General features: G+C 37.0%; 1 protein-coding gene and 5 pseudogenes across 1 annotated transcript; 3 read left to right on the plus strand and 3 right to left on the minus strand.

Annotated features, from left to right (window-relative positions):
- Positions 1–9,381: 9,381 nt before the first annotated feature.
- Positions 9,382–10,278, plus strand: LOC143660140 (vomeronasal type-1 receptor 4-like). The gene has a single exon (XM_077133558.1). The coding sequence runs from the start codon at positions 9,382–9,384 to the stop codon at positions 10,276–10,278; it is 897 nt and encodes a 298-aa protein (XP_076989673.1).
- An 11,464-nt stretch (positions 10,279–21,742) lies between these two features.
- On the minus strand, positions 21,743–24,864 carry LOC143658268 (transcription termination factor 1 pseudogene; annotated as a pseudogene).
- LOC143659946 (heat shock factor protein 2 pseudogene) lies at positions 23,028–24,602 on the minus strand (annotated as a pseudogene).
- Positions 24,865–24,869: 5 nt separating the features above from the next.
- Positions 24,870–42,246, minus strand: LOC143658269 (transcription termination factor 1-like; annotated as a pseudogene).
- A 24,192-nt stretch (positions 42,247–66,438) lies between these two features.
- On the plus strand, positions 66,439–66,970 carry LOC143658270 (transcription termination factor 1-like; annotated as a pseudogene).
- Positions 66,971–66,986: 16 nt separating this feature from the next.
- Positions 66,987–68,286, plus strand: LOC143658272 (transcription termination factor 1 pseudogene; annotated as a pseudogene).
- The last annotated feature ends 3,803 nt before the right edge of the window (positions 68,287–72,089 follow it).

Here is a 72,089-nt window from a genome sequence, read left to right on the forward strand (position 1 = left end):
TCACTGATATCAACTGACATGAGTGAATAAACTTGGAATAATTCATTGGTGACAGAGACCACAGGAGATATAAAGAGGGTAATTTATTGGGTAATTGGAGCTGAAGAGATACAGATTATGCAACAGGACTGAATATAAAAACTCAGAAATGGATAGCACAATACTACCTAACTGTAATAGTATTATCTGAAAACACTGAATGAAGCTGCATGTGAGAATGATAGAGGGAGGAGGGCTGGGACATAAATGAAATCAGAAAGAAAAAAAAAGTTAAACATTGAGAAGGTATAATCTAGGGATGCCTAGAGTGTATAACAATATCGACTAAATGTACAAATTTTAAAAATGTTTTTGCATGAGGAAGAACACAGGAATGTCATTACTCCAGGGTGCTGAAAATAGATGGTAATTAATATTTAAATATGTCACCTTATGTGTGAGACTAAAGCAAAAAAAATGTTTATTTGGTACAAAATTTATAGTTTGACTAGTGTAGTTCCTAAAATAACTTATGGAGATAGATTGATTGAACACCATAAGTACTTGGAATCTTGGGTAGTACATGAGATTTTGTTGGTTTGTCCAGAGTGATGGCCTGATGAATCCCAGGGTGATTTGATCAGGGAGTGGTAATGTATTTGCAAAATCCCCTTTAGGAAATGGTTAGAATGGAGAGAAATTAAACTTCCCCAAGTTGAATTCTCGATATTCCCACAAGCAGTGTGGACAACCAAAGCTATAGGCTGAGCCCCCGGTCTTGGGGTTTGTTCATATGAAACTTAACCCCACAAAGGATAGGTCAAGTCTACTTAAAATTTAGGCCTAAGAGTTACCCCCAAGAGAGCTTCATTTTTGCTCAGATGTGGCCTCTCTCCCAGCCAACAAAACAAGAAAACTCACCACCCCTCCCCTGTCTACATGGGGCATGACTCCCAGGGGTGTGGACCTTCCTGGGAACATGGGACAGAAATCCTAGAATGAGCTGAGACTCAGCATCAAGGGATTGAGAAAACCCCAGAATAGGCTGAGACTCAGCATCAAGGGATTGAGAAAACCTTCTCCACCAAAAGGAGGAAGAGTGAAATGAGACAAAGTGTCAATGGCTGAGAGATTCCAAACAGAGTCGAGAGATTAACCTGAAGGTTATTCTTATGCAGTAAGTAGATATTACCTTGTTATTCAAGATGCAATGGAGAGGCTGGAGGGAACTGCCTGAAATGTAGAGCTGAGTTCTAGTAGCTGTGATTCTTGATGATGATTGAATAATGATATAGCTTTCACAATGTAATTGTGAAAACCTTGTGTCTGATGTTCCTTTTATCTACCTTTTCAACAGATGAGTAGAACATATGAAACAAAAAAAATAATAGGGGGAACAAATGTTAAAATAAATTTGGTTTGAAATGCTAGTGATCAATGAAAGCAAGGGGTAAGGGATATGGTATGTATAATCTTTTTTGCCATTATTGTTTTATTTCTTTTTCTGTTGTCTTTTTATTTTTCTTTCTGAATTGATACAAATGTTCTAAGAAATGATGAGTATGCAACTATGTGATGATAATGAGAGTGACTATATATGTAGAACGGAATGATCATGTGTTAATGTTTTTGTTTGTTGTTAATTTTTTTAGTTAAAAAATTAATTAATTAAAAAAATAAAATATAAAATCTAAAGTTGAAATCAAATCTTGAAGCTCTGATAACATAAATGCTAGGAAAACATAAAAAATGCTCTTGGAAAAAATACTTAAAGAACTCCAGAATACGTAAGAGTACATTTCCAGTCTGTCTCCCAAAAATGAATTGCCTCCAGTATATATAAAAATGAATGTTTGCACACCATGAATGAAATGAATGAAAGATCCACAAGAAGAGCAATAAAAGGAAAATGGGCAGGCAATTCATAGACCAGTAAATTCATATGGAGAATAATGTTATGTTATATATGGTGTTGTTAAAAATTCAGTTGCCACCATTTCACTTGCAATCACTAATAATCCCGACAACACTGGGTCCATTATGTGGGGAATTGGACTCCCTTCTAGGCTTGTGGACTTGTATTTGTTTAAAATGATTCAGAGGAAAATATGCTCACATCCTAAACTTGAGGATGTGAAAACTATGGACAGAAATTCAAGTCTCTAATTTCCACTCTTCAAAACAAAATTACCTGAGTGTATTCATGGCAGTATTCACAATGATTTAAAATGACTGGAACCAAAAAGAAAACATTTTCACAAGGCCAGTCATTAAACCAAACAATAATCCAGTGTCTCTACAAGAGTAAAAATTTCATTAAATTCAATTAACTGAAGGTACATGTATCATCAAGAAGACTTTCCCTATAGATATTTGCTTGCAAAAGCACTATGTGCAATTAGTCACTATATCTATCCATGCAACGTAATACATACTATTAATATATACTATAATCAGGTGCAACATAATATATAATATTAAAAGTATAGCAGATCTATTTCCATATGTAAGATGCTCGAGTATGAAAAAAATACAAATCACGGGTGATTGCAATAGCTGTACACATAGATGATAAAATAACAGTGCACAGAAAAATTAATCTCCAATGAAATAATTGCAGCAAATTTTGGGATGGCAAAAGATGATTATATCAAACATGACTGCATGGACTTGATTAGGTTGGCATGAATGCAAGAATGTGTTGAGGCAACAAAAAAGTTTGGCTGGACAGTGAGAAAATTCCCTTGTGCCTCACTCTTCCTCAGACTTCCTGGAGGCCCCACTATGTCCTATGGATTTGTCCAAACTCCACAATCTCAAATTCTGAAGAGAGCCAAGGTGAATGTGTCCCCTTACATTTGGTTGCAGGATTTATCACTCAGGAAATAAACAAATGGGAGATATCTATATTGGAAAGATTTTTAGCATTTGCAAAATCATTAATTGTTTAAACTCTATCTCAGAATAGAACCGGACTCAAAATCGCCAAGGAATTTTCACCAAGGAAATGAGAGTTGAGGACCACCAGGTGACTTCTCAGACTAATTTTAGAATTTAAACATCATCTTGTATCCCCTTCATATCAGATGTTGTAGGGTCAGGGGTCCAGAGGATGAAATCAACAACAGCAGGAAATAGAAGATGGCTTGGAATCCCTGTTGTTATGTGAATGATTCGAAAGCTGAAATACAAACCAGGAGCCTGTGACCTGGAATAGGTTAATAGGTAAATCTCAATTTTGGGATATGTTTATCCCATGCACACAGGATTTAAACATTGGAGTGTTTAGTTTTAGAAGTGGGACCTATGAGCAGTTAGAGCCTAAATACGTTCTTTATGAGAAACCAAAGAAAATTACCGCATTCAGTATGATGGGGATATATTCAATATCCTATTCTAATAAAACACTTCCCAACCTATGACATACCTGCTTTCTAACTTTATTTCCAAAGTATTTCAATAAATTATTTTGTTTATGTTGGAAGTTCAAGTTAATTCAAACTAGATTGGACTCTGAAGCAAAATGGGGATTCATATTATTTGGTTTGGTGATCATCACAGGATGCTTATAAATGGCACAGAAGAAAGTATGAGGGAGCAAAGAAGGAAAACAATAGAGTATTTGTTATGAGTTAGGTTATTTTTATTTATAAACGAATTTTCAGGTTTTCAAAGACAAAGAATTGACACCACATTATGCATAGTGTTCACTTCCAGTGTGTTTTTTTCTCATGGTATTTCAGGATGAGTTACAATTTAACATAAAGGCTCTGAAATTTACCTTGTATGAGATTCATTTGTATACTTATAAAAGAATGGATCAAAAGGTCCATCAACAGTATTTCTGATTGTGTAAGTCTGGATCAGGCAAGAAGAATCTTTATTTCTTTGAGTTCTCCACTGATGCCAGAGCTTACGATCCAGTGTCACACGTTGAGAACCAGTGTCTATGGGCAGATGTATTGGTTCTTCTCCAATATGAATGTGGGTCCTACAGGGAAAATGAAGTCAGGCAGGTAACTGGCACTAGTTGTAACAAATCTTCAGATATGATGCGTCCATGACCAGTTGGGTCAGGCATGGATAAGGCTGGACTTCTCCCATGTCCCTGCTGTGAAGGCTGTGTACACTCTAAGGGCCACCGTGGTCAGAGAAGTATCCAAGCAGGGACTAGGAATACAGCCTGGGATGGGACCATCAGTTCTCTCTTCTCAGACCATCCCTGTCTTCAAATGCTTTCTCATTTTTTTGTGAGGTTGAATTGAACAGTCACAATGAGGGATTCATGTGAGAGAGACATGGAAGTTGGTAGCTCTGAGGTTATGGGGGTGGTGCTCAGCCATGCCAGACTGGCCAAGATTCTCCTGTTTCTCATGAAACTCTCTTCACACACTGGGGAGCAGAACTGCTGGGATGTTCCTAAGCCTCTGTATTTACAACAAGCTACAAGCCCAAAGACTCAACTGTGTTTACTGAGATGGCCTTTTCTCTCACATAAATGAATTTTAATGAATAAAGTTTCTAAAAATTGAACTGAGTTTTAGAAGTCAAAATACATATACAGGGGCTGCATGAGTGGTTCAGTGGTAGAATTCTCACCTTCCATGTGGGAGCCCTGGTTTTAATTCCCAGACCATGCACCCTCCCCCTCAAACAAATCTTTAAAAATACATACGCAGGGCAGTGCAAGGGTAGCTCAGGGGTAGAATTCTCACCTGACCTGTGGGAGCCCCAAGTTTGACTGCCAGAGCCTGCACATGCCAAAATAAAAATACATATACAATGTGTCATATCTATAGTAAGCTTATTTTGTTTGAATACAATTGAAAAATGTTGATTTAAAATGGCTTTTAATAACCTAAATAATCAAAATATATCAGAACAAGAGACTATTGCTGTAAGAGTTTCCACTGAAACATTTCTGTATAGTCAAAAACTCTCCTCAGACGGGAACTGCTCACAGATGTAGATAATTGGTGAGTCCTTTATCCATGTTTTCTTAAACTTCATGATGTAACCCCCTTGATCACCATATTGTTCCAACATTTCAAATAGAGCATCAGATGTTCTAAGCACTTAATGAGTATTTGCTGCAAGGAAGAAAGCTATTGCTAATGTTCCTTCCCTTATGCCTAAATGTTGAAGCTGTCATCTGCTCTCTGACTGTCCATTTCCTTGACATCTATGAAGTCATCACCTTCAGTAATAGGCTTCTACCTACAGGACTTGGCTGAGAGGAATGCGACCAACATCAATGACACATCCCAGGGTCTAACCCCAAGAGTCATAGATTTTAAGGTGTCTATTAATATTACTCTCAACCTAGACACAATCCTCTATTCTATATATAGGTTGAGGAGATTTTTATGAGTGTTTTATTTAACAAGTCTTTTGCCTCATAAACTGAATCCTGAGTGAACAGTGAGACAGTCATTATTCCACCATCCATCATGTACTTCCATACTTCCTTTATCTATCCTGACTCCATGCCACCATCTAGGTGACCTTGAGAATTTTCCTAGACTTCTACCATCCTGCTCTACATTCATCTAAGACTTCTTGACTTCTATCATTGGAATCCACCTTAATCCAGCAGGCTTTATGACTTCCATCCCTCCTTGGTCCCTATTGACCCATTCCACTGATGGTATACCATTTCTTACACATCTCTGCCTTTTACCCTCAAGTTCCTTAGTGCCCAACCATCAAGTATCCACAGCTTCCTAATGGTCCCATGCATCACCCTAACCCTAAAATCTATGTTATTTTCTCCTGGCCATTTAACTCACTCATGCCATTTCCTAACCAGTTCCTTTCATCAACATGTTCTCATTTTGCCTCACAGGGCACATTACTTTTCCCAATTCCATCTTCCTTTCCCACACACCACCAGTGCCTTCCACCAGTAATAATCCTTGGGTCATTCCTACCCTGTTATTTTTCCCATTTATCCCTCATTTTATTTAAATCCTCACAGATATTAAGTATTTATGCATTTTTGCCACTCCTACACTTCACCAACCTTTGCCTATTACCTCAACATCTGCATGATCTCCTGCTTTCCCATGACCTATTATCTTTAGTATACAACACCTGCAGTTCTCTCAAATTCCTGGAGACTGACCCATTCCTACCCTGAAACATGATAGTGTACTATAAACCAACTGGGTCATTACCTGCTGGATTTTAAACCTTTGATTTACTCTCCCCATCTTCATTCTCTATCTTCCACATACTCAGGCTTCCGGCTTCTCCCTCTTCTCCCTATTCTTCCACCACTTCCCATGGCCCTTATTCTGACTCATCTTTATGACACATTCTTGCATCGACACCACAACTTTTTCTCTTTGTATTTAATGCTCATTGTGCTTTTTACATTTTATGCATTGTAACAACATCCATGAGAGTTGTTGGACCATTGAAAGGAGTATAAAGGTCAGATTTATGAAATTCATGGAGATACCTCTATTATTCCATGTATGAACATGTGATTACTATATACATAAACACATTGACAGAGTGAGTGTCATCGGATGCATGTGAGCAGGACCTGTGAGTTTGTGGGTGTGTGCATTGGTCTGTATAAATATGAGTGTGTGTTTATATGTTAAATGTGGAAATGTATAAGTTTGTGAGGTAATGTGCAATGAGGTGTATGTTGGCAATTATGTGAGAATATGTGTGTATCTGCAGGTGTACATGCATTAGTGTCTGCTGTGTGTGTAAGCATGCAAATGTCATGTCGGTTGCTCTTTTTGAAAGCTGTAATCCTTGACTCAGAAATGTACTGACTTTTGATAGTAGACCTGTGTAAACATGAGTTTATTTGTAGGTAAAACAAAGAAATAATATGAACTCATATTAATTGGTTGCAAAATGAATGAGCATTCATTACTGAAAATTCCGTCACAAGTAAGGTTTGAGCACTCAGATGACTACTCAGTGCTCTCAAATTGAGGAACTATTATCATTTATCTGGTAGTTAAATGAAGGACATTAAACTATTTGATCATTGGGCTTTTTTTACTGAGTCTCTTATAAATTTGTCCTTTCTGTAGTTATTGATTTTTTACACTGCTTATCATTATTGGGTATTCAATATTGATAAGGTATTCTTTCCTTAAAATTTTATGTATCATCTGGATTTCCAAATTAGCTGGCATTGATTGGTTATTACCATATTCTTCCTATAACTTGGATATCTGAAAATGCTTCTCAGATGTTTCAATTCCATATCTCAGATATTTACTTGAATTACTGTGTGGCCCAGTGCTTTAAAAACATATAGAGCACCCAATTTGAAGTAGCAGACTCTCTTAAGGAAACAGACAACATTCAGAATTATACCCCCTTTGCTGCAGCCTCTCACAGGTCAAATCTTGTCTACATTTGCCCCCTGCATGGCAGACCCTGCCTGCCTCCAGACCTTGAAATAAAGGCATCTGGACAATACCTTTCTAATGAACAATTTGGTGGTGCTATCTAGAAAGTTGTAATTAGTTTTGATAATTAACAATTAAGAAAAAAGATTTCAGAAAGATTTTCATCTCTGTCAAGACCAATCTAGGTCAAATGATCACTGCAGTTCTATGGGGAGGTGAGGTCGTAGAATCTCAAGCACCTAACACAGGATCTGGCTGTCTCCCTCCCCTAAACCCACTGGCTGTCATGACCATCACATGGAACCCACTCTGCTCAGAGGTGGCCATAATTGGTAAGTGTTTAGCATTTCATTCTGAGTGGCAGAACATGTAACTGAAGGAGACATATTGGGGGGATGGTGAAGTGAGTATATCAGAAAAGGGTTCCTTCAGAGTTTGAATTTGGGTCCAATGCCAAAGCCACAGAGGAAGGAGAAACTATCACTGTGGGATGCACTGAGCTATAAGACAGATGGGGTCCCAGACCAGACACCAGTCCCTTATGGCTCCTAATGGGATTTAATGTAATCCTCACTGATAGGGATTGCAGGTGATAAATCTAGGTGAATAAAAAAAAAATTTTAATAAAATGTGCTCAAATCCCATATTTCTGAAATCACTGCCCAACCACCCTTGTAGGAAGCAAGGAAACACATTTCAGGAATAAAAGTGTATGTCTAATAACTCTAGTCATGTAATAAACTGGATAAAACTATGGAAATCATCTCATCTGGAGTAGAAAACATGGATATGAATGGAAACTGCTGGGATGCAAATGCTTCTCTATTTCTGGGAGTATGTTGTGCATAAGGAGATAGTAATTATGTCTCTATTGTAAATATACAGAGTCTGTTGGTGGCATTTAGTTTGTTTATCTTCTTGAAGTCGTGGAAGCAAAACTTAAAGAAAATAGAACTTTATATTGTGAATTTCACATAGCAGCACCATGCTCATATATATCTTTGATTAATCTCTTGTTTAAAAATATTCTAATAGCAATCCAAAAATCTACTCTCTTGGTTTATGATATGCACAGTATTTTAAAGTTTACAGACACTGTTTGAATATGTCTTCATTTAAAAATCTTTCAGAAATCTCACTGCATAGCTAATAGCTTTAATTAAGTCAGGCACTAGAGTATACTGAAGCAGTAACTTAGTTTATACTCTCCAATATTTTATCTCATGTTAGTGTTTTGCAGCACTCAGTATAGGAGAAGACATGAAATTGTTCTATGATTCCTTTGATAGGTGACATTGTGCTTTTCTTTCTGAACTAATTGCAAATGAATCTTTCTGCTGCTATCATAACATGGGGACATTGTTTTATTCATAAATTCCTACTTGCTCATTGGGTTGGCTCCTACACGACCTTTCTACAGTCTATGTTTAGTTAGAATCTCCATTTTATTAAGCTCTCTACATCTTTATTCATAGACAATAACTTTACATGTAAATGGAAAATTACTATACCCCAAATTGTAGAATAATGTACCACAAAGATAAAACCCAATAACAAGGTATAAAATAAAGCTTAATATAGGTCTGCATTATCAGAACAAACCTAATGAGCATGGTCATTAAAGAGGCCTTTTTTGCAACAAACCAACCAGGTTCAACCTACCACTTTATGTCTATGCAGTATGGGAATTTTTACAAGTACTTAAGCTTTCTGTATATGTTTTCATCATCTATCTAAAGAAACTCCTAGTAATGCTCAGATCATGGATTTGTGAAAAACAAGTTATCTCATGTATGGCTTTCTTAGCACAGATTTCTACATTTTAATTACTTTTAAATAATATACACACAACTTTTAAAAGCCTCTTAATAAGGGAGCAAATTTAAATAGTCAAAGAGAGAATTAATGTAAGCAGAGAATACTGTATTTTAGCAGACGTACTAATTATCGCACACATGACCACTTCGTTGCAGGCTTATCTGACTCTGAAGGTAAATATCAATCACTGTGAATGTGCAGAATGGACACAAGGAATTTGGCAATGGGGATGGTCCTCTTATTCCATATTGTATTTGGAGTCCTTGGAAATTTCTGTTTTCTCTATCATTATCTCTTCCTTCATTTCATCAGGTGCAAGTTAAGGAACACAGACTTGATTATGAAGAACCTGATTGTAACCAATTTCTTAGTTCTATCATCCAGAAGAGTCCCACACACAATGATTGCTTTGGGATGGAAACAATTCCCCAATGATTATGGATGTAAACTTTTCTATGTTTACAGAGTGTGCAGGGATGTGTCCATTGGCAGCACCTGCCTCTTGAGTATCTTCCAGGCCATCATCATCAGCCCCAGGAACTCCAGTTGGGCAGAGCTTAAAGTGAAAACTCCTAAGTACATCAGCCTCTCCATAGCCCTGTGCTGGCTCCTCTACATGCTGGTAAGTATCATTATTCCTATATATGTGACCAGCAATTGGAGAAACAATACCATCAGAAAGAGAAAAGACTTTGGGTACTGTTCTGTTAAAGGTACTAACAAATTAATGCCCTCAATCTCTGCAGCATTGCTGGCCTTCCCTGATGTTTTATGTTTGGGGCTCATGCTCTTGGTCAGCGGCTCCATGGTTTACATCCTGTACAGGCACAAGCAGAGGATTCAATGCATTCACAGGACCAACCTCTCCACCAGGTCCTCCCCTGAGTCCAGAGCTATACAAACAATCCTTGTGCTGGTGAGCACCTTTGCATCCTTTTACACCATCTCCTCTATCTTACAGGTCTGTCTTTCTATTTTTGATAATACCAGCTGGTTGCTGGTGAACATGAGTACACTATTTGCTGTGAGTTTCTCAACTGTCAGCCCCTTTGTTCTCCTGGGCCAAGACTCCACTGTCTCCAGACACAGCTTTTCCTGAGTAAGGAACACAAATCCCCTAATATTATGACCAATACATAATGCAAACGTATTTGGACTATGGTCAATTGTTTTTTCAGCCATCACCCCAAACTTGGAAGCAGAATTATGAAACTATCACAGTACAATATAGGGTGAGCAGCATTGTGAGTCTGTGTTCCCAAATATAACAATAAATAGGAATAGAAGAAGAAATGAAATGTTCAATAATTATTATGAAATACTTATGAATTTAAATTTTAATATTTCTTGCAATGGAGTTATTCAGTGTTTGTAAAGTAAAAAGCCAGTAGGTTCTAAAACATTCTAGAGATTATGAGTGAAATCTTTGTGTGTGTATCTTTCAATCTGATATTAAGCATCTCTTAAAATTAACTAAGCAGAAACTCAAGAGATGTTGACAGAGATCCTTGAGAAAGGAATATGTGAGAAAGTCATTGAGAAATCTGAAAAAAAAAACAAGTTCTTAGGTCATATTAAGTTAGCAAGGGATGGAACTGGTCAACAACTTCAGTTTCTGCACAAGCATTGAAGACAAAATTATGAAATTCATATCTTTAATACTTACATAAATGGCAATCATTTGAAATGAAATTATATGGAGTGGTATTAGCATAATTATAACATCCTGATGCAGAAATGGACAAATTAAACTGCAGTGGGATAAAGGTAACAGAACAATATATTTACATCAATTAAAAATAAGCAGTAAATATTGAGTGTTCAAAAACAAATGATGTCTGGAATACAGCTGCATGGATTTTGGGGATTTATGGAAGGCAGATATTTCTGTATAATATCAGGATATCAACTGGACTGATTAGAAAGTAAGAATTTGGGGTTGCCCTCACACATCTTTAAGGTGCAGAATTAATTACTGAATTTCATGAAACTGGGAGCAGTGAGGGAATAACGATTTGGATAGGGTGATGCTATGAATAATTTTTTTGTTGAATTTGTGACTTGTGGATTTATAAAGGAATAAAATATATATTTTGCATGGGTGCCTGCCCATGAAAAATAAAATAGGAATGCACACACATGCACACACAAAGTTGCACATATATATACATACACATGTACCTACATTTGTCAATGTGAATATGTGTGTATATGTGGTTTTATATAAGTATGTGCATGTATATGTGTGTTTCATATGTATAGATGTTTTTGCATAATCAGTGTGATAATTTGCCCTATCAAGCAATTTTATTTGATATATTATATTAAAACTGCAATGATACTAATTACTTCTAAAAGTTACTTTAAATTTAATGTCTTTTTATCTGAAATTTACACAGCAATGATAGTTGCTTAATATTATGTATAAGGCATCCTTCATTATTCTACTTAAATCAAAAGGTTTGTGGTGTATGTTGAAAAAATGCCGTTAAATAAATTTAGGCAATGATGGTAACCAATAGGAACAAATATTCTTTGTGTATTTAATGTGGAAATGGATAGACTTTTTTGCTAGATAAACCAATTTGCATATTCTTCATTACCGTTCATCTATTTTGCAATTATTTCTATTAACTTCCTCTGTGCTTTATAAATTTTTAAAAAAGAATTCTAATTTTTTCTGTTTGATTTGGAGCTTTTATACTCTGCATCTCAGGGTTTTTTAAACTAGAAATTGCAACAACTATTAAAAACATGATCTAATTGTTCTTATGTGTGTTGTTTGAATAGAATTACAGTAATGGAAAATAAGAATCAGGAATCAAATTTGCTTTTCAAAAAGAATTTTAGTTTCATTATGCCCACAGATCTATATCTATGTACTCAAAAGGAAAGGGAAAATTCTTTGTTTGTAACCTTCTAGATATTTACAGATTTTTCCATGTTAGATAAATTAGTTACCAATGCACAAAATAATGCTGTTTTTTATTAAGAATTTTTTTTTTGCATGGACAGGCACAGGGAATTGAACCCGGGTCTCTGGCATGGCAGGCCTGAATGCTGGCTGCTGAGCCAACATGGCCCATCCCTGAATAACATTTTTGAAAAGAAATTAAAGATGTTTTACACAATTTTACATTAAATCTTATATTTATTCATCTTCTATATAACATTCCATGTATAAAAGGAAAGGAGATTCGAAAATAATAAGTATATTTTTTATTCACATTTTCTTGTTTCACAGAGTAAAGGGATTCAACATCTTATTCAAACCATTGATGTGCCCCTTGACCAGATCAGATGGTTTGGGCAGGTCATGGTGCAGCAATTTGTCTCTGTTGCTGCTGCAGCTATGAGGAGGGGAAATTTCTTTTTTTTCTAGAAACTCTTCCTAAAGTTTTTTTTTATTAAGAATAGATGCATTCTCAAACCATAATTAATTAATCAGTCAACATGTAATTTATCTAAAAGTTTTTAGTTCCATTTTGACTACATAAGGAAGTATCAATGTTAATTTAGCTATCTTCCCTTACTTTTAAAATTTGGAGATAAGTATTTCTTTTTTAATTTTCTAATTTAAATGCACAGAACTTACCACATTGCACAATGCAATGTAACAAAACCACATCAACCCTGGATATAGCTCTTAGTTCATAAAGCAGAGCATTGCCATTGAAAGACTGTTCATGTGGTCTCTCTTAGTTCTCCAAAGGAAAACTGCTGTGAGAACGTCTAATAAGACAGAGCACTCTCATCCATTTATACCTTTTATTTATGGAACCACAGAGAACGACCATACTCAATTTAGTTTTTTTCATTCCATAGGATGTTTGTGAATTCATCTTATGAATGCACATTTTTATAGATCACTTATTGGCATTGGTGGGTAGAATTCCATTATGTGACACTCTATAATTTATTTAATCATCCCATTCCATGCACATGTGAATAGTTTTCAGTTTGGAGCTATTATAAATAATGCTGCTATATAAATCCTAGAACCTTCACAAAAACACAAGTACAAATGACTATTTCCCTGGATATTTTGCTCCATTACAGGCACTGACAGTCTTAGACTTTCCTCATTCTTCCTAGTCTACTCTGTCCCAGCTGCATATCCACAAACACAAAGACCTCGGCTCACTCATGAAATCCCAGAAGAGTATTCTTTCACAGAAAAGACTCACTGAGCCATGTGGTCATTATTAAAGACAGTATAAAGTTGCATGTGTGTGTGTGGTTGCATTTGTGTGTGTGTGACAGAGAGAGACAGAGAGAGACAGAGAGAGACAGAGAGGGAGAGTGCAAACTCCCTGTGGTAAACAATGTAATAATCACACAGTAAGTGATTTGTTTCCACTTTCCTTCTGAGCTGCTCTAGCTCATCTCCCTCCATCCATTCCATGCCAAGCTCTGTCAATCCTATTCTTCTATATAACAGCAACACCTACCCCAATATTTTACATTTTTCTCTCATTTTTCTAGAGCAATTTTCCCTACTAAGTCACTTCTCCAAACTACACATTAAACTTATCTAGATTTGGTGAATAGATGAGCACAGTGTTCTTTTAATATAATCAAAGTCTTAAAGTTACTGGTTGGAATGCTATATCAAACACAAATTAACATCATTTTGTTTCAAATCAAGCCTATGACTCCCCTGAGGAATTTTAAAGAACACAGAATTTCACACTATCTCAAAAGCAAAAAGTTAACCTACAATAGTTTATCAGAGCTGGCAGAAGACACAAAACTCCTAGGTCATAGAAAAAGGTCTGTATAAGTCATGGCACAGTAGAGAGCATGAGATTAGCATATGCTTAATTCACCTTGCCCTCCATGTCTAATGAGAAAGATACAAACAATTGCATAGAGATACAGTTGCTGCATTGGGTTAAGTCACTGTGAACTAACACTGAACTTAGGAAACACTGGTCTTCTCATGAGGATTGTTAGTACAGCTGCCTTACCTTTGCCCTAGCAGAAAACAATATCCTTATTAATAGGAAAGCAAACAAGTTTGTACTTTGTCCCAGAGTGAGCCCATATCTCTGTCTGCCAATTCTATTTTCTGTACAAACATCCTTGAGACAAACATGCCAATGTTCGTCCAAAACAAAATATGCCAATATCTCTTCCAGAAGAGATGTACACCAGAGAGAATCCCATGAATAACTGTCTCACAATGACACCAATCCATTTCTACACTGTCTGCCCTGTAAAAAATTTCCCCATGAGGGCATAATTGATTAAGCTGTCTGAGGGCCTGGGAACAAATTTGTTATATTCACCTCATGCTCCGTTTAATGGAGAATGTTACCACCAGAGTTTTAAACACCAGGGTGAAGCCAACAGGTGATATAGACCTCAACATTGCCCCATAGTGTTTATGCCTAATCTTGTGAAATCATTTCATCAGCCATCAGGATCTATCTTATAACGTCAGGTAGCTTTCTCTTAGTTTCTGTGCTGATTGTTCCTGCTGGGCCAAAGGCACGTATTCAGATATAAAGGGACATATTAGTGATTGCAAAGCTTCCACACTGGCCTGCCAAGAGAATGTTAAGGTCAGTATCATCCATCAAAACCCTGACAGAGAAGTGATGCTGAAATGAATTTACATGATTCTATTGATATGAAAAAAATCCACAATAAGAAAATATATAGATACTGATATCATTTAGTGTTAGCTAGGGGTGTAAGGGGAGGGAAGAGTGACTTTTGCTTCTTTTTTGGAGTGATGAAAATATTCTCAAATCAGATTGTGTTCATGGTGGCACTGCTATATAAATATACTATGAGATCAAATCTGAAACATTAAATGCTGTTTTATGCTATGGAATTCCATCTCTGTATGCTGGTAAGTAAATAAATAAACTTTTGGTTCATATCTTAAAATCCAAACCCACTATGAGATTGTCACTATGAATTAGTGATCTCATTATTCACAAGTTTCATCTTGTGGAGTACCCACATGGGAAGGCTTTGATACCCCAGATTCCTATCAGAGATGAGATCCTATCCAGGTAAAGGAAGGACCTTACCTGGATTCCTGTGAGCTCAGTTTAGACTAGGAATTAAAAAATGAAATTTCAAATCAATTGTTTTAGTAACCCCTGATTATTTAGAAAATTCTGAAATAGGAGAAACTTGCCCTGACAGAAAGTTAGAGAAGTTCTTAATGTTGAAAATGCACAGTTAAAGACTACAGAAACTGGTCATGTAGGTGGCTGGTAATTGTCTTAAAATTTGCCATTAAAATCAGAATAGAAATAATTTTGGGGTATATCATTCACTGTGTGATGATTTTATATAATATTGATAAATGATTTAGTTTGCTAAAGCTGCTGGAAATGGAAGGGTTTACACAAAACAAATTTATGAAGTTCCAAGTTTACAGTTCTAAAGCTGTGAAAATGTCCATATTAAGGCACAAAAAGAGTTTACCTTCATTCAAGAAAAGCTGATGCCACCCAGAATGCCTGTCAACTGGGAAGGCACATGGTGATTTCTGCTAACTTTCTCAAAGGCTTCCCTGGGGACCTATTCCTTTTGTATCTCCAAAGTTCTGTGGTTCTGTGGACTTCATTATTACTGAAGCTTTTTCAAAATTCTTCCTTCTTAAAGGGCTCTAGTATGCAACCTGAACTTGAATGGGCAGGAACACATCTCCATGGAAGCCACCTAATCAAAAGTTACCATGCACAATTGGCTGGGTCACATCTCCATGGAAATGATAAAAAACATTCCACCAAGAAATATTGAATTAGGATCAAAGAAATGGCTTTTTAGAGGCACACAATCATTTGAAATCAGCACATTCCACCTTCTGGACCCCCCAAAGACATGTTCTTTCCATATACACAATGAATTCATTCATTAAAATATCAGAAAATCTTAAGCCATTTTAGTAAGAATGCAAATACAGTATAAAGTCAGAAACAGCACAAAATTTCATCAAAGACAGCTAATGGCCTGTTCATTCTTAAGGCAAAATCCTCTGGCTCGGGACCTGTAAAACTCTTAACAAGTTATCTATGCCAACATACAAAGGAAAGTCATAGGATATGTGTTTTCATTTCCAAAGAAAAAAGAAAAAAAAAGGAAGGAAGAAGGGGTCACAGGACTCAAAGTGTTCTAAAAACATGTATGGCAAATTCCATTAGCTTACATAGTCTGAGACTCATTTGTCCTCATGGTCACAGAAAATGGTGGTCCCACTTTCCAAGGGCCTATGCAGTAGAACTGTTCTCTCCAAATGCAGCCATGGCAGACTTTGGAGAGACCACCTTTTCCTTGGCTTCATCTTCCACAAGCAATGGGGCAGTACCCAGGCTCTCTGTCTTCTCCAGGGCACACAGTCAAATCCCTCAGAAAAAATATGGTGGCAACAATGTTCTGAATAATCCCCAAAGAATGTACTGTACTCTCTCCATGACATGAGACAGTATAAATCACACAGAGCATCGAAGTGCAGGGCCCCCTCTGCCTTTGGGGCAAATTCACCCTCTCCAAACCTAGCTTCCATGGTTCTTCCTTTGAAGTTATTTTTTTCTTCAATTAGTCCCTCTTTTGTTGTGCTGGTTTGAAAGGATATATGCCCCCTAAGAAATGCCATGCTTTAATGTAAATCCCATTTCCTATGGTACCAGGAGTGGTTCTTAAGAAACAGAATCTTAAAAATCGGTTTTATGAATGGTTTTCTACTCTGACTGGACTCAGAGACACTAAGGACTCTGATTCCATAATCATAATAACACTCCCAATCCATGGAGTGAATTGGCAAAAGAGATAGTCAAAATATCATCATTCAATTCTCCTAAAGCTTCGCTTGTATGAAGCCAGACTCTGGGGGATAATGTTTTTGACACCTTTACAGAGTTTAGTAGAAATAAGAGTTATAGAGATGCTGGCTGGTTGCTGTTAGATACACTGGCTACCTTAAGGGGTGAAAGGGATGGGCTTAAGGCTTCAAACGTTAAGCCTAAGTGCTGTCTGAAAGATGTAGACATTTCTATGAGTATCCTGAAGGAAAATCTTATTTCCTGCAGCTGTAGACTTGAGATCTCTGAAAATCAGACTCAGGATCTTATTGTTAGAGTAGCAACTTTACAACATAAACTGAAATCTCAGTTTTGCATGGTGTCTGCCGTTAAAGTTAGGGCATTGATTGGAAAGGAGTGGGACCTTGAAAAATGGAATGGTGACATATGGATTGATAATGATGTCAGGGGTGAGGTTGAAACCCTATATCATGCTGAGTCTTCTCTAGATAACTCTGTAATACTTTTCCCTGAGGACATAACTGCCCCACCTCCAGCCTGCCTTGAGGAATTGGCCACCAACTCTCCTCCTGAAGGGATTATCCCTAGAGTGATTAATCCTGTTTCACCAGATGAAACTGCAAATGAAGGCCCTGAAGCAAATGGCTTGGAAGATATTTCTAATTCTTTTCATGACCCCAACCCACCACCTCTCATTTCTTCCAGACCTATAACTAGAACAGATTTTGGTACCAGAGAGTGGGGTTCTGCTGTAGTTTGCAAATACCAAACATGTTGGAATGGCTTTTTAAATGGATAAGGGGAAGATTTTGGGGGAGTTGCAAGGAGCTTGATAGAAAAGACATAGAATGCTTTGAAGAGACTGTTGGTAGAAACGTGGGCTCTAAAGATACCTCTGACCAGGCTCTAGACCGAAATGAGTTGTGTGTCATTACAGACTGGAAGGAATGCGATCCTTGTTTTAAAATGGCAGATAATCTGGCAAAAATGACTAGTGGTTTTTGCTGGAAGGCTGATTTTAAAACACATGAACTTGGATACTTAGCAGAAGAGCTCTCCAAGTTAAATGTGGAAAGTGCAGCCTGGTTTCTCCTTGCAGCTTATAGTGAAATGCAACAGGAAAGAGATAAGCTGAAAACTGAACTCTTGGGTACAAAGAAAACAGAAATTGATGTCCTAGAAAATTCTTGGCTTCCAGGAAGGAAGATCCCAGAGAATAGTGCTCTGTGTGAGAATTTAAAAAAATGTGAAGCCAGTCAGCCATTTCAGAGAAAGTCAGGATCAGACATGGAGTTACCCAGAAAGGATTTGTGGAAAATCCTTATGTCTGATGGGCATGATCCGACACTACTGCATAGAAAGCTGATGAGAGTGCTGTGGGACCTGTATAAACTGAGCCACTGCCAGTCTGGACTGAGGGGTTCAGAGAAGGAACACATTGGAGGAAAAAAACTTCAGAGGCAAAACCATGGAAGCTGAGGTCTGAAGTCAAGAAACCTTGGGCCAGGAGAGTGGACCAACTCAAGCCCATGGAGAGGGTGAGTTTGCCCCAAAGGCAGAGCATGGGCCTTCCACCTCATTGCAGTGGAAGAGTCATGCCACCTCAGGCCTTGGAGAGGGTGAAGCACATTCCTTGGGGTTTGGGGAGAGCCTTGCTACCACCACATGAAGGAGTTGAATGTGTGCCTGGGAGAAGAAAGAGAGCCCAGGTGTGGTGTCAATGCTTGGAGAATGTGGAGCCGAGAAAATGGGGGTCACCCCAATGTCCCCCAAGTTTGCATTCAGAGAGAGGCAGGCCTCTGCATAAGAATTTGGAAAGGATGGGACTGCCACTTTCTAAAGCCCTGAGGATAAATGACTCTCAGACTTTGACATCTACTGGACTTTGTCCTGCAGGTTATCAAAACTGTATGGGTCTGGTGACCCCTGTGTTCCTTCCTCCCTATGGAAATGTGATTATGTATCCTATGAATGTTCTTCCTTTGTATGTTGGCAGCAAGTAACTTGTTAGGCATTTTCAAAGGTCCAGAGCAAATGAAGAGAATTTTGCCTTAGGACACACCATGCCTGTAAGTGACTTGATGAGATTTTATATTGTCTCTAATTATGTACTTCATTGTATTGCTACTGAAAGGTTCAGGGTTTCTCATACTGTTATGAAATTAATGTATTTTGTATATGGGAAAAACATATCTTTTATAGGGGCTGGAGGGTGGAAAGTGCTGGTTTCAAAGGACATATGCCCCTAAGAAAAGCCATGCTTTAATATAAATCCCATTTCATAAAGGTAGAATAATCTCTATGCAATACTGTATGTTTGAAACTGTAATGAGATCATCTCCTGGATGATGTGATTTAGTCAAGAGTGGTTGTTAAACTGGATTAAGGGAGACATGTCCCCACCCATTTGGGTGGGTCTTGATTGGTTTATAGGAGTCCTATAAAAGAGGAAATATTTTGGAAAAAGAGAGATTCAGAGAGAGCAGAGAATGCAGCAGCACCACAAAGCAGAGTCCACCAGCCAGTGACCTTTGGAGATGAAGAAGGAAAATGCCTTCTGGGGAGCTTCATGAAACCAGAAGCCAGGAGAGTAAGCTAGCAAATGACACCGTATCCTCCATGTGCCCTTCCAGCCAAGAGAGAAGCCCTGACTGTGTTTGCCATGTGCCTTCTCATTTGAGAGAGAAACACTGAACTTCATCGGCCTTCTTGAACCAAGGTATCTTTCCCTGGATGCCTTTGATTGGACATTTCTATAGACTTGCTTTAATTGGCACATTTTTTCAGCCTTAGAACTATAAACTAACAACTCATTAAATTCCACCTGTTAAAAGACATTCCGTTTCTGGTATATTGAATTCTGGCAGCTAGCAAACTAGAACATTTGTCCCTTTTGGTCCAGCCTGGTAGTGATTCCATTTTTTTACAGATCCCACAGCACTCTTGTTGGTTTATGTAATATACAAGGACCATAACTTTGGACAATAATATATTCCATAAATCCTTCATTAATAACACAATCTCCAATCCTGTCTTGTCCTCTAGTGGTTGAATGGTTCCATGTTTGGTTAAATCCTCACATGGGCCATTATTCTCTGGAGTCTCATTTCTGGAATCCCAGAATTTTCAAACCATCAAGTTCTGGTTATGTTGTACCCAAGAGTTCATTTTTAGCTCATTTCTTTCCTATTACATTTCTCCATAAGCTGAAAGGAGAAACGAGGTTGACTTTCCACATTCAAATTTGGAATCTCTTCAACTAAGTATCCCACCTCATGGCTTTTAAAATATACCTTTCATACAAAACGTGTAGTCAATTTTGCCTGATTCTTTTCCACTTGAAACAAGATCACCTTCCTTACAGTTTGGCATAACTTATACATCATCCCAGTCTAAGGCCTTGTCAGAGGTAACTTTAGAGACCGCATTTCTACCAACAGTCTCTTCAAAGCATTCTAGACTTGCTCTATCAGGTTCCTCACAACTTTTCCTGAATCTTCTCCTTATCCATTTAAAAAGCTATTCCAACATGTCTAGTATTTGTAAAATACAGATACACCCAACTTCTCTGGTACCAAAATCTGTTTTAGTTTGCTAAAGTTCCTGGAATGCAATCTACCAGAAACTTAACAGCTTTTAAAAAGGAAATTCATTTAATTGCAAGTTTATGATTCTAAGGCTGTGAAAATATCTAAATTAAGATATCAATAAGAGGTTACTTTCACTCAAGAAAGGTTGATGCCATCTCAAGCATATCTATCAGCTGGGAAGGCACATGGCAACATCTGCTACCTTTCTCTTCTCATTTCATAAGGCTTCCTCATGGCATTTTCCTTTTGCATCTCCAAAGGGCTGTGGCAGTGTGGATATGGAAGATTTTGTCCAAAATTTGTTTTCTCTTAAAGGACTCCAGTAAGCAACCCCACCTTGAATGGGTGGAGAACCATCTCAATAGAAACCACCTAATCAAAAATTACCATTCACAATTGGATGAGTCACATCACCATGGAAACAATAAGAAAGATCTCGCCCAGCAAAATCAAATGAGAATTAAAGTACATAGTTTTCTGGGTTACACAACAGTTTCAAACATGGCAATAAAATAGCTTTCTTGTTACTTTTGACATAATAAATGTAGCATATTTTTCTAAAGATCATGAAGTTCATGCTAGATACAGAAATTTGTAGAAGCAAAGTTGACACCTTTTATGATCTAATATTTTTTCTAAGTGTTGATCAGGCATTCATACATTTCCTGTGGAGTCTCTTTTTAATAGATCTTAATTACATTGACAAGGCCCTACTTATTTTTTACTCTTTTTCAATAACATGTTTTCATTTCTATTTTTGTCAATTTTTTCCATTAAATTTTACACATATCCATTCTTTTTGCAATATTTTATAACATCGTTTAATTCTTGTTTATGCTATTCTTCCCTTCAACTACAAGGGAATTGAATTGGCAAATTAGACAGCATTGGCAAATTTGTTCATTCATCTTAATGCCATTTGGCTTCTAAAAAAATATTTTCATAACTTGTAGTTTGGAAATAATTTTGGATTCAGAGGATGAAGTTGGAATATTTTATAAAGAATGCCCATGTACATTTCACTGAGTTTCTGCAAATGCTTGCCACTCTATTTCCCACTCAAATGTATACCCATATGCATAAAACATAATACATAAAACATATCAACTTTGGTATTAACAAGCTCTTTTCATGCTATCCCATTAGCACTGGCCACATTTATTTCACGCAATCTCTCAATAATGCTGCTTTAAGCTGTAGGGCATTGTTTCCATGTGCACATCCTGCCATTGGTCATTATTTTGGTTAGAATTTCAGTCCACTTGGATTTCCACTCCCTCCAACTTGTTTAAGCTTTAGTTTCTACTTCTACCCATGACACGCTCTTGTAGAGCTTTTTCCAAATGCTTAATAGTCAGCTTTCAGGATTTTCTTGGAACTTAGTATCCATACCTTTTAACTCATGGAGAGACATTTTCATTAGAATCACTTCTTCAACTGCCTTGATTAATCTCTGGATTTCTGTCTTACTCCAAGTACCATCATTTCTTTGGGTGCTGATCTGTGAGAATTTCAGAACAACATAAAGGCTACTTCAAGCCACCATATTGCCAATATTTTTCCAATCATTTCCATGGATGTACGGAAATGCATTTCTCTTTTACTATACCTAGATTTGTAATTACTAATATCAAACTTCTTCTTTCTCTATAATGTTCTAGTTTAAGGGTTGAGCAATGCCTTTATCAATGTGTGACCTAAATGAATATTTCCCTTTTTTCAGTCAACCTTCATTATATTTATTTTGCTAAATAATATGGTTCAAAAAAAGCACAAACCAGAAAACTTCTACCTAAAGCTAGTCCAACTGAATGGATGGGTTGATTCTATCCCAGTCTTCTTCTTTCCATATATATGGAGTTGGAGCCATATCAGGCAATGAGCACTAAGGAACATTTTGCCTTTTCTTTTTGAGCATCAGTGAACATGTCTGCTCCAAGACAGACAAATGAAGCTTTACAAGATATAGGCACTTTATGTTCCCAGTATTAAAAATAAGCCAAGTGAAACTTATTTAATAAAAGTAACTGGTACAGAGAGCTTTAGGAGTACTCACCATTATTTCTAGAGATTTATACTCATTTCAACCAAGTAGTATCAAACCATTACTTCTAGAGATTTATACTCATTGCAACCAGGTAGCATCAAACAAGTAAAACAAACAAACAAAAGTTAAACTGAGTAAAAGGTATATAGGTAAAAATGAAATCCAGTGTTCTTCACTTGGTGAAAAATGTCCGTTTGAATCCAACTTGAATTTATGCCAATAATATGCATTAAATTTCATGTAGCTCTCCATTTGAATAAGATCTGAGAGTTTAGTATGCATTTAGTAAGAAAAGCATAAGGTGCTTTACATTCCACAGTATCTGACTAAACAAAACAAAACAATTTACAAAAAAAGTAACAAATAATACTTTAAATATTTCATCATTTTCATGAATACATACTTGTATAGTCCATTTCTTGGGGATTTAACTATCTAAAGATAGTATATAACTATCCAGAGGTACAGGAGCAAGTTCACATAAATAAAACAGTGTGACTTCACTAGCCACAGCTCCAGTCAATGGCTCCAGGTGTTTGGATTGGTTCTGGGCCCAGCTGCTCCCCAGAAGCTCATCCATGTCTATGGATTTATCTGCAGAAGACATAACTTCCAATGATCCTGTGCTCCCTTGCTCAACAGTAGAAGGAGGGTTCCCATCAAGAAATGCAAGAAGTGGAAAGGCAGTATTTGACAAACCATTTATCTGGTTTGGGTTTAGATTTTCTTCCTTCTTCTGTAACTGTCTGCACTACATTGTTCTTGGTAGTTTCTAATCCTTTATTCTCTGGTTTGGTATTATTGATGTACTCTGTGGGGTTCATCTGCACAGAAGTAGTGAAAAGAATCTGGGTCTATACTAAACTTTCTTCCTAACAGAATGGCCTAGAAGACCTCTAAACTGCAAGCAATAATCTCAAGATAATCTAACAGTTCAACCTTTCCCAAAAGATCAATGTTATCATTCAGAATGGAACCCATCATGGTCACGGGATCATCTGTGGTCAGACTGGAGAAGCCATTTAGCTGGGCAGCACTAGACATGAGTGGGCTGTTGCCATCATTACCTGAGCTTAGGGACTCAGTGGGTGGGTCACTCTGATCACCACTCTGAGTGACAGGTGCATGCATGTCATCATTCCCATCTTCAACAATGACAACATCAGGGTACTGGCTATACTAGAGGGATCTGATATAGCATCCCCTTTAGTTTCTGGAATAACTGGAATATCTTCATAATATGCATTATCATCAGTGACATCATTATCTATCAGAAATGCACTCCCTTGGTTTTAAGCCTTCAGCCCTGTTGTGTGGAAATCTATACTGGTGTTTGTCAGCTGATTCTTTGATTACATACTGAAATAGATTCTTCTTTTGGGATCCATGCATCTTTAGATGTAGAAAACTTTTATATTTTAAACTCACAAGTTGGTTATTCTGAACTAATGTAACCATAAACTGGACAATCTTTAGAATAACTTGCTGCCATTGTGCATGCTTTACTTGTAATTCTGAGGCCCCCTTCCAAAGTGGCTCATTCTCACTTTCCAATTCAGAAAGTATGCACTCAATAGTCTCTTATTTTATTAGAACCTTCTGAGCACTGCTTATAATTTTTGTTAAATCTTCCTGATGAATTTTATTTTCTTCTAGAGGAAACCTTCCTTTTAATGTTTTCCAGCAAATCATCCTGGCCTTGTTTGAAGTCAGAATGCTGAAATTCACCAGGACCCTCTCATTCCTGTCTTACAATGGCAGAGCCAATGTGTACTACTTTACAGAAGCCAGACATACTCAGTTGCCTCACAAAGCTTGCCATGTGGTTGTCATTGCAGTATTTGGGAAGAATTTCTCTTGCAATTCTTTGTTCATACAAAACCAGGAAACTTTGGCCATTCTGGCTCCAGGTGATGAACTCGTTGATTTGGGCCACCTCTACTAGCATCCACACCTTGCTGAGAAAGGTCGCACATTGGAACCCTGTTTCACTGTTAACAAGGCTCAGGGATTCAAAATTCTACACCTAAAGGTGGCAGTGGCAGCTGCAGGTCAAGCATTTTTTTTTTGAAGATTGTGATTATCAATTTCTCCTCTGTGCATCTGTCGGTAGACAGCATCTTGTCTGCATTGTCAGTTCCTGTCAGGGATGGAAACTCTCACATGTTTTTCTCCAATGGTTTATTCATGTTTATTGAAAACTTGCTGTATTTATTAGAGACACCTTGTTCTTCAAATTCTTTAAACCACCCTAAGTCATCTCTTTAAGTGCATCTCTATTATCTTCACTACTAATCTCACCCATGACGTGTTCTTTGGGGTACACAAATAGCCCATTCTCAGGTCTCCCAAGTGTGGCCAATGCCCCATATTCCTGGTTATATGAAAATGTTTTTCATTGTTTTCTTAGACTTGTTTTTATCAGCAGATACTGGTAGGTCTGTAATTGTGTCTTCTAGGCTCACAGAGAGCAGGGAATCCTGTCCATGCAATCCCACTAGGGGTAAAACAAGGCTTTTATATGGGTTTTCTTGTACATCACAGAATAATTTGTTCTTATGCTTTTTAAAAGCATTTTCCCCTGACTTTATTATTTAGTCATTCTGACTCATTTTTATATGATGTAGTACCTGAGTGCAATTCATCTGCTTCAGACATTTTTGCTGACTTTTGTTCTTTGCTCATATCAACATAAATGACATCAATATCCTTCTGAATTTTTCTTTGCATATTCTCACCATTTACTTTATGCACAAGGATGTACATGACACCTGCTTTCTCATCTACTCCCATAGCACTATTCTATTCTTTTTATTATGTTTGGACATGGAAGTGGCATTTTCACTCTCATCATAGATTTCTGATTTTTTCGAAGGAGAAAAATGCATTCCTGGAAATGTTTTCTTTTCTTTGCTCTTAGTCATTTTAGACTGTTCATTTGCCAGGAGAAGACTTTGAAGCTTACACTGAATCTTTCTGATATCTTGGCTTATATACAGAATACTTTTTTTTCCTTGTCAAAAACTGGAATGTGGATTTCAAACATGCTATATTTGCTTTCCACTTTATTCCAATAGGGAAGTTTTTATCTGTTTTTACCTGGAAGTAACTGATAGTTTTGCTGGTTTGATGCTATTATTCAATTCAAGTTCTGTGAAACTCAAATGCTCCTCCTGCAAACATTCAAAGCTGTTACTAGACTCCTTCCAATCCAGAAGTGCTGTGCTATTCTCTAGAACATTTTCATCTTTCTCATTCTGTAACAACCAGGCATTTTAATTTAGGACAATACAACTCTCCTTTCCCTTAATAAAATCATATTATTTTATTTGTGCTACCAAAATTATCTTGGAAAGTACCTGTAAGCTGATATCTTATAGAATGTGATTACTGACAAAATAAACCTTCTCAGAAGACTTATTTTGGTTAATGGCAAATAAATTTTTATCAAACATTTATCAATTTTACCATATAAACATCTAGTAGATGTAAAACTAGCTTAGGTGATCAGGAGTATGTATGTGCTAAGGGAGATCTTCTAGGGAAGGGTGCTCTAACCATGCAGTCCCTACAGTCCCTACCTTTTACTCTAGTGCCCTTTGCCCCAATCATTCCCACCTTTCTCCTAAGCTCCCCTCATTGCTCTCCTCCCATTTTTCTCTCATAGATCCCTGTGCCTTTTACTTACCCTGTCCTTTTCATTCCTCCATCCATTAACTCCCCACCACTACTATCCCTATCATCCCCAGCAACTCCAGTATGACTTGTCACAACACAATCCAATAATCTGCCCATTCTTAAATTCCTGGCATACATTTCTTCCTTGTTACCTTAAATCTAAGTGGTGCTCTTTGACCCCTCTGCTTCTGTAACCAAGTAGTGCTTTGTAAGCCTCTGTATTCTTTTTGCCCCTGAATTATCAATGCCCCTCACAGCTTCAGGCTTTCTGCTCCTTCATCTTACACCTATATACAGTTTCCCTACATCCTCCTTTTTACTTCACTCTGTCCCATGCCCTCACATTATCACTCCCCTAACATGTCATATTTTCTGCTACATGCCTAGACTTAAAATGCTCATGTTCAGCACTTGTAAATGTGAAGCACTGAACTTACTTTCCTTTGGGTCATTGCACAGTTAGAAGGAGTGTGGTGGGTGTAGTGAACTCTTCAAGTCATCCGTAAGTCTGGAGATACCATTATTTTTTCCAAAATGGACACATCATCAAAACATGCACATACCGTGTGTGATTTTGTGAATGGGGATAGGACTGCATGAGGTTGTGTCAATGTGGGCCTTAGTGAGTGTGTAGAAATGTGTGTGATGAGGTTGTGGAAGAGTGTGATATTATTTTGAAAAGTATATAGAGTGTGTACATGGTAAGTATGTGAGGGGATGTGACTATGTATTTGATTGTATGGGTGCATATGCACATGTGTTTGCCTCTGTGTGTAAATGGGTAACTGTGTGTGTGTTTGCATGAGAAGTAGGGCTTGTCCAACACTATGGCTCTCATACATGACTAGATTATCAGGGTCATTAGATAGTAAACCTGGATTTGGAGGGAAGAAGAACAAAAGAATGAATTTGAACTCATATTTTAAATTTAAATTACACAGGCAACTAATGCTCATTACTGACAAAAAATGTGTGTATGTAGATATGTACATGTGTGTGTGAATGAAGAGAACTGTGGCAACTACTCAGTGCCCATTAATTGAGTAAGCAGTATTGGCTTTTCTGATAATTGAGAAATTGTAGGATCTGCCTGTTAAACCATCTGATCCTCATGCTCTTATTTTGAGGGATTCATAAACTTCTCTATGTCTGTGGATATTGTTCTGTTTAGACTTCTGATCACAATTGGGGAAGCCAAAATGGGAAAGTACATTTTCTAATAAACATGTGAATGAATCAAAAGTAATTGACATTCAGATATTCAGATGAGTTCCATAATTTCTAATAAAAATAACTATCATCATATTCTTCCATTTCTTGTGCCACTTTACAAATCTTTCTCAGTCATATTACCTGATTCTATTTCTCTGGCCATAAATTATGGTGAAACTAAGTGCACTAAAGATTGTAAAGAGCTCTGTGCAGCATGGAAGGACTTTTCAGGGAAGCAGGGTCTCCAGTGAGATACACCTACCTCACTGCCTGTCCCTCACATCCAGACCTCAGTATTTACTTACAACCTCCATGTGAGACCCTGTCTGCTTCCAGGGTTCAGGGGAAAGAAAACCTTCTCCCAAACCCTCCAAATTCTCCTTGGAGATGCTAAGTAGGAGCTTGTGATTGTTTTCTGATAATTAGCACCTGGGAAAGAGTTTTTCTGAAATATTCTCAGTGTCCCAAGCCTGCAGTCTCATTGCTTCTACAGGTGACATGACAATTGCAGGTTTGGGGGAGTTGAGGTCACAGAGCCACAAGCCCTTATATCAGGGTCAGGCTTCTCTTCTCATACTTGCCTGGCTCTCATGACTGTCCCACCAAGCCCACTTACTTGGCATTTGAAATGAGTAGGGTGAGAATTTTGTATATCTGTCCAAGGAGACTCTGTAAAGAAAGAAAACATATGAGGAGTCTTTGTAAGCAATAATTTTGGAAAAAAGGGAATCTGCCAGGATAGAAACTGGTCAGTGCCAAAGCCATAGGAACAGAGGTATCATTCCTGAGGCCAGGACTGAGCTGGTACAGAGAGATGGGGGTCCTAGATCACCACCAAACCCTGAGAGCTCCTTGTGGATGTAGTGTCATCATAAATAGCAGTTATTCTTGGTGTGTAATCCAAGTCATAAGAGAATCTGATTTTATAGGTGTTAAAGTGGTAGTTCTGTAATATACCTACTGTTGTGACACCATTACTGGAAACAGACAAAATTTTCATGATCACTAGAGTAGCACATATAACAAATCCATGCATACAATGTAACGTTAGATGAATCTGCAAGCATTACTTAATCCTGTGTAGAAACAGTTTATGGGAATGGCAATTGTTGGGGTGGAAATGTTTGCTCTAAGTCTGAGTGTATTAAGTGCCATTTCAAAGACAGGAATTGCATCTCTACTGAAAACACAAGTGGTCTACCAATTATGGTGAGGCCATTTTCCCTTTTGAATAAGGGGAGCAGCATTTAAGGAAAAGGCAAGTTCATAACTATAGCTTCAGACAGCAGTGTCATGCTCAAGTATAGCTTGTGTCATTTTCCCTGATTTAAAAACATTCTAGTATCAACAAAAAATATACCATTTCTATTTTAAAATACACAAATTCCAAGGCTTGCAGATTTAATTTTCCATATGTGTCTTACAGTTTTAATAATAGTCTTACCTCATTACCAGTAGTTTTACTTAAATCGTGTATTAGTTGACTGATGAGTATATGAATTGTAGATAGAAATACTTAGGCTTCTAGTGCGCATGGATCTTTCCCAACAATAGACCACATGCTGGGTCACAAAGCAAGTCTCAATAAATTTTGAAAGATTGAAATCATACAAAACACTTTCTGAGAACACAAAGTAATGAAGTTTGAAATTCATTATAGACAGAGTGCCAGAAAATTCACAAATATAGTAGGGTCTTAACAACACACTCAAACAACCAGTGGGTCAAGGAAGAAATTGCAAGAGAAATCAGTAAATAGCTCGAGGCAAATGAAAATGAAAACACAACATATCAAAACTTATTTGATGTGCAAAGGCAGTGCTAAGAGGGAAATTTATTGCCCTAAATGCTTATATCAAAAACAAGAAAGGGCAAAAATCAAGGAATTAACTGTCCACTTGGAAGAAGTAGAGAAAGAACAGCAAACTAACCCCAAACAAGCAAAAGGAAAGAAATAATGAAGATTAGAGCAGAAATAAATGAAATTGAAAACATGAAAACAATTGAGAAAATCAATGAAACCAGAAGCTGGTTTTATGAGAAAATCAATAAGATTGATGAACCCTTAACAATATTGACAAAAAGAAGAAGAGAGAGGATGCAAATAAATAAGATCAGAAATGGAAGAGGAGATATGACCATTGACCCCACAGAAATAAAGGAAGTAATGACAGCATACTATGAACAACTTAATGGTAATAAATACAACAATGTAAAAAAAATGGACAACTTTCTAGAAAGGCATGAACAACCAACTTTGACTCAATAAAGAAAAGATGGCCTCAACAAACCAATCACAAGTAAAGAAATTGAATCAGTCATTAAGAAGCTCCCCCAAAAGGAAAGTCCAGGACCAGATGGCTTCACAAGTGCATTCTACCAAACATTCCAGAACGAATTAGTACCAATCCTGCTCAAACTCTTCAAAATAATTGAATAGCTTTCCAGCCTACATTATTGCTTTTCCTTTTTTACATCTTAGAGTTCAGGTCCTAAACTTTAGGATGTGATATCAGATTGTTGAATAATTCTGGGATAGGCACTGTTATATCTTTGTCCTTGGCATAAAAGCAAATGAATCTTTCTGTTGCCATTTTTATATTGAGCAAATCTTGCTTTCTGAAATCTAGTTTGTTCATGGGACAAGGTCCTGTAGTATTTTATACTGTAATCAGGGCATCTACACTTTATTCAGATCTCTAAAGCTTATTTATAATTAATATTGGCTTCTGGACTATAGTCATATACATTACAGGAAGTTTGCTACCACCAAAATGGTAAAGTATGATGTCACCCATGTAAAGTTAAATTACAAGGGGTTGAAACAGAACTCAACCTAAATCTGGATTACTGCAATAACACAGTTAACTAGTTTTGTTAGTAGAGCATGGAAGTTAATTGCTATGACAGGTTCAAGTCTCTGCTCTGTCTCTAACCAGCATGTGAGTGGAGACAAACCACCCTGTACCTAAGTTCTCATCATTTTTATAATAAAACAAAAGTACAGACAACAACAAAAATTTGTGAAGAATAAAGAAATTAGGACATGTGGCAGTGATTCACTCATTAAAAATACTCTTTAAATGTTAAACATTCAACTATCTCAAAACTGTTAATAAAAGACAACCTTTAAGCAAATCTTCCTTAGTGGGCATTAATGGAAAATGGAGAAGATTGGATTTCAGGTGACGCTTAACCCACCTCTCCTATTCCTGTGCAGTATCTTCTGGCTCTGAAAAGATAAATGTCAGGGCCTGGTAACAGGAAAAACATCCTCCAGGGATTTTGCAACAGGCTTGAACTTCTTATTCCAGGCTGAAGTCAGAGTCCTTGAGAATTTCTCTCTTTACCACTTTATCTTCATTTACATCACTGGGTGCAGATTAAGCTTCACAAATTTCATTCACAATCACCTTGTTTCTTGCAATTCCTTGTTCATTCTCACTGAGAGCATTCTGAGGACAATGGCTGCATTTGGGTTGAAAGGTTTCCTACATGATTTTGGATGCAAGCATCCATCCCACCTTCACAGAATGGGCCAGGGTGTATGCATTGGCAGCAACTGCCTATTGAGTATCTTCCAGGCCATCACCATCAGCCCCAAATGGTCCATGTGGGCAGAGCTTAAAGTGAAAGATCCCAAGTACATTTGCCTCTCCATATCTATGAATTGGCTCTTCTTCACACTGCTAAATATCATTTTCTTTCCTGTGTTTGTGACTGGCAAAAGAATAACTATTACCATCAAAAATAGAGAAGACTTAGGGTAGTTCTCTTCTCTAGTTCATGACAAAATCATGGTCTTATGCACACTGCATTGGTTCCCCTCAGTGTAGAATAGTAGGAAGGTACTATAGCCACAGGATTTGACAGGACAGAATGTGTGACACTTTCCCTTAGGACAGTTGTGGACCCCATATGAGAGAAAGGTTTGGTCTGAAATCTTGTCAAACTTGCCCATCTGGAGACTTTCTTTGACTTTTTCTCTTCTAACACATCTGCTCATCATTTTCCTTAAGCTGTCAGACTTACAGACCATCTTTTACCTGGTCTGCTGTGTAAACATGGTCAGGTATTCTGCAGACTCCCTGGTCTACAGACCTTTGTGCAATTCACACACAAGGAGGCATTGACAAGGACTGGTGGGGAAAGGTATCTAGGTGTGAGACCCTCCCCCTGCTGATGGCCCTGGATGCTGGGCTCAGGTAACTCAACCCTCCCATATCATCCCTTTAGCCCCAGGATGGCTGTATGTGCAGAGAGCAGCTTCCAGCTGGGGCTAATTTCTACATTGCCTCAATATTTCCTGTGAACAAAACACCCAGAGTGGGTTTTCTGTCCTCACTCAACCTTAGCCAACAGAAAGTGACATAAAAATAAATGTCTCATAAATAATGATATCTCAAATTTAATGAAGTAGGATATGCATTTTTCCATTTACATGTAAAGGTATAGTCTATACGCCAATATTAAACAGAATATAGGTTTAGAGAGCTTAACAAAATTTAGGTCATAACAAAATGTAGATTGCAAAATAGTAATACAGTCACTGACCCCATAAACCAGTATGACAATATGAATGAAAAATGTGTCCATATTAGGATAGCAGCCAGGAGACCTATTTTCTTTTATGTCAAGAACAAAAGTACAATATCAATATGAAAAGATTTATTCAACAATATTGTGGCTTCTCCTAAACTGAGGGCCATGAACCACTGACATTAAAGAAAAGATTTTAGGATAGAAAGTAAGTCACTGCTTAATTATGTATTAAAATATAACTTAATAAAAACCTTTAGGATTGCAAACCGATTTCTCAAAGATTTGCAAGTGATGACATGCAAAATAGAATCCATAAAGTGAAAGATATTGCACATTTTATAATTTGAAAGAGTAGATTTTTTTGTTTGCTATTAGAGTACTTTTAAAAAGGAACGTGTAATTGACCCAGGCAGTTGCTGTGTGGAACAGAATTATAAAGTTATCTTTTCCTTAAATTCTGCTTCTCTCACTATAACAGGGAAAAAAGACTCACCATATCAACAGACCTTCAATGTTTTCAGTAGAGACATAATTACTGCTTCCATAAAGCTTATTATACTTGCAGATTTAGAGAAACATTTGCATCCTGGCAGCTGCCATTCACATACACTGTCTCTGCACAATATGAAATGGTTCCTATAGACTCACCTACTACTTATTACAAATTTAGAGTTACTGGAGACACACTTTTGTAATCTGAAAAATTGTTCCTATGATCTGTAAGGGTGTCTGAACAGTGACTGTTTTAATAACTACAGGTATTGAACTCCTGTTTGTTTAAAACAGAAGTTTTTGATTATTCTAGATAAATGCAATCCCTCTCATTAAGAATTACATTAAATCCCACTAGGAGACATTGGGGATTGGTGTCTGGTTTGGAACCCTTAACTCTCTTTACATCCCTCAGGAACAATTTGCTTTTCTTGTGTGCTTTTGGCTCTGGACCCAATTCAAATTCTAAAGGGCCCCTTTCCTGATATGATCACTTCCCTAGACTCCCAATGTGCCTCCTTCCTTTACAGACTTTCCTCTCAGGCTGAAATAGAAAATACTCATTGACAGCTCCCACCTGCTAGGATCCTGGGCTTCACGTGATGGGAATGACAAGCAATGTGTGTGGGAAGGAGGCAGCCAGTTCCTGAGTTATGGATTTGTGGTTCTGTGACCTTACCTCCCCACAAGACTGCAACTATCTTTTCACCTGGTGTGGTCTTGACAATGCAAGATTGGGAGCTGAGAATCTTTCTGAAAACATTTTTCTCAGTTGCTAATTATGAAAACTGATTGCAAGTTCCTAGTTAGCATTACCAAAGAGAACCTTGGAATGTCTAAGAGAGGCTCATCCTTGTCCAGGCTCCTGTGAACAGGAAGGGTCTTCCATGGAAGGGCTGAAATGTCTTCATCTTACATGTGAGGACTCAGAAAAGGGCTGTGTATCTTTCTGTCCTAAGACTTTCTGCTAACCCAAAATGAGTTCTTTCCAAACCTCTAGACCACTGAGTTCCACAATCATTTAATTTATTACCCAACTAATGGAATCAAGACATCTGAGATCGATTTTCATAGATGAAGTTAAAAGAAGAACACAATGCATAGTATTCAATGTCAACTAAACTGAAAATTTAGATTATATAGAAATATGTAGGAAAATATCCTTAACAATATTGAATACCCAGTAATGTTAGTAAGTGTAAATGAACAATAATTATAGGAAGAGACAAGTTTATAAAGGAGTCTCAGAATTAAATGCACTGGGATCAGATACTTTAATAGCTTACCGATTTAATGATCAGAGAAGCCAATGCCATGCCCTTAATTTCAGAGCACTGTCTGATCATCAAAGTTCTCTACCTTTAATTTTGGCTTAATTATCAGTAATGCATACTGGTTGCTTTTGTCATCAATTAATATGAGTGTCCAACTTTGAACAATTCAATTGGATTCCACTGCTCAGTACATCTGTCTTTATGCCAGTACCATGATGTTTTGGCCACTGTGGTCTTTTACTACGTTTTAAAGTCAGTTATTGGGAGACTTCCCATTTCATTTTTCATTTTCAAGTTATTTTTAGCTCTTTGGGGTAAACACCCTTTCCAAATAAATGTGATTATTGTTTTTCTTATTTCTGCAAAGCAAATTGTTCAGATTTTAATTCATACTGCATAGAATCTATAAATCAATTTGGGTAGAATTGATATTGTAACTCTATTTAGTCTTCCATTCCCTGAACATGATATGCCCTTCCATTTATTTAGTTCTTCATTGATTCTTTTTAGCAGATTTGTAGTTTTCTATGTATAGGTATTTTATGTCCTTGGTTAAATTTAATATTAAATATTTAATTGTTTTGATAGCTGTCAGAAATGGAATTGTTTTCTTGATATCCTCCTCAGATTGCTTATTGCTGGTATAATAGAAACAATTGATTTTTGCTAGTTGATCTTGTATTCTGCTACTTTGCTGTATTTGTTTATTAGCTCCCTGGGTTTACTCTAGGTTTTTCAAGATTTTCTACAAAGGGGATCATGTCATCTGCAAACAGTGAGAGTTTAACTTCTTCCTTTCCAATTTGAATACCTTTTATTTCTTGTTTTTTGCCTAATTGCTCTAGCTTGAATTTCCAGCATAATGTTGAATAACAATGGTAACAATGGGCATACTTGTCTTGCTACTGATCTTAGAGGGAAATTTTCCATTTTTCCTTACTGAATGCGATGGTAGCTGTGGAATTCTCATATAGTTCCTTTATCATGTTTAGGATATTCCTATCCTTTAAAGTGTTCTCATCAAGAAAGGGTGCAAAATTTTGTCAAATGCCTTTTATGAATCAATCGAAATGATCATGGTGTTTTCCCTCTTTATTTAGTTGATGTGGTATATTTCACTAATTGATTTTCTTGTGTTGAACCATCCTTGAATATCTGGGATAAAACCCACTTAGCCATGGTGTATCATTCTTTTAGTACACTGCTGGACACAATTAGCAAGTATTTTCTTGAGGATTTTTGCATCCATAGTTATTAAAGAGATTGGCTGGTAATTTTTCTTTTCTTATAGTGTCATTGTCTGGTTTTGTTATTAGGGTGATGTTGGCTTCATAGAATGAGTTAGGTAGCTTTCTCTCTTCTTGAATTCTCTTGAAGAGTTTGAGCAGGATTGGTACTTGTTCTTTCTTAAATGTGTGGTGGAATTCACGTATGAAGCCATCTGATCCTCGATTTTGCTTCAGAGTTAGTGATTCTATATTTCTTCCAGGTCAGAAATTAATTACTCATTTTTGCCTTTTCTTCTTTTTTGGGGGGGAACGGGGTATTCATGGTCTGGTAATCACAGCAGTGTCTCCCATATGGGAAGTGGCATTCTACCACTGACCCACCCATGCACCCTCTTTCTTCTTTTTCAAATTAGGGATTTAGCAACAAATTTCCTTCTCAGCACTGCCCTTTGCTGTATTCCATAAGTTTTGCTATATTGTGTTTTCATTTTCCTTTGCCTCAAGATAATTACTGATTTCTCTTGTAATTTCTTCCTTGACCCATTGGTTGTTGAAAAAGCTTTCTTTTTGCTTCCATATATTTGTGGATTTTCCCATCTTCTGCTTATTATTTCTGCCCACTTAATTCTGTTATGGCCCCAAAAAGTGCTTTCTATATTTTGATCTTATTAAATTTATTGAGCCTCTTTGTGCAACAATATGTGGTCCATCCTTTGAATATAACAAAGGCATTACACCAAAAGTAAATGTCAACAAATGAGGGAAATGGGAAGGGGGTATGGATTATTTGTGGAAGAAAAGGAAATAAATAGAGAAATGGTGGCTAAAGCATGTCTATACACTTAGGCTGGATTATGTGACATGAATAAAATTTTATAAATGAACAGTGAGAAACAAATTTTAGGGAAAATGTGGAGAAAGGGATGCACATATTCACTGTCAATAGGGAAAATGAGAAATGCAGGAGGGCAGTGTGGTGGATCCCAGGAGCCTACAGAAGAGTTTGGCATATGATCCTGAAACCTCATTTCTCAGTATATACCTGGAGGAACTGAGCATGGGGACATGAACGGACATTTGTCCACTGGTGTTTATGGTGGCATTGTTCCAGATTCAATGAATGGAGATGGCCTATAGGTACAATGACTGAGAAATGGAAGGTGAAATTATGATCTATACACACAATGGACTAATGAGCAGCCTCAAGAAGTAACGAAGTTATGAGGCATGCAACTAGGTGAATGCACCTTAAGGATGGTATGTTAAATAAAAAAACAAATATTATCATACCTCAATCAAATAGACTAACTATAATATAAAAACTTGGTGAAGCAATGTCCAAAGCATGGGTTATTAGGTTGGGGCTTATTGTAAAGGATCCTAGACTGCAAGCTGTTCCAGCAGTCACATATACTCAGGACGTGTAACTGTTATTACTAAATTTTGATGTACTGAGCTGTTTGTATATAACGTGGTCATTTCAAGAAACTTTGGATATTTATGTGACACCTGAGACAGTATTACAGCGGTGAATCTATGAAAGACAGAAGTAGCTCATATAGGAACTACTTAAAAAATTCAAAAATTATCTGATATCTAGTAAAGATATGAATGAAGCTGATCGGGATAGGACTAGGGTATATCAGAATACAGGGTAAGGAAAGATATCATCCATATTTTAAAATTTCAAATTCTGTGTGAGACTAAAGGAAGAGATGTTTATTGGGTGCAAAATCTATATATTGGGTAGTGCATTTCCTAATTTAACTTGTATGGTTAGTTTAGTTGAACACCAATAAGTTCATGGAATTTTGAATAGGGTGCAAGATTTTGTTGTTTTGTCCCAGTTAGTGTGATGTCAACATAAATCCCAGAGTAATTTGGGCAGTGAATAAATAAGTATTTGCAAAGCCCCCTAGGATGAATGGGCAGAAAGGAGGTGTGCTGGTTTGAAATGATTTATGTACCCTAGAAAAGCCATGTTTTAATCCTAATCCTGTTTTGTAAAGGCAACCGCTTCTTCTAATCCCTATTCTGCATTGTATGTTTGAAACTCTAAACTAGCAACCTATTAAATTCCCTTTTTAAAAAGCCATTACATTTCTGGTATATTGCATTCTGGCAGCTAGCAAACCAGAACAGATTTTGGTACAGGAGAGCAGGGTGCTCCTGTGCTTTGCAAATACCAAACATGTTGGAATAGATTTTTAAATGGATAAGGGGAAGATTCTGGAAGAGTTGTGAGAAGGTTGATACAGAAGGCCTAGAATGTTTTGAAGAGACTTTTGGTAGAAATGTGGACTCTAAAGACACTTCTGATAAAGATGCAGACAGAAATGAGGCACGTGTTATCATAGACTGGAAGGAAAGTGAGCCTTGTTTTAAAATTACAGATAATCTTGCAAAATTGACTAATGGCCTTGGCTGGAAAGCATATATTAAAAGCCATGAACTTCGATATTTAGCAGAAGAGATCTCCAAATTAAATGTCAAAAGTGAAGCCTGGTTTCTCCTCACAGCTTCTAGTGAAATGTGGCAGGAAAGAGATAAGATGAGAACTGAGTTCTTGAGTACAAAGAAACTAGGAATTGATATTTTGGAAAATTCTGGGCCTCCAGAAAGGGAGACCCAAGAGAATAGTGGCCTGTTTGAGAATTTAACCAAATGTGGAACCAGCCAGCCCTTTCAGAGAAAGCCAGGATTGGACATGGAGCAATCCAGGAAGGCTTTGTGGAAACTCCTTATATCTGAATGGCATGATCCAATGCTACTGCATAGAAATCCAATGAGAGTGCTGTGGGACCTGTATAAACAGAGCTGGTGCCAGTCTTGACTGAGGGGTTCAGAGATGGGACACATTGGAGGAAAAATAACTTCAGAGGGAAAACCATGGAGGCTGAGTTCTGAAGTCAAGAAAGCTTGGGCCAGGAGAGCAGACCCACCAAAGCCCATGGAGAGGGTGAGTTTGGCCCAAAGGCAGAGGATAAACCTTCCACCTTGTTGCAGTCAGAGAGTCTTGCCACCTCAGACCTTGGAGAGGGTGAAGCACGTTCCTTGGGGTTTGGGGAGAACCTGGCGGCCACCACATCGAGGGGGTGAGCGTGTACCCCAGAGATGGCAGAGAGCCCGGGTCTGGCCCCAATGCTTAGAGAGGGTGGATCTGAGAAAAAGGTGGTCTCCCCAATGTCCTCCAAGGTTGTGTTCAGAGAGAGGAAGTCCTCTGCATAGGCCCTTGGAAAGGGTGGGATTGCCACTTTCAAAAACCCTGAGGATAAATGACTCTCACACTTTGAAATATAATGGACTTTGCCCTGCAGGTTATCGAAATTGTATGGGTCTGGTGACCCCTGTGTTCTTTCCTTTCTATGGAAATGTGTATATGTGTCCTATGAATGTTCCTCCTTTGTATGTTGGCAGTAGATGACTTGTCTTGGGTTCCTACAGTTCCAAAGCCAGAGGATAATTTTGCCTTAGCGTAAACCATCATTATAACTAACTTTGCGATTTTGTACTGGTTTTAACCTTGTATTGTATTTGAAATGTTACTGAAATAGTTTGAGCTTCTCTGATATTGTTATGGAATGAACGTATTTTGTATATGGGGAAAGCATGTTCCTTTTAGGGTCCAGAGGGTGGAATGTGCTGGTTTGAAATGATGTATGTACCCTAGAAAAGCCATGTTTTAATCTTAATCCCATCTTGTAAAGGCAGCCACTTCTTCTAATCCCTATTCAGCATTTTAGGTTTGAAATTGTAAACTAGCAACCTATTAAATTCTTCCTTTAAAAATCCATTCCATTTCTGGTATATTGCATTCTGGCAGCTAGCAAATCAGAACAGGAACAAATATTCGACTTCCCCGTTTAGAGGATTTCTCATATTCTCACAAAGAGTGGAGACAACCACATCAATAGGCTGAACCCTCAACCTTTGGTTTTCCCCTATGAAACTTATTCCTGCAAAGGATAGACAGCATCTGATGCTCCTTTTATCTAGAGTATGGAAACACGAGTAAAAATATTGATAAAAATTAAACAATTAATGGGGGTACAAAGGTTAAAATAAATTGGGTAGATGGAAATACTAGTGGTCAGTGACAGGGACATATGGTATGTATGTTTTTTTTCTTTTTCTGGAGTGATGCAAATGTTCTAAAAATGATTGTGGTGATGTATACACAACTATGTGATGATATTGTGAACCACTGACTGTATACCATATATGGAATGCTTGTATACTAAGAATGTTTGTATGTTTTTATATTAAGATTTATCAATAAAAATGTCTTTAAAAAGTACCCAACTGAGTAGTCATACCATAGTTTATTGCAGAAGCAGAAACTAGTCTGTTTCTTTGGTAATGAATTTATTGGGATTAACCTCATCAACTATTTGTCTTCTCATGACACTTTTTTCTTACTTTGTCTAACATAAATTCTTCTCTATTAATTTTTAAAATAATTATCTATTTCACCCTTCTTCTTTGGAAGTTGTATACAATGTTTCTGTTTTAACCTAGAAATGAAAAACGTATAGTTTATAACTAATCACATTATCAAATTACTTAAAATTGAACTTCTACCCTGAAAATATAAAGACAATAACACAACACTAATCTATGTACCTTCTTTCATGTTAAATGAAATCTTGTTTTAAAAATATTGAAGGTACATGCAGAAATAATAAGTGTAAAGTCTGGTGAAATTTAAAAATTGAATACTTTCTGTATGAAGCTCCTTGATTATAAACCAGATTATTTTTTGACTCTCACAGATTGAAAACCAGAATATTGCATGAAACTTGTATGTTAAAAAAAAGAATATATTCAACTCAGAGATGCACCCTTCCTCATCAGCAATCTGCACAATAACCATGTTTTTCACATCTCATATCACAGATCATTTTCACATCTTCTGTTATATAAATGGAATCATGTCACCTGGACTCTTTAGTACTGGGCCACTGAAATTCCATATGTTTTCTTGAATTTATCTATATTTTTGGATGTTGTTGTATATCATTCATTAGCATTAGTGGTGGAATTCCTTTGTGTGACTGTTCTAGTTTGCTAGCTGCCAGAATGAAATATACCAGAACCAGAATGGCTTTTTAAAAGGGGAATTTAATGAGTTGCTAGTTTACAGTTCTAAAGCCAAGAAAATATCGCAATTAAAACAAGTCTATAGAAATGTCCAATCAAAGGCATCCAAGGAAAGACACCTTGGTTCAGGAAGGCCGATGAAGTTCAGGATCTCTCTCTGATCTGAGAAGGCACTTGGTGACCACAGTCACAGTTTCTGCTTCAGCTGGAAGGGCACATGGTGAGCACAGCATCATCTGCTAGCTTTCTCTCCTAGCTTTCAGTTTCATGAAGCTTCCCAGAAGGTGTTTTCTTTCTTCATTTCCAAAGGTCACTGGCTAGTGGACTCTGCTTCTGGTGACTATGTTGTTCTCTGCTCTCATTGAATCTCTTTCATTTTCCAAAATGTTCCCTCTTTTATAGGACTCCAGAAACTTATCAAGACCCACCCAAATGGGTGGAGACGTGTCATCACCTAATCCAACTTAACAACCACACTTGATTAAATCACATCTCCAGGAGATGATCTAATTGCATATTCAAACATACAGTATTGAATAGGAATTATTCTGCCATTACAAAATGGTATTTTGATTAAAACATGGCTTTTCTAGGGTCCATACATCCTTTCAAACCAGCACAGTAACTGTCAAACAATTTTTCCTTTCTATTGTTGATTAATATATGAATCTTTTATAGTTTGGGGTTCTTAGGAATAGTGTTGGATGTAAATTCTAGAAAATGTTTTGCTGACACAGTCATGAATTTCTGTTGGGTATGTACATATTATGGAAATTTTGTGTCTTATATAATATATAATCTTCAGTTTTAGGAGACACCACCAGTTTTCCAAAATATGTATACCAATTTTTACAGCTACCCTTGTGTCCATAACTTTGCCAACATTTGAAATGTCCTGCCATTTTTATTTCTGGCAGGTTTGTGATGTTATCAAATAGTGGCTTTACTTGAATTTCCTTGTTTTGTGAAAAGATTGAGTACTTTTAACATGTTTATTAGACATCCAGTAATATAATATTTGAGTGTCTGCTCATCCATTTTCCCATTTTTCCCTTTTGTGTTGTCTTTATTTTCCTTATTGACCTATAAGACTTCTTTATTTTTGATAAAAATTCTTTCTTGGTGTCCATTCTCCCTTTATTCTATCTTTCTTTCACCATCTATCTCAGTGTCTTTTGATGAAGAGTTCTTAATTTTAATGTAACTTGTTATTTCTTCCTTTATATTTTGTTTTATTTAAAAGTCTTTTCCTATTTTAAGACTCCAGAGATATTCTCCCTTATTTTCTTCTAAAACATAATCTTTTATCTTTCAAATTTAGATCAACAAACTATTCCAAATCAATTTGTTTTATTATTTGATTTAAGTTTTCCAAGTGAATTTACAAATTTCACATCATTTTAAATATGCCACAGTATGCTTTTTATTTTTCAATGTTATATCTGTATTGGGCCAGACTTTTCTCATGTTGCTGGAATTCTGTCAACTACTTCCTGCATCTTTCAGTGATTAGTAACTTCAGACCACACAACTAAAGTCATTTTACTTGTTAAAATTTTTCAGTGGACATTTGTGTCTGGAGGATAGATTATTCCCATTTTTAACAGACATTTGTTCTTTATTGGGAGAAAATTCTCCATGGTGTCTCAAGTTCTTTTTTTGTTTCCTTTCCTCATGTCTTATATCAGCTTCCATCCTGACTATGTTTCAGGGGTATTTATAAAATAAACAACCTTGAGTAATGGTAGTAGTATCTCTAATCAGAGGGCAAGTTAATTATTTGACCAACATCATAGGAGCCATGGCTCCCTCTGAGGACACATCCAGCAGCTTTGCTTGTAAGTAAATTTAAGGTTTGGGGGTTCTTAATCTTCAGGTCCCACGGCTGTGCTGCCATTCTGCTCCCTACACAGCGTCTTCCAAATGGGAATAAACAGAAAAGAGGGAAACTGAAAATCTGGATTTGGGAAAGATAATGAAATAGATGAACCCAGTCTTGTCATTGCTCCTTGGCTGCTCCTCTATGTTGCTCCATCCCACCTGCTTCTCCAACTCCACCCAGGGCCAGAGAGACCTGACTTGCAGGGGATCCCTTCCTGTGAGGGTCACACTCTCCCATTCTTGAGAAAGGAGTGAGTCTGCCCCAGACAGAGAGAGAAGGGGATTTGGGAAATTTGGGAAATCAGTGCACCTTGTGTACCATTTGCCAAATGCAGTGTTTGGGACCCTAGACTATGGAAGGGGAGGAAGCATAGACTCCAAGGGGCAGCCAGGGAGACACTGGACAAAAAGATACTGGTACTACCAAATTATGTAAGCTGACCTGTATTTAAACAGGCCCTCCAGGGCCAACTCTGGGCATTCAACTTTTCAAAGTTCAGAAGTTACAAGTTTGCTTGTTACATGATTCAAGTTATTTTTCTTTTTTAACATGGGCAGGTGTTCTAGTTTGCTAGCTGCCAGAATGCAGTTTGCCAGAAACAGAATGGCTTTTAAAAAGGGGAATTTAATTAGATGCTAGTTTGCAGTTCTAAGTCTGAGGAAATGTTCCAATTAAAGCAAGTCTATAGAAACATCCAATCTGAGGCATTCAGGGAAAGATACCTTGATTCAAGAAGGTCAGTGAAGTTCAAGGTTTCTTTCTCAGGTGGAAGGGCACATGGTGAACACAGCCAGGGTTTCTCTCTCATTTGGAAAGGCACATGGTGAACATGGTCAGGATTCCTCTCTCATCTAGAAGGGCACATGGTGTACACGTCATCATCTACTAGCTTCTTCTCCTGACTTCCTGTTTCATGAAGCTCCCCAGGAGGCATTTTCCTTCTTCATCTTCAAAGGTCACTGGCTTGAAGACTCTCTGCTTTGTGGTGCTGAGCATTCTCTGCTTTCTCCAAACCTCTTTCATTCTCCAAAATGTTTCCTCTTTTGTAGGACTCCAGAAACTTATCAAGACCTACCCAAATGGGTGGAGACATATCACCCAATCCAGCTTAACAACCACTCATGATTAAATCACTTCTCCAGGGAGATGATTTGATTACAGTTCCAAGCATACAGTATTGAATAAGGATTATTCTACCTTTATGAAATGGGATTTAGATTAAAACATGTCTTTTCTAGGGGACATCCTTGTAAACCAGCACAGCAGGCACCAGGAATTGAACCTGGGTCTCTGACATGGCAATCAAGAACTCTGCCACTGAGCCACCATTTGGTAGTTGGAAAATATCTTTCTTATTTTGACCAAATTCAGAAATAAAATCTATATAGCATTTTCCTAGAAGCTTCAGCTGGGGCTCTGAGACATGCATAAGTTCCTAAGGAGATTGCCACAGCTCATTTGCAGGGCTATGACAAATCTGATCACATGGCAGGTTTGCAGTGGTAGGGAGTGAAGATCAGAGAAGTACTTAGGATGTTTCTGGATGAGACTGAGGTGCTTTGACTTCCTCTCTGCCCCAACAAATGGTCAAGAAAGGATCCTTTACCTCAAGACAGGAAGGGAAGAGATTTTGAAGCCAGGCACAGTTGAACGTTTGTCCCCTGCATTTTTGGGGGGTTCAGTGTGGCAGTCATTCTGCTCAGAAATTTAAAGGACAAGAAACCTCAGAATAATTCTCTGACTACAGAAGAGTACCAAGAAACTGCAACCCCAGAATTTTCCAGGACAGAAAATGTATAACTCTCATGGGACAGCTGTGGACCACACATGAAAGGGAGCTCAATGATTCGGTCTTAGATTTTGTCCAATTTACCTCTTGAAGATATTATTTGGTTCTTTTACTCTCTTAAAAGCTCTGTCCATCATTTGCATGTATGTTGTCAGACTTACAGATCACCTGTCACCTGCACTTCTGTGGATGCACGGGCAGGTGTTTCACAGACTATCCAGTCTAGAGACCTTTGGGTGCCCCTGTGTGAAGAGGGGTGTCATGAAGTATATGAGAGTCTAGGCCTTTCCTGCATGTTTGAGCATCAACCCACATTGCATTTCCTCAAAACTATCACCATCCACCTATCTCTTATATGAAGTCCTTGTAACGGCAGGGAATGTTTACTACAAATGTTTTATCCACAGGCAGACAGGCAGATAGGTGAATTTTCCCATCTCATTTCTCAGAATCCCCTCTTGTCCTGTACAATCAATGTGCCTACACTTCTTGAGTCATCCAGGGTGTATTCCAAGAGGCAGGAAACCAACGTCTGAGAAGGCAGAACTGACAGTTCCATTCCAGGCCACATTCACAATCCCTGAGTGGATCTTTCTCTGACAGTTGTGGGCCAGAGTGTGCACTGAAATCAAAGCTGTGGACAGAATAGATAGCCAGACATGCCCTTGGCTGTCCCCAACTAGAAATTGGACACCCCCCACTTCCAGAAACCAGTTAAAATCCATCCAAGTTATCTGTGTGACTTCATTTTTCCCTTTGGATCCATGTTCTTACTGGAGAAGAAGCATTAAATGTGTCAAAGTGCAGTGGTTCTTAGAGTGTGGTCCTGGATCTGAAGCATTGGCACCAGTGGAGAACTCCTAATAAATTAAGAGCTGCCCCCTGCTATATAATACAGAATTAGTAACACTGAGGAGGGGCCCTTCAATCCATGCTTTTTCAAGCTCTCCAGGTGAATCTGAATTATGCTAAATATGACAGGGTTTGCATTAAACCATAACTGATCTCTTTAATACCATTAGAAAAATACAACAGGAATGAACTCTATGTATTTCTTGATGCTAATGTTTTGCTTCAGAAACCTCAAATTATTTCATAAACAAAAATAATTTGACTCATAGCCAATTTTCTATCGTTTTCCATCTCTCCTCCTTCAGTTTCTTCACTTTCCTTTATATGTTTCCTAGTATCTCCTCTTAAATAAACTATTTGAATGCATCTTCTTGCTTCAAGATCTGTTTCAGAGTTGGAATTAAGTTAGACTGCCTACTGTTCTAGTTTGCTAGCTGCCAGAATGCAATATACCAGAAACGGAATGGCTTTTAAAAGGGGTGATTTAATGAGTTGCTAGCTTGCAGTTCTAAGGCTGAGAAAATGTCCCAATTACAACAAGTCTATAGTAATGTCCAATCAAAGGCATCCAGGGAAAGATACCTTGGTTCAAGAAGGCCGTTGAAGTTCAGGGTTTCTCTCTCAAGTGAGAAGGCACGTGGTGAACACAGTCAGGGCACTTCTCTCAGCTGGAAGTGCATATGGCAAATACGGCATCATCTGCTAGCTTTCTCTCCTGGCTTCTGGTTTCATGAAGCTTCCCGGGAGGCATTTTCCTTCTTTATCTCCAAAGGTCACTGGCTGGTGGACTGTCTGCTTCGTGGTGCTGCAGCATTTTCTGCTCTCTCTGAATCTCTCATTCTCCAAAATATTTCCTCTTTTATAGGACTCCAGTAAACCAATCAAGACCTACCCAAATGGGTGGAGACATGTCATCCCTTAATCCAGTTTAACAACCACTCTTGACTAAATCACATCATCCAGGGAGATGATCTCATTACAGTTTCAAACATACAGCATTGAATAGAGATTATTCTACCTTTATGAAATGGGATTTATATTAAAACATGGCTTTTCTTAGGGGGCATACTTCCTTTCAAACCAGCACACCTACTAAAACTAATTTATTGAAATAGACTCTGAGAGTCTCTCAGGGGCTTGGGACTCAACGTGGGAGTCCTGAGCAACTCATAGACTGGAGAGTTGCAGTGTGTTGAACTGTAAAGCACAAATTTAAACCAGGAAGTTGAAAACTCAAGTCAGTGACACGTAAATGACAAGCAATTGCAGTTCTGCTGATCAGATTCGGTTATGGAGGAAACTTCTGGCGCAAGAATGGTGAGCAGAGAGAGGTCGGTAGGGTGGCAGCTAGGGTCTTCCTTCCACCCAGTCCTCCGGCTTCCGCTAGAAATGCTTCCATCTCTTACATGTCTGGGGTGCAGGTCTGTTTTCTGCATATTTTCAGTTACCATTTCACTTATTTCAGGTAAAAGTTTAGAGTTGTCCAGGCCACATGTGTTGGAAGCTGAGATGTTTTTCCTCTCAATAAGGTGGAAAAGATGGAGGTCAACAGCTTGTTTTATGGAAGGGTCCTATGAGAAGGGGTCATACCTGAGGCCCTGGCAGCAGCCTCCAGTGTGCAGTTGCCAGGGGGGTGGGGCATTATTTAATCCAGGAATGTAGAATTTGATTTAGGCCACTCAGGCAAGAAAGGATTGGAGTCATCTGTGTAGGATGGAAAGGAGAATGTGAAATGCAAAACTACCCATGGGTGGAAAGTGCAATTTCTCGACCTCTTTCATTTTTTATCGTATTTATGGTTGTCCCTGGAAACAGGAAGTTCCCATGCCCTCATCTCAGAAGACCTTCCTGGGGTGCAGACCCTGGTGTGAGAGGTGGAGGGGGAAGTTGGTGATGATTTAGGTCGCCAACTTATGTCTAGAAAATAAAAAAAGTAATGGCCTTTCAAAGATGTGCAAGTTGTGTTGTTTTTTATGCATCCTATTCTATTCCATACCTGAGAAAGAGAGTAAGCTCAAATACTTTGAATAAACTTTGGTGCCATCACTATTTGCTTGAGTCATTAATTTCAAATGTAATGAAGTTTAAAATAGACATCTTATGAATTCTGAAAGTAAGGAAAAAGAGTACTTTTTACTTAAAAGTTGTATATATTAGACTTTTTGTTGCTTTCTATTACTGAATATTCTGTCAATGTTTATGATTGGTGAATTGTCACTTTAATTAATATATAGTGTCCTTCTTTGTCCTATGAGGTTTTTACATTTAAAGTCTATTTTGCCTGATACTTGTATAGCTACACTTGCTTTCTTTTGGTTACAACTTGCACGGATAATCTTTTTCTATCCTTTTATTTTCAATCTGTTTGTATCCTTGTGTCTAAGGTGAGCCTCTTGTAAGCAGCATATTGCTGAATAATATTTCTTAATCCATTCTGCCTATCTATATCTTTTAATTGGTAAGTTTAGGCCATTAACATTCAAAATTATTACTGAAAAGGCGTTTCTTGAATCCATCATCTTATTTTTTGGATTTAATTTGTCATATCTATATATTCTTTTCCCTCTTTCTTGCTTTATCCTTTAAGTTACCCTTACTAGTGCTCTTCAATTCTGTACCCTCCTCCAGGTCTCCCTTTCCTGCCTTTTTTTTTTTCAACTGGCAGAACTCCGTTTATTATTTCTTGCAAGTCCAGTCCCTTGCTGACAAATTCTTTCAGGATTTGTTTGTCTATGAACATTTTAATCACTCCCTCTGTTTTGAAGGATACTTTGGCTGGTTACAGAATTCTTGGCTGGAAGTCATTCTTTCAGGATCTAAAATATATCATACCACTGCTTTCCTGCCTCCATGGTTCCAGTTGAGTAGTCTGAACACAATCTTATGTGGTTACCGTTTTATGTAGTAGATTATTTTTCTCTCTTACTGCTTTCAGAATTTTTTGCTTCTCTTGAACATTTAACAGACAGATTAGTATGTGTCTTTGGGAAGGTCTGTCCAGATTTATTATATTTATTCAAATCTATTTGAAATCTCTTAGCCACTGATAGTTTATTAGTTACACTTGTTGTTCTGCTTTTGGTCAGGATGGAATTATTGATCCCATGGTGCCAAGGCTGGACTCATCCCCCAGAATTATCTCCCACACTGCCAGGGAGACCTTCACTACTGGATGTCATGTCCCATGCAGGGAGAAGGGCAAGGATTTCACTTACAGAGATGGACTTAGCGTGAGGCCAAATCTGAGCAAAAAAAGAGGTCCTCCAGAAATAACTCTTAGTCATACCTATAGGTAGGATAAGCTTTTCTGCTAACTACATAAGCGTCACAAGTGTAAGCCTCAGGATCAAGAGGTTGGTCTATTCATTTGGCCCTAATGTTTGACACAGTATCAGAGAATTCTCTGATGGTAAAGTTTAATAGTTCCATATTTATTCTCCCATCCCTCAAGGGACTTTGCTAATACTTTTTGATTATATACTTAATATATTCTAGGATGTATGCAGGCAGTACCTTAAGCTATACCGAATTTAAGGTTCTCATTCTGTTAATCCATTCATCTGTTGATGGACGTTTGCATTGTTTCCATCTTTTGGTGATTTTGAATAAGACTACTATGAACATTGGTGTGCAAATGTCTGTTTGTGTCACTGCTGTATCTCTTCTGGGTACATATTAAATACAGCTATTGCTGGGACATAGGGGAAATTGATATTTAGTTTCCTAAGGAGCCATCATTCTTTTAGCTGTGAGGTCTTATCTCACTTTAGTCTTTTTAGTCTATAGTATAAGCTTTCCCCTTATAATTAATGAAAATGAACTTTTCCTCAAGTGATTTTGAGCCATCTGTTTTTCCTCTTCAGAAAAATGCCTAGTAATATCGGTAGTCCATCTTATGATGGAGTTTTTTGTTCTTTTGTTGTTGAGTTGTATTATTTCTTTATTTATAGGGGATATGAAAATTTTGTCCAATGAGTGATTTCCAAACATTTTCTCCCCTTGAGTTGGTTGCCTCTTCACCTTTTGACAAAGTCTTTTGAGGTGCAGAAGTGTTTGATTTTGAGATGTTTTCATTTATCTATTTTTGTATTGCTTGTGCTTTGGGTGTAAAGTTCAGGAAGCTACCTCCTATTACTAGGTTTCCCTACATTTTCTTCTAGAATATTTATGGTGCTAGTTCTTAAATTTAAGTTTAATTCACTTTGAGTTAATTTTTGTATAAGGTGTGGGGTAAGGGTTCTCTCTCTCATGACTATTGATACCCAGTTCTCCCATACCCATTTATTGAAAAGACTATCTTGTCACAGTTCAGTGGATTTGGAAACTTGTCAAAAATCAGTTGATGATAGATTTGGTGGTCTATTTCTCCACTCTTGATTCAATTCCATTGGTCAATATTACTATCTTTGTGCTAGTACCATGCTTTTTTGACCATTGTGGCTTTATAATAAGTTTTAAAGTCAGGAAGTGTTAATCTTCCCACTTTGTACTTCCTTTTTGGTTGCTTTTAGCTATTCAGGGTCTCTTTCCCTTCCAGATGAATTTGGTAACTAGCTTTTCCTAGTCTTCAACATAGGTTATTAGAATTTCAATTGGTACTGCATTGAAACTGTAGATTAATTTGGGTAGAATTGATATCTTGACTATATTTAACCTATCCATGAACAGGGAATGTTTTTCTGCCTATTTAGATCTTCTTTGATTTTTTTTTTAGCAATGTTATGTAGTTTTCTGTGTACAAGTCCTTTACATCCTTAGTTCAGTTCATTCCCAAGTACTTCATTCTTTTGGTAGCTATTTTGAATGGAATCTTTTCTTTAACTGACCCTTCAGTTTGGTCATTGCTAGTGTTTAGGAATGTTACTAATTTTTGCACATTATTTTTATATCTTGCCACCTTGCTGAATTTGTTTGTTAGCTCAAGTAACTTTGTGTCAGATTTCTCAGGATTTTCCAAATATCATATCATGTCATCTGCAAATAATGAAAATTTTATTTCTTTTCCAATTTGGATGACTTTCACTTCTTTGTCCTGTCTGATTGCTCTATCTAGACCTAGTACAATATTGAATAATAGTGTTGACAGTGGGCATCCTTGTCTCATTCCTGATCTTAGAAGGAAAGCTATTAGCCCCTGTCCGTGGAATACGATGCTGCCTATCAGTCCTTCAAATCTGCCTTTTATCATATTGAGGAAGTTACCTTTGGTTCCTGTCTTTTGAAGTGTTTTCATCAGAAAAGGATGTTGAATTTAGTTAAATGCTTTTTCAGCATCAATTGAAATGATTATATGTTTTCCCTTTTGATTTGTTAGTGTGCTGTATTACATTAATTGATTTTGTTTTGTATTGAACCACTGTTGCATTCTTGGTATAAAACTCACTTGTGCATGGCATATAATTCTTTCAACGTGTTGTTGGATGAGATTTGTTAGTATTTTGTTGAGAATTTTTGCATCTGTATTCATTGGGGAGATTGGACTGTAGTTTTCCTTTCTTATAGCATCTTTACCCAGTTTTTGTATTAAAATAATATTAGCTTAATAAAATGAGTTAGACTGTATTCCTTTTTCCTAATTTTTTGGAGAAAAAAATGAACAGGATTTGTGCTAAGTCCTTTTAGGAATGTTTCATAAAATTCCCCTGTGAAGCCATCTGGCACTGGGATTTCCTTTCTAGGAAGATTTTTGTTGACTGAATGAATTGCTTCAGTTGCTTTTGGTTTGTTAACATCTTCTATTTCTTCCTGAGCCAGTATAGCTCGTTTGTGTGCTTCCCAAAATTTGTCCATTTCATCTAATTTGTTGGTATATAGTTGTTATAATTGTTTACAGTATCCTCTTTTGATTTCTTTTATTCTTCAGAGTCTGTAGTAATGCACCACTTCTCATTGTTGATATTGTTTATTTGCATCCTCTACTTGTTTTTTTCTTTGTCAATCTTGCTAGTGATCATTCAATTTTATTTATTTTCTCAACGAACCAACTTTTGATTGGCTTTAAACAAGAAAGGCTGTTCTTTTAACCATTTATTTAACTCTGTTTTATTCTTTGTTATTTCTCTTCATCCATTTGCTTTGGGGTTAGTTTGCTGTTCTTTCTCAAGTTTCTCCCAGTGAGCAGTTAACTCTTCGATTTTTGCTCTTCCTTGTTTTCTTAATATAGGTGTTTTAGGGCAATAAATTTCCCTCTCATCACAGCCTTTGCCTCATCCCGTATGTTCTAATATGTTGTATTCTCATTTTCATTCATCTCCACATAGCTACTGATTTCTTTAGCAATTTGTTCTTTGACCCTCTGGCTGTTTAATAGTGTGTTATTTGATCTCTACATATTTGTGAAGTTTATCGTTCTTTTGTGGTTATTGATAGCTATCTTCATCCCACTGTGTTCAGAAAAAGTGCTTTGAATACTTCAGTGATCAATTTCAGTAGTCATGTGCCCCAACATATGATCTATCCTGGAGAATATCCATGAGCACTAGAAAAGAATGTATATCCTGGTATTTTGGGGCTCAATGACCTAAACATGTCTATTAGGTTTAATTCATTTATCAAGGGATATAATTTCCCTGTTGATCTTCTGTCTGGTTGTTTTATTTATAAAGAAGAGTGGTGTATTGAAGCCTCTTACTATTATATTTAAAACATCTATCACTCCCTTCAGTTATGCCAGTGTTTGTTTCATGTACTTTGGAGACCCTTGATTGGGAGCATAAATATTTATGGTCATTAGTTCTTCTTGGTGAATGATCTTTTATTGATATATAGTGTTCTTCTTTGTCTCATATGGTGCATTTACATTTAAAGTCTATTTTGTCTAATATGAGTATAGCTACTCCTGCTTTCTTTTGATTACAACTTGTGTGGAACATTTTTTTCCATCCTTTCACTTTCAATCAATCTGTATTCTTGTGTCTAAGAGGAGTCTCTTGTAACTGGCATATAGCTGGATTGTATTTCTTAATCCATTCTGCCAATCTCTATCTTTTAATCAGTAAATTTAATCTGTTAACATTCACGGTTATTATTGAAAAATTGCTTCTTGAATCTGCCATCTTATCTTTGAATTTTATTTGTCATATCTATATAATCTTTTTCCTCTTTTTTTTTTTCATTCTTTGAGTTACCCTCACTGGTACTCTTCAATTCTATGCCCTATTCTATACCTCCTTCTCCTGCCTTTTTGTTTTTTGCAACTGGCAGCACTCCCTTTATTATTTCCTTTAGGGCTGATCTCTTGTCGACAAAGTCTTTCAGAAGTTGTTTTTCTGTGAAAATTTCAATCTCTTCCTCAGTTTTGAAAGGCAATTTGACTAGGTACAGAATTCTTGCTGGAAGTCTTTCTCTTTCAGTGTCTGAAGTATATCTTCCTAGTCACCTCCATAGTGCCAGCTGGGTAGTCTGAGCTCAGTCTTACGTGGTTACCCTTATATGTAGTAGATTGTTTTTCTCTTGCTGTTTTCAGGATTTCTGCTTCTCTTCAACATTAGACAGACTGATGTGTATGTGTCTTGGAGAAGGCCTATTTGGATTTATTCTATTTGGGGTTCATTGAGATTCTTTGACTTCATATTTTTGACATTTATAAGGGTTTGGAAGTTCCCCCCATTATATCCTCAACTACTCTTCCTAGCCTTTTAACCTTCTCTTCTCCTTCTGGGATACCAGTGATTCTTATATTTGTGTGTTTTGTTTTGTTCATCATTTCCATGAGATCCAATTCATTTTTTTTTCAGTCTTTTTTATCATTTGCTGTTTTGAGCATTTGAAATCAGTTTTCCTGTCCTCTAGTTCTCTTGTTATTTCTTATGCTTCTTGAAATCTGCTGTTTCTCTAGTATGTTTTTATTTGGTCTACAACATCCTTAATCTCTGTGATATCTGCTGTTTTTCTATTATTCTTTCAAATACCTATTTATGCTCTTCTAGTGTCTTATTGATCTCCTTTAAGTCATTATCTATCCCTTTTATGTATGCGTGTGAGGGTTAGGTGATGCTGGGGTGCTGGGAGCATAGGGACGGGGATCAGAGTTCAGGCGCATGGGTTTGTAGTGACTCATAGGTCACAGGGATGCTCTGGTGAGAGTAGTGTGTTCAAGGAATTGGCTTGGCTTACATCCTGGTCCCCATCTCCCGATCCGTGCATTTCTGAGGACTCCAGGTTCTGTGTTAAGCTGTTTGCACCAGCCAGACTGTCTCCAGTTTTCTGCTTCTCAGTTCCTCAACTTTGGCAACCAGGACCACCTTATATGTTGCAGAAGACTCTCCCAGGTCACTTACACCCTGGAATCACCATCTCAGTTGCCCTCTCATCCTTTCTTTAGCTGTTCCTTGGAGCATGGTTGAACTTGATCTATCCTATCCCACCATCTTCCCGGAACTGGAATCCACTCTCCACAATCTGGCAACCTTGCCTCTGTAACCTGAATACAGCACAGTCACCTCTATTTTGTCAAATTTCTTTTGTAAGACTTCTCATGTTTCTACGGGCCCTTTGATGAATACTTATTGAGTATGCTGGTGAAATATTGTTTAGATACATTTTCCAAGATATTTTTATACTATTCTCATGAAGAATGATGTTTCTCAAAACTATCAAATATTGTACATCATCAATAAATATCTTAGAAGTTCAACTTTTCTAGAGGGTATTCAGAAATCTCAGTTTGCATTATGATACTAAGCAAGACATTAAGAAATGTCTTTTATATAAAAAATATGAAAATTCATTTTTAAAATTAAAATGAGATTTCTCTTTGCATATTTTCTTCACCTACACTTTTTAATCCATTTTGTAAATTTAATTCATATCTCTGGCTCCTTCCATGTGAAAAATGAAAATGATAAATGAATCAAATGATGATTTTCAGAATTGCCTGCCATCAAAAAGCCCATCAGGAGAAGATATCTGGTAACTGATCTATCAATTCAAGAAACAGTCCCTTCAAGTCTGAATTTTAGGTAAAGGACTAGAATCATAGATGACCAACTTAATTCTGCCCATAATTTAGTAGCTGGAAAGGAATTCCTACCTTGCAACTAGGATTCTTTAATTTTAGGAACATAATGTGTTCATTTCAACTTTAAATCATCTCTAAATTTCTCCCTTTCTTGCCATCATCATCATCATCATCATCATCATCATCACTTTCTCTTGCCTCAGTTATTCCAAAGAACACTAGATTCCATATCTCCAATGCCTTTTAGTGTAAGTCATTTAGAAATTTGTCTTGAGTTCAATGGAAAGTGATCTGATGTTTTTTCAATGGCAAATTTTAAATCAGTTAAGCATCTTTATTAGATTTAAGCTTTAAAAGTATGTAAAATCATTATTTCATTGAGATCAAGTGATAGGAGGACCAGTGAACCCTGGGAAAAATACAATGGATGAGGTTATCTGACTTTAAAAATATGGAAACTATATTATTTTGAGGGATCATATTAGACTGTTTAGTCAGACATGCACATCCATACATTATTAGAATAAGGTTATTATTACACAGGTTCTGTTGGAAAAATTTTGTGCATATAGAGAAGAGACAGCAAGGTCATCATCACTAGTGGGCATCAGGTTCCCATAGCCAGTGGGTCTCAATGTGGAGCCATTCAGGGGCTGTTCCTTGTGTTTGTGTGCTGTGGCAGTGAAGAAGCCCAGCTCTTTTCCCATAAGAGGAAACATACCACCTGGCTGTGAGCTGCATGTCATAAAACATGCCCACCACAGCTGGACTTTTGCCAGTGAATATTTCCATATGTTCAGGACAATGGGGGAAGAAATGTACTGGCAGTCTCCTTATCTACTAGGGGTGTGTGTGCTTTTTTTCCACCAAGCTGATACACCTGGTCCTTAGTACAGGATTTGTTTATGGGTCCAGGAAACGATGGCAGGCCACACTTTGGCTGCCCCCATGACATTCATATAATCAAATGATGCCTGAATTTGAGAGGAGTTGTGACTGTAAAAAAATACTGGAGTTCTGTAACTGGGGAATCAGAGTAGTAGTCAATGGCAACTTCATTCTGGTAGCCCTTGGGGTGGGGGTGGAGAAGTAACTGCTCTGGCCAGGTAGGGTCTGATCCTAAAGTCTGTGAACTTCTGCATCTTGTCACCCGTATTTCTTAGGGACTAATGGACTTCATTTCACTTCCATCTTCCAAATTCCATAGAAATTACCCTACTTGACATATGATAATCAGATTCATACTGAGAAGCTTCTTCTGGAAAACATAGTTCTCTGCCTTAGAATGGGATGATGCTTGTACCAGGTGGATAAAGCATAGTGTGGCTCAGAAAGGGGCAGAGACATTTCAAACTTGGAGATGATTTTGAAATGATGAGAGGAAGTTACCCTGGGGATCCAATTGACTTGTTCAGCTATCCCAGGCTAAATACTGCTCTCAGTAGAATTTTTCCACACCTGATCTGACTGAAGGAAATAAAACATCTCTTTCCCATAGAAAGAAAATATTTTCTTTCCACATTTATGTTGTAAGTGGTCACATTGTACATCACACATGAAAAATATTTTAAATGAGGAAGCTGCATCCCAGAGAATTTAAATATTTGGATGAAAGTCTCACTTCTATTAGTAAGCATAATTACAGTGGATGCTCTTTTATTAATGGGAAGACACAATAAAGTAATCTTTTGGTTTGGACCTACCAATAATTATGAAGGTGAATTTGAAAATGGGAAGGATTCTGGGAAGTATGGGTGAGGGCTGCATTTTTAGAAAGATGGTTCTGGAAAAACTCACTGAGAAGGTAGTGTTTAAATAATCATATTTTGGTGATCATCTGAGAAGTTCTGCAATGAATAGAAATGAAGAGTAACATTTAAGCTGGATTATAATTAAAGTGTTGAACTGTTCGACCCAATGAACTATATATTTGAATCACTCCACTATTTCAACATCTGCTTATATTTTCATTAGAATTCTTCCAGTTCATACACCTGTGAGATAATATACTTGTTTTAACCCCCAGTTCAGATCATCAATCAAGTCTCAAATTTTCAGCCTCCCTACAACAATCAACTGGATCAACTCTCTTAATCTCACATTATCCTCTATCTAATGACCCATATTTCTGCTCACCTTTCCAATCATAATTCTCAGAAGAGTTGATAACTTACCATCTGCAGTCTCACCTTATATTGTAATCCCAATTCACTGAGGTCAGGCTTGTATGCTGCTGCTCTAAGGAGCGTAGGCTAGTCACAAGCAACACGGACTTCTTATTCCCACATCCATGACCCCTTTCTCATGGGCAGCTCCTGTGTCCCTCAGCAGCTTTCTTCAAAGGTGACCACACTTTTTTTTATTATTTCTATGTCTGTGAAATGACACATTCTTTGTTTCCTCCTACATCATTGTGATCTTTGCTCATTCTTCTGTTTTGTTCTATCCTCTTCTCCTTGACTTTTAAATGGGTACTGGACTCACCAACCCTGCCCTACTAATCAGTGGCTATATACACCATCTTTAATCAGTGACTGTATTATCTCTATCTGCAGCCTGACCCCTCTTTGGAACTAAAATCTACTTCTCCAAATGGTCACATTAGAACTGCACATGGATGTCAAGGAGCATACCAAATTTATCATATCCATTGCAGAAGATTTCAATGATTAAGTAAATAGCACCCCTATTGAACATGTTGTTCAAATAAGACATGACAATCTTGCCCATAATTCCCATTTTCCTCATATACTTCTCCTTTACAATCTGCCCCCCCTCATTCTTTCTTTCATTGTTCTAGCAGGTAGATGGTCTACCTCTAAAACTTCTGCTGAGTTGGTCCTCTCTCCATTTCTAACAGTAGAAGCACTATATATCTCTTACCTGAATTATGGCATTAGCTACCTCATAGGTCTCTCTTTTCTCTATTTCTTTCACAAAATCTTTCCCCCATAGAGAAAACAGTGCATTTTCCCATCAGACATTTGGATGATCCAGAATGTGAATTGCACAGTCCACCAGAGATATAACTGGTGTCATATCTCTCCAGCTTTCCCCTTTTTCACCATACCCCAGAGCTGTGCTCTGCATTCTGTTCTTCCAACATTCAGGGAAGATGCCTCTTGATCCTACATTAGCTCTTCCTTCTGGAATACTACTCATCTGGGTCTTCTGCTGACTCCTTTTTGATATACAGATGACAGATCACCTTCCATGACTATTTAATTAAATGTTATGCCATGCAGTAGCTTTCAATAATATTATTTTATTTTATATATAACATTTATTACAATATTATATTTAATTGACTGGATTATTGCTTCAGTTAATTTATTTACTATAATCTGTCCATGACTACAAGAAAAATATTAATGACCAATAATATAACCTGTTGATACATCTGTAGTTCTTACAACACATTGGAAATTCTTATGAATTATTTATATATTAACTCATTACACCTTACAATAATGCTTGGAAAGAAGTGTCTCCAATAAATTTCTCTATGAAGGCACTGATGTACACTGAAGTTAAATATCTTGCCTAAAGCTACACCACAGCTCCTGTGTGGTGAGGCTAGGCTCAAACCCAACCTACCTGTTGCAGAGTTCATACAATTCATCACTGTGCATTATGAGCACAATAAGAAATAAGACAAGCAGAGCATTTACCATATTCTGCCATGGTGCATGGGGCCTTAGACAAGTTCATTTAAACCTGCAATGACCCTAGGAATTATGGTTATTTCTAACCCCTTATAGCTGATGAGAATGCTCATTCTGTGCAAAGTTCAAAAGAGATTAATGGAAGAGCTCAGTTCAATGTCAAAGATACGGAATTTGTATCTGTGCTTGCCATCACGCCATATTGTCTTGAATGAATTAATCTCACCTCTCTAATTTGCCACTGAATTTGTAAATAGAGACTGGGACATGGGCATTTAATTAATATTTGTTGAAAGATTGAAAGATATTGCAAATATTTTATCTTTTTATGTAAATTTGAATCAGCCATCACTCTGTGTGTTTTTATTTTCTCAGTATCTTTGAAGTCCTCCAATCTTGTTTGAAATATATATAGCTAAATCATCCATGATATCTCCATATTGAAATTCATGAGTCCTATCTAGGGAGTTTATAAAATAATTCTCAACTATGTGACACTGCTGGCACTTTCTAGCTTCCTTTAGATGAAAATATTTAAACGATATTATATTTAGTAAAATGAACAATCATGTTAAAGTTCAATCAATTCATTCTTTTTAGTATTTTACTTTGACATCAATGCATGTTGAGTTCTGCCGAATAGATGCTTTGTTACCTGAAAATATGATCCCTTGTTTTTTATCTATCTTTATAAAAATGCTGAATTATTTTAATGGATTTTCTAGTATTTAATCACTATTAAATTGAGACATGTACTATACTTGATCACCAAGTACAACTTTAATGTTGTTTTATGGTCTTTTTGTTACATTTTGTTTTATATATTTCCATCATTAGGCAGATGTGAGATGTTTCTGTTGTATTCTATTTGTTGAAAATGTTCTATTTTATTTATTAAATTCTTATAAATTTTCCTTCTATTCCAGATCATTGAACCATTTTGTATTACTTATCTGATATTTAAAAGGATGATGGAGTCATGCGAATCTAGTGCTTTTATTTGCATAGGTCTCTTAAATTTCTTCTCATCTAATTATATTATTCTAGTTATATCTCTATCTCTTCTGAAGTCAATTTCAATATAGTATTCTTGCCTATAAATATTCTGTCTCATTCGGTTTCTGAGTCAATTTTAATTGATTGAGCAAATGAGGTAAATGTGGCCTAATCTCTGTTTTTGATATGCTCTCACTTTTACAATTACACATTGAAAACCCTTCTGTGATCCTTTATGTGATTCAATTTCACTTCCCATAAGTTAAATGAAAATTTAATTTCATACTCAGGGGTCTGAAGAGTAATATTAGAATTTGGGTAGAAGAATTTTTTCTAGGAAGTAGAGAATCCAGTGATATACATATCCATGCTTCTCTGCCAGTCTCCCCTGGCTCAGAATTCAGCATTTTCTGCTCCCTGCATGTGAGATCTTGTTTGTCTCCAAGGATATTACTGAAGGAAAAGTCTCTTTAAAAAGTTCCAGTGGTTTCTTCGGAGATGCTCACTACATACTTTAGTTTCCAGTTATTAAAATGTAAGTCAAAGTTTCTCAGAATTTTTTCAGCTCCCCTTGCATGGATTGTCATTGTTGCTACAGGTGAAATGACAGTTGCAGCTCTGAGAGGAGGGGACGTCACAGAATCACTAACCCAGATGTCAGGGTCTGGCTATCTCCCTCCCACACATACCTTGGCTGTTGTGACCATTACTGGAGTCATTGACATGGCAGTAGGTAGTCATTGGGTGAGTATTTTTCTACTTTGGCTTGAAAGGCAAAGTCGGTAAGAGAAGAAGACATAGCAGGAGCTGGGTAACTGATAATGTCTGAAAAAGGGTTTCTTATGGATTTGAAATGCTTCCAATGCCAATTTCACACAGTAATGATGATAATTCCTGAGACCTGAAGTGAGCATTTGGAGAGATTTTAGTTACCCAACACCCTGTACCAACACTTGACTGCTCCTTAGTATAATTTAATGAAATCCTCACTTGAAAATGGTTCTTCATGTTTGAACCAAGTGGTATTAAAATCTGAATGTTAAGGAGATTCAAGTTTTCAGTTTGGCAATTAACCCATTTTTCAACATGATGTGTTGAAGTTGTAGAAAAATCTTCAATAGTGTGTTTATTGCTATAAATGCTGTATGCTAATGTGATAATGATAATGAGTGATAATGAGTATGATGGAGCTAATTGAATTACTTAGTTACAAAGCAAAAATATTGCAATTAAGGGGCATTTGAAACATAATTATTTTTTATAAATTATTTATTTAATTTTTAACATGGGCAGGCACTGGGAATCGAATCCAGGTCTCTGGCATGACAGGCAAGAACTTTGCCTTCTGTAATGTAATGTAATTGCATGGCCCACCCTCTGTAATTTAAATGTGGTGTTTTTAATAAAGGCACTCCGTGTGTCACTATTGAAAACATTTGTGGTCTTCTAAGCATGGTAAGATTATTTTCCTCCAGAGTTAAGGGAAAAACTTTAACTAAAAATTTATTTTCATAATTGAGGGTCTTAGCTAGAAAAAAATGACAATTTTTTTTGTAATGAATTCCATGATGGATACATTAGAGTTTAATTCCTGGAAAAAATATAGGACGTTGCCATCCTAAGATTTAACCACAAAAGAAAAGTCCAGTCGGGTCATGGAAAATTATCCAGGGCATCCACATTGTATGAAGACTTCGGAATTTTCATCCATATGTGATATTAATTTGTAGAAAAAAATAGAAGGATGGGAAATGATGAGAGCTAAGGTTATAAAATAAAATAAATTTAAAATATGACAACATTTTGGGTATTTGGATGTTTTGAGCATGATAGTATAGTTGTTACATTAGCACAAGATTAAACAGCAGTATCATTAAAACCAGGCCACCCAGTTTCAAATTCTGATTCTACCTCTATTTGCCTAAGTTGCTTAGACTACTCATGACTAAATTCTCCTTGCCTGTAAAAGGAGCATGATATTAGTTTCTAACCTATAAAGTGGTAAACTTCAGAGTGACCAATACATTGTAAGAGCTATTTAAAAAACATAAAACATGGGGAATACTTTAACAAAATCAAAATATATCGTAGAAATTAATGCTCATATGGAAGCAATGTTAAGTGTAAAGTTTTGGATTACTTTTTTCATGAAAATGTAGCTGGCAACTCATGTTTCCATGTACTTTGCAGACCCTGCTTGTGAATTTGAATGGCAAATTCTAGAATATGATGGAACAGCTGCCATGGATTTGAAAATAGGAATGATCCTTTTGCTCCTGATAGTTACTATAATCCAGGGAAATTTCTCACACTTGTATAATTTCATCTTCCTTTGCTTTAGTGGATGCAGGCTAAGGGTCACAGATTTTATTATCAGGCACCTGTCAGTAGCCAAATCTTTGGTAATTCTCTTTACAGGAATTCAAGAAACAATGGCAGCTTTTGAGATGAAACATTTCCTCAATTATTTTGACTACAAACTTGTTTTATATGTACACAGAATGACCAAAGAAGTGTCCATTGGCAGCATCTGCCTTTTGAGTATCACCCAGGCCATTGCAATCAGTCTGTGAATTCCCAGTAGGCAAAGCTTAAATTAAGAGTTCAAAAGTGCACCGTCCCCTCCAACATCTTCTGCTGGATATGGCTCATCCTTTTAAATATCATTTATCCTATATATATGCAAGTGGAAAATATACTAATAAAAACATCACAGAGAAAAAAATTCTTTGAGATACTGCCCTGCTCAAACTTGTGACAAACTTTCAGAATCACTGTGTGCTGCATTATCTATCTTTCCATGACGGTTTGTGCTTGGGACTCATGATTTTGGGCAGTGGCTCCACAGTTTTTGTCCTGTACAAATACAAGCAACAAGTCCAACACATTTATAGGAACAGTCTCTCCTTAACATTTCCGTCGAGAACAGAGCCTCCTTGAGCACTCTTCCTCTAGAAGACATCCTGCTGTGCCCTCTCCTCCATCATTTATGTTTATGTGGCTCTTTTTGGTAACTCCAGTTTGTAACTGGTGAACAATCAGCCCCTTTATTCTCAAGAGCTATGAATCCATTGCCTCCAAGCTCTGCTACCTGCTGTGGAAAGATTGCACAATTCGCTCAATTTATCAGAAAAATGTATATTGTCTGTTTTGGATCTTAAGCACAATTATGAGTAAGTCTCATTGCAGAGAGACAGGTGAATGGGACAGATTGATATTTTGCCCCAGTGACATAAATAAAATAACATAAAAAATAATAATTGAAATATAATGTAATATTATGTAACTCTTTATTATAGTTATATTTATCAATGGTGGTAGTGGGGAAGTTTAGCCTCCATGCAATAATAAAACAGTTGATCCCAGGGTGGGCCACAGTGGCTGAGCAGGTAAGAATGCTTGCCTGCAATGCCAGAGGACCCGGGTTCGATTCCCAGTACTTGCCCATGTTAAAAAAAAAACAAAAACAGTTGATCCTGGAATAATGTGGAAACACTGGCATGGCATTAGAGGATGTAAATTTTTATCTTGCATGTTAAATTTTCCAAAGCATTAATTGATTATTGAATTTTTAGGCCAATCCTTTAAAAATGGGAGTAACATGTAAGATCCTTTCAGAAATCGGGGGAAAGGAGGCATGGCTGTGTATGATCATATAAGTTACCTCAGGTAAAGTTGGAGGAAATAATAGGCTGATTTTATTGAATGAATTGGAGCCAAATTTCTCAGTTTTGTATTTTAATAAGAAATATGGTCATCAGTTGATATGTAATGATGCCTGAAGTGAGTTATATTGTTCCCCCCCCATAAGTTTGTGTCTACATGGAATCTGTGAATGTGACCCTTTTTAGAAACAGGTTCTTGGCAGGCATAAGCACGTTAACATATATAATACTGGATGAGGGTGGGCCCTAATCCAATGTTACTGGCTTCCTTATAAGCACAGAGTCATTCAGCCACAGTGTCATGGGAGAACACCATGTGACATTGGAGACAGGTTTGGAAGTGATACATGAAGGAGTGCCAACAGCTACCAGAAGCTAGGAAGAGGCAAGGAAGTCTACTTTCCTTGAGACTTCCAAGGAAGCATGGTCCTCCTCACACCTTAATAGCAGATTTCTGACATCCAGAACTGTAAGGGAATATATTTCTGTTGTTCAGGCCACCCAGTTTATGATCCTTTGTTGTAGTAGCTCTAAGGAACTAACACAATGCTTATGCCAAAAGAGTAGCATATTAAAATATTGTCAGTTAAAAACAATGGAAAAATGCACTAAAGGGAAACAAAGGTTATAAGATGGGAAGCAACAAATAAATAGACATTTGGGATTTCAGAAGGTAAATTTGTTTGTTTTAGCCTTGAGGACAGGTGGCTGTAGTGAAAATAAAGAGATTTCAGGGTGTTCTGATGTGCTTTCAATTTTAAGAAACAAGTTTATGGAGGAGTTTTTAATCAACTTTTGAGAAGTAAAGGAGTAATGCTCCTACTTGTGGAGTAGTGCTCCTCAAGACATGAATCAAGTTTTTTTAATGGAGAATTTTACTGCTTTTGAAAAAGACAAGGAAACAAAATGGATACCCTCAAAAAAAACAATCTGGATAAAAACACAAGCATAAAAATTACTTTTAATAAAATTCCCTTTACAATACTTAAATTATAAAGCATTTCAATTTTAAGGTAAACTTTTGTTTGGAATAATTTTAGATACATAGAAATTTTGCAGAAAGAAAACATTTACTCCTCACTCCATTAACTGTGATATCAACATGTTACATTACCTAGGTATATTTGTCAAAATTAGGAAGCCAATACTGCTACATTGTTATTTAATAAACTTTAGGCTTTATTTGGATTTCACCAGTTTTAATGCAAATGTCCTTTTTCTTGTCATTTCAAGATGCATTTCTGGACACTTAATCATATTTCACCACCATGTCACCCCAGTCTCCTATGCACTATGACAGTTTCTCAGTCTTTCCCTGTTTCCGTTGACTTTCACAGGTTGGTCAAATACTGACAGGAGTTTTTAGAACACCCATGAAGTTGGGCTTGGCTGATGCTTTCTCATGATTAGACTGAGTTTTTTGGTGTTTTGAGAGAGAATATTACATCTCATCACATCATACATTTTACTTTCCTGGTTATGAAACAAATACTATGCAATTGATTGGCATAACAACAGGAATTTATTGGTTCATGGCTGCAGAGGGTAGAATACTTGCTTCCAATGAGGATCAGAATTGACTGCTACTGAAGATGACACTACATCCCAGTAGGGGCCTTCAGAGGTTGGTGTCTGGTCTCGGACTCCCATTTCTCTATACCAGCTTAGCCTGGGCCTTAGGAATGACTCCTCTGTCCCTGAGACGTTGGTACTGACAACTTTGAACACCAGCAGATTCCCTTTTCTCCAACATGATTGCTTACAAGATTGCTCATATGTGTTCTTTCTTTACAGAGTCTCCTTAGACTGATATAGACAATTCTCACCCTACTCTTTTCAGGTGCCAAGTCAGTTGGCTCTCTGTAACAGTCATGAGTCAAGTGGCAGAGGAAGCAGCCTAACCCTGAGATAAGGGCTTCTGGTTCTGTGACCTCAAATTCTCCAAAACTGTAATTATCATTCCACCTATAGCAGCAATGAGACTGCAGGATTTGGAAACTCAGAATATTTCTTAAATTTTTCCCAGTTGATAATTACCAGAAAATAATTCTCCAAAGAGATTCAGAGGGTTTGGAAGAGGCTCCTTCTTTCCCATAAACCCTGGAGCCAGACAAAGTCTCACATGAAAGTTGCAAGTAATGCTGAGGTTTGCATGTGAGGGACTGACAGTGAGGTAGATGCATCTCACTGGATGCTCTGATTCCCTAAGAAATCCTTCTACACAGCATAGAGCTCTTTCCAAATCTTGTCCACTCAACTTCACCATAATTTATGACCACAGAAATGGAATCAGGCAATATACCTGAGAAGGATGTGTAAAGTCATACAAGTAAAAGAAAGAATATGATTCCAGTTATTTGTATTAAAAATTATGGAACTCATTTGAATAGCTCAATTCCAATTAATTTTGATTCATTCACGTGTTTATTGGAAAATGTACTTTCCCATTTTGTCTCTCCAGTAGTGATGAGAAGTCTAAATAGAACAATATCCATAGACATAGAGAAGTTTATGGATCCCTCAAAACTAAGAGCATGAAGATCAGATGGTTTAACAGGCAAAGTCTACATTTCTCAGCTATCAGATAAGCCAATGGTGCTGCTCAGTTCATGGGCACTGAGTAGTTACCACAGTTCTCTACACACACACACACACACACACACACACACACACATTTGTTTAACTATCAGTAATGCACACTAGTTGCCTGTGCAATTAGTTAAAAAATTTAAACTGAGTTCAAATTAGTCCTTTGGTTCACCCCCTGCCCCAAATCACAATTTGATAGAAGTTTACTATCTAATGACCCTGATATCCTAATCAGGGATAAGAACCATAGTGTTGGACAAGCCCTACTTCTCATGCAAATGCACACACAGTTACCATTTACACACAGATGAAACACATGTACATGTGCACCCACACAACTGAATGCATAGTCACATACCCTCACATAATTTTCCTTGACCACACCCATGTACACTTTCCATAACAATCTCACACTCTTCCACTCATGCAACACAAACACACATACATATATATACACCCACTATGACCCACAATGATTCAAACATATACAGTCCTACCCACATTCATAAAATGACACTCAGACAGTCATTGTGTGCATATATATTTTGATGATGTATCCATTTTGGGAAGAATAATGGTATCTCCTGACTTATAGATGATTTAAAAGGTCCATTTCACCCATCGTGCTCCTTCAAATTATGCATTGACCCAAAGGACAGTAAGTTCAATGTTTCAACTTATAGGCACTGAGCATGAGAATTTTAAGCCTAAGAACATCACTAAAATGTGGTGTTAGAGGGAAGGATAGAGTGAGCATGTGAGAAAAAGTGAAGTGGAAATGAGGACATAGGAAAAGGGCAGATAGGAATAAGATGAGGGATAAGAAACCTGAAGGCATAAGGGGCATTGAGAATTCAGGGGCAGAGGGAAGACAGAAGGTTAAAAGTCATTGTTCGGTTAAAAATGAAAGAGGTGAAAGTGTACCATTAGGCTTAAGAGAATAAGGAGGAAATACTTGCAAGGAATTTAAGGATGCACAGTTTATTGGATTCTGTGGCTACATGTGGTACTGAGGTACCTGGGAATGAAGGGGATAGTAGTGAATGGGAAATTAATGGATGGAGGAGTGTAAAGGGTAGGGGAAGCAAAAGGAATAAGGACCTTCATGTCTATGAAAAATTAAAGAACACGAGGCATAAGCAGATAATAGGAGGGTTTGCAGGTTCTGGAAAAGAAGGGAAGTGGGTGTCTGAGGCATAAATGGGCGCAGGAAAGCAGAGGAGTGAAATGGGAGAAGATCATTGAGAGTAGCTTGGGAGAAAGCAGGGAATAATTGGGATAGAAGGCGCTGGAGTAGGAGGAAGGGACTTTATGGTTAGAGTACCCTTCCCAAAAGGTCCAAACTGAATTCAGAAAATGCCTCATAAGAGCAGACTTTCTGAGACTGCCAGAATGGCACCTCCTTGAGAAACTTTGTCCATGATCAAGAGCAGAGGTCAGGACTATTGTAGGTTAATTTCTAATCCTAAAATGATCCACTTATATAAGACATTTAAAATTCTAGCTGGAGCTTAGCACAGAAAAAAGGTATGTAGGTTTAAAGATGTCTCCTGATCACCTAAGCTAGTATTACATCTACTAGATGTTTATATGATAAAAGGTTTATGAATTTTTTGATAAAACTTTTGTTTGAATTTAACCAAAATCAGTCTTTATTCTGACAAGGATAATTTTGTCAGTAATTGTGTTTTGTAGGATGTCAGCTTAAAGATAGTTTCTGAGACAACTTTGGTAACAGAAATATGTAAGGTATACATGATGTATTGATTCAGAAGAAAGATGGTGACACCTTTGGATGTTTGCAGAAGAAGCATTTCAATCTCAAATGATTTGAATTGAATAAGAACATCCAAATGACAAACCTAGAAGTTACTTCCAGGAAAAAACAACTAAAAGTTTCACTATTGTAATAAAATGAAAAGTAAATCTAGCATATTTGAAATCCACACGCCAGTTCCTGACAAGTAAATAAAAACTATTTTGTATTTAAGGAGTCAAGATACTCCTCCATGGAAAATGAACAGTCTCTAATGACTAAGAGCATTGAAAAGAGAAAACATTTCCAGGAATTCATTTTTGAAGAAATTGGAAAACTGTGATGAGAATGAAACTGCCATTTACATATTCAAACAAATAGAAAGAAAAGAAATAGTGCCTTAGGTGCACCTGATGAAACAGGGGTATGCATAGCCTTTTGAGTAAAGTAAATCTTGAGAATCTGCAAAGAAAAAATTTCAAAAGAACATCAATATTGTTTATGTTGATATGAGCAAGGAACAAAAGTCAGCAAAAATGTCTGAATCAGATGAGTTGTATTCAGGTATCAAGCCTTGTAAAAGTGGGTCAGAATAGCTGCATAATAAGGTTAGGGGGAAATAATTTTAAAAGGCAGAGGAAATAATTATCATGTGATGTAAAGAAAACCCATATGAGAGTATTGACTTAATTCCTGGAGGGACTGCATGGGCAGGATTCCCCGTTCTCTGTGAGTCTAGAAAATGAAATTTCAAACCTAGCCAGTATCTGGTGATAAAACAAGTTTAAGAAAAAATGAAAAAAAAATTCATATAACCAGGAATATGGGACATTGGTCACACCTGAGAGATGTGAGAATGAGGGTACTTCTGTACCCAAAAAACACAAGACATGGATGAGATTAGTACTGTAGAAGATGGAGATGCACCTAAAGAGAAGACTTGGGATGGATTAAAGAATTTAAAGAGCAAGATGACTCTAATTTATATGGCAGATTTTCAGTAAAGTGGAATACATCATTGGAGAAAAGTGTGCAAGAATTTTTACCCCTGGGAGGAACTGAGAATGCAGTCATGAGGCTGTATACTGACAGTTATACAGAGGAGAAATTGATAATCACTATCTTAAAAAGAAAATACTCATTAGATTGCACATTGGTAATGGCATTGCTCAGACCTTAAACCAAAATATTATAGAGCAAAGAAGAGGTTTGATATTAGTTATTACAAAGGCCAGCATAGTAAACGAGATATGGAGAAATTAAAGATACATCATTCCCTCCATGGAAATGACTGGGAAAATATTGGAAATATGGAGCCCCAAAGTAGCCTCTAAGTTGTCCTGAAATTCTCACAGATCGGCAGTCAAACAAGTCATGGTACTTGGAGTAAGACAGAAGCTCAGAAATTGATGGCTGTTGAAGCAGTGATTCTACAGAAAATGTCTCTCCTTGTTAAATGTTGTGGATTCTAAGCTTCAAGAAAATCCTAAAAGCTGACTATAAATTGTTCCAAAAAAGCTCTACAGAAGCATATACTGGGTAGAATTAGAAACTAAAGTGAAAACTAGAAATTGGAGGCAGTATAAACCAAAATGGATTGTAATTCTAATCAAGAGGATGAATAATTATCAGGATGTGTACATGGAGTCAATGCCCTACAGCCAAAAGTAGCAGTATTAAGGGGAGGTATGAAATAATGCAGCCAATGCTAATAAAATAGACTGCACATATCTTGCCAAGGCCATAGGTGATATCCCCCTATCTTATGTTCAAAAGAAATTTTATTTTATAATTTATTATAAATTATCTGTATTCCCCTTTGCAGAGAAATATCTTTCCAGATGTTGTAACTTTGTAATTTTGCTTAGGAAAAAGTTCGAAAAGCTGTTGGAGAAAGAAGGCACTGAAATACAGGCTCCTGAGCACCAAAGCAAGATTTCTTATTTAGTAGCATCTTTTATTGTGAAGACTGCAGTGTGGGAGAAGAAAAAGATTTAAAAAAATAGTTAAGAAGAGGGTACCATTTTCTTGTTCTGTTTTCTCAGTTTAGTTGTATTTATATCCATATCCACGTGTCAGGAAAGCTATTTTCACTAGTGATATTTATAAAAGAATGTACAACGTCTACAGCAAAGTTTGAAAGTGATAATTTATTTTGTGCAGCATAAAAACTTAATTAAAAGTTTGAATGTGAAAACTGGGAGGAGCTTATACAATGATTTAATGTTCCTATATCATTATGTGGAAAATGATTATAACTAATAGTCTTATAAAACAAAATATCCCAAGCCCATCTAACTGCATCAGAGTGTAGAGTCAGATATATGAAATATCAGTATGTAGATCCAATATAAACACTCAGTAAATTGGGAAAGTTAAAAATAAAGTTTTAGAAGGTTTGGGGAAAAATAATTTTATTTCTTTTGACTGTAGTTAGGTAAGAGTTGATGGGTCTAGGTATAAGATTTTAGGAGTCATAGTATGAAATAGTATATTGATACAAAAAATAGTATATTGATACAAAACTGTATCAATATATTTGGTTTCTTTCTATTAATATGACAAAGATTTTGTATATTAATTATCTGCAATTAGTAAGATGTCATAAATGTTCGTTTTGAAATATCAACATCAAAACCTAAGAGTCTGTTATTTTTGAAAAATTTTTTACTTTATTTTTATTTTTTTGTTTAAGAGAAACAATTCTCACTTTGGAGAAAAATGTTTTTGAAACAGCATTTTATCTTTTACATTTACTTTTAATATCTTTTATTGGCATTTTGATTAAAGAACAGAGGAAAGTATAATTTCACAGTAACCTGTAATACTGTTTAACCAAGGTGGAACCATCAAGAAATATTTGACATTTTGCCATCTCAAATCAAATGATATGTAACAGCTTCTTTTTTTAACTTTAAACTGTCCTTCAGATTTCCCAGAGGGCCTTTGAAATAGCACACCATATCTGCTTATTTGCCTTGTAGAAACAGATATGCTAGAAATAAGTTGTAATGAAAAAAAAACCAGAAAAAAAGAACCAGTGTGTGATATCTGTCATAGCAGCCCTGGAACTAATATGTTCACCGAATATCCCAACTGTGAGGGGATGTTATTATGCTTCTTTAGGAGATAAGGCTACTGAGCCTCACAAATTTTAAGCAACTTGTCTGACGTAGGTACTGGTTCTGTAGTGTTTCCAACATGTGAAATACTCTATGAGGTAGAAAGTGTGTGAAGCTGTTTGCCTTCTGCACTCTGACACTGTGGGCTCTTTACCAGGTGCTTTTTCCAAGGACTTTGAATACCCTGCAATTGACTTCAGGTTCTAGAATCAAATGGGCAGAATACATAACACAAATAATAAAACCAAGCCACTACCAGCACCACCCATCCCACACAGTGAGCTGGCAAGTCCTTGTGCACACTCAATTGGAACAAGCTAATGCTTGGTGATCTAGGGAAGACCCAGGCCAGCGCCTCAGCCAAAGAATCACTGACACTGCACGAACCAGGGCATGCAGAAGCTGGCATCTGTTAGGAATCCTGGGCCAAGGGATGACAGTGAAGGAAAGCAAATCCATGGCAGCTCTTCCTGGTTTATGAACAAGAAAGACAAGCTCTTAGGCAGCTCCGAATTCCCCAGATTGAGGAGGTTTGCACTAACTATTCAAACACACGTCTTTTAGCTGACAAAGTCAGCTTTTAGAAGTTAATGCCTCAGAAAGATTTGATCAGTTTGATCATGCAAATAGGGAAAGGGATACTAACATTCATGGAGTACCCATGAAAGAACCAAACATTATTAATTGCTTTACTTTATTAAAGTGAAATTAGAAGAACACATTTAAATGGTGTAGTAATGAATTTGTTTTACTATTGACATGAAAAAGGAAAAAAAGAGTCCCTCAAAAATATTTTTAAATTAAATATTTAAAATGATTGTTCATTTACTATGCTACAGGACCATAACCCTGTTAAACTGAATTAAGAAGTTTGAAGCTTATATTGCCAGCTATCCACTTTGTTAAATGTCTACATGAAAAGCAGTTACATTTTTGGGTGATGTCATCTTTAGGGGGATAAAGTAGTGGGAACAGGGTTTTAAGCATCTGCATTAAAAAATGTATTCCTTCATTTACATATACCACTGTCAGAAGTTCAAACACAGTAACTTTGAAACAAATACAAACTGTTTAAGGTTTGCTGCAAATGATCAGCAAATAAGAAACACCATTTTTAAATCTTCATACATGAAAGAAGCAAAATTGAAGCATGTTAAATATGTATAAGAAGGAGGTTGATGAGCAAGATTGAAACATTCATTTTGGAAAAAGCCAAGGATTGTAGGTTCCCACACGTTCCCTGAGAATTTGTGGCTTACTACACCTGGTGTCTTTGATACGATGTTGTCTTTTTTCACTAGCTGTAAATCTGGGGAATCTCACTCCTGCCCCTCAACTCCATAGCCACACTACCCTGACGTGAGAAGTTCTAATAAGAAACTGGGAGACAGTGAATCCCATAGAGAAAAGACAAGCACCTCCTCCTTTAGCAATGATCACAATGTAGATGCTAATTCTTTCTAGAGAGTAAAGATGCTAAAAAATAGAAAAAGAGATATGTTGTAAATTGCATAGGAAATGTTTTCAAATTAACAGGGATTTTCTAACCTTCTCTTGGTTGGATGATGAATAAAATGTCTTGTGTGTGCACGTGTGTGTGTGTGTGACTGTGTGTGTGTGAATTCCAAATATATATAAAGTTCCTAAAGACTTACCTATGCCCTCACTGTCTGTAAGGTATCTTAGAACTGATCTGCCTCATATGAAACAACTGTATAATAATGTCAGGCATAACTCAGGTATTTTTAACAGTGCTACATGCGAATGAACCAACCACAATTCCTTCTCATTTGCATTATTTTATAACAAACTCTTACTATATGTTTTACCATTATAAGACAGTAACAAATTAATCACCCCCATAATAAACAACCACTTATACTTCTTTCAAAAAATGGTGATTCTGTGGATTTTTAAACACATGATGGAAACAACCAATATAAAGTAAAATAAGAACTGTTGTTACTAAGCCTTGGTTTTGTGTTTTTGGAAATTTGTTTTATCTCATGTGTGCTGACTTCTGTGTTAGCATTTTGAAACTGAACAGATAATAATTACATGCTTTTTTCTTATAATACAAAGTGGAATACAGAGCCTGTGACATGAGTGTGGAGTAAACTGGAAACCAACAGGACAGAGGCCTTGTTCTAGGGCCTTCACTTGCCAAAGCCAATATCTCCAGTAAGCAAAGTTGAGCATCTTTATTTTCCAATACAAGCTACAAATAAACAAACAGATTCTAAATAAGAAAGTGGAATTTCCAGATGAGGCATGGTATCTTATGCACATCATTCTGCAATTTCCTCAGGACACTGATTAATCACAAGGAATATGTACTACCTTTAGAATGGAGAAGTCTGGCAAAGAGTCCTATAAGTGAGCAAAGTTAACAACAGGCCTGATGAGACAAATTGATACCATTTTCTTCGTGGTAACATTACCCCATATGGACACATCATTGCTGTGGTATTCTGGGTAAGAAACATAGTAAGTCTGAAACTGATTCTAATAATGAGAAACACAGAAAAACACAAATTCAGTCCCATTCTACATAAATAATAGGAAGTCTTCAAAATGACAAGAATACAAAAATCAAGGGAAGCTGGAAGGACTCTTTATATTGAAGGAGATTGAGCAAACATGAGAACTTTAAAGGTGCCTCTGATAGACCTTAGCAGAGAGGATGC

The sequence above is a fragment of the Tamandua tetradactyla genome, chromosome 16, assembly GCF_023851605.1.
Source record: "Tamandua tetradactyla isolate mTamTet1 chromosome 16, mTamTet1.pri, whole genome shotgun sequence".
Lineage (NCBI taxonomy): Eukaryota > Metazoa > Chordata > Mammalia > Pilosa > Myrmecophagidae > Tamandua > Tamandua tetradactyla.

Bases quoted from the DNA above. Each gene is read 5' to 3' on its own strand.
- LOC143660140 (XM_077133558.1), top strand. From the start codon at position 9,382: ATGGACACAAGGAATTTGGCAATGGGGATGGTCCTCTTATTCCATATT.